The sequence below is a fragment of the Gracilinanus agilis genome, chromosome 3 (assembly GCF_016433145.1).
Source record: "Gracilinanus agilis isolate LMUSP501 chromosome 3, AgileGrace, whole genome shotgun sequence".
Classification (NCBI taxonomy): Eukaryota; Metazoa; Chordata; class Mammalia; order Didelphimorphia; family Didelphidae; genus Gracilinanus; species Gracilinanus agilis.
Genome location: NC_058132.1, coordinates 119,520,593 through 119,592,681, shown reverse-complemented (window position 1 = coordinate 119,592,681; position 72,089 = coordinate 119,520,593). Strand labels below are relative to the sequence as shown.

The 72,089-nt window shown below is 38.5% G+C and overlaps 1 protein-coding gene across 1 annotated transcript; it reads right to left on the bottom strand.

Annotated features, from left to right (window-relative positions):
• Positions 1–21,226: 21,226 nt before the first annotated feature.
• CYSLTR2 (cysteinyl leukotriene receptor 2) lies at positions 21,227–69,478 on the bottom strand. Its single transcript, XM_044666041.1, has 2 exons — positions 69,379–69,478; positions 21,227–22,696 (listed from the first exon to the last, which is right to left on the bottom strand). The coding sequence occupies exon 2, from the start codon at positions 22,649–22,651 to the stop codon at positions 21,677–21,679; it is 975 nt and encodes a 324-aa protein (XP_044521976.1). The 5' UTR covers positions 22,652–22,696; positions 69,379–69,478; the 3' UTR covers positions 21,227–21,676.
• Positions 69,479–72,089: the final 2,611 nt, after the last annotated feature.

Sequence of the window (72,089 nt, the reverse complement as noted above, 5' to 3'; positions counted from 1 at the left end):
TTGCTGCTTGACTCAATTTCTCCTATGTAAAATGAAAATTATATCACCTACCAGAAAGAAATGTTGTAAGGCTAAAATGAGAAAAGGTTTGTAGACTCCTTTGTATACCTTAAAGTGCTATATAAATGAAATTATTATTATAATTCATAATAAATGAAATTGTTATCATTATTATTATTAAAATTAATTCCCAAGAAGATAGCATTTCCTAGCTAACAGAGTCCCCCTGAAGGAAAATAGCCTAAGAAGGATAATTGTCTCCTGTTCCCTTCCCAATATTTAGTAGCTAATTCTCTCTAACTTAAAAGTTCTTTAGTAATTATTACTCTTGTGCTACTAAAATATGAAATCAAAACCCAAAGCCCATTCATGGATATTCCAATGAGATTTATTGAAAGAGCTGAATTATTTCAGAGAAGAATTGCAGCCAGTTGATCTTAGATAGATACTGACTCCTTGGTGTGTGGATGTTGTCCTTCATCCCTTTAGGTTCTCTGAGATCTTCCAGGGTGGTAAGGTAAGGCTTCTTCTAGTCCTGCACCAGACTTCTCCATCCACCTGATGATAAGAGTAGCCATAACTGTGTGAAGGTCATAGAAGGTCTTTGTTACCCCTGTTGGTACAATGAAAAGGCTCTGCTTTTATCATCAGTCCCTATCAGTATGAGATCTCACTCAAGTGTTCCTGGGAATTTGTGAGTGCTGATTGCTCAGAGCATACAAGTGGAGCTTTCGAGAAGTCCTTTTTGCACTCATTATTGACTTCTGATTCTATAGTCAGAACCTGTAGTTTGGGGGAGGAGGAGAAACCTATGATGAACAGGTTCCCATAATTAACCTAAGGAATATATGTGAACCATCTCATTGGAAGGTGGTAGTTATCTCAGGATTCTGCTCAACTTCATTATGAATATCCTGAGAATGACCTTGATGGAAGCTAGTATTATCTTTGAGTACAGCAGGAGTGAGAAGAAAAGACAAAATTAAATCGGTCGCACTTTTGACAAGCCAATTTATGGGACTACAGACAGATACACTTCAAAGAAAATCTTAACACAGATTCAACAAAAATAATACCCAGCATTTATATAGTACTTTAAGGTTTATAAAGTGCCTTCCCAATATAATCTCATTGGTTCTCATAACAGCCCTGGGAAGCTGGTGCTATTATTATTCTCATTTTATAGATAAGGATAGAGATAAATAGAGATAAGGAAATTTAGGCAGAGTATAAGTGACTCACTCAGGGCCACACACTTACCAGGTGTCTAAGGTAGGATTTAAACCTAGTTCTTCACTCTTTCCTCTATGCCCCTTAGTTGCCTCAAAAATAATGACAATAAGTCACACTTAATATAAAAATTCTTTCTTGGATAGAATAGAGGGTTCTCTTGAAGTAGGACTTGCATTTATAGTTACAGTAGGCAATACATAATCAATAATAAGAATAATTAACAGTAACAACAACTGTAATTTTTTTAAAAAGGTGTAATCCATCAGTAAACCTTACTTCCACAGGTAAAAATCCATAATTCAGTAAAGTCCTGAACCAAGAAATGGGTGATAACAGACAAAAATAAGCCATTAGGTCATGACAATAAAGTTATCCACTAACAACAACAACAACAACAACAACAACAACAACAACAACAACAACAACAACAACAGCAACAGCAACAGCAACAACAGCAGCAACAACAACAGCAACAGCAACAGCAACAGCAACAACAGCAACAACAACAGCAGCAGCAGCAACAACAGCAGCAACAACAACAGCAACAGCAACAGCAACAGCAACAACAGCAACAACAACAGCAGCAGCAGCAACAACAGCAGCAACAACAACAGCAACAGCAACAGCAACAGCAACAACAGCAACAACAACAGCAGCAGCAGCAACAACAGCAGCAACAACAACAGCAACAGCAACAGCAACAGCAACAACAGCAACAACAACAGCAGCAGCAGCAACAACAGCAGCAACAACAACAGCAACAGCAACAGCAACAGCAACAACAGCAACAACAACAGCAGCAGCAGCAACAACAGCAGCAACAACAACAGCAACAGCAACAGCAACAGCAACAACAGCAACAACAACAGCAGCAGCAGCAACAACAGCAGCAACAACAACAGCAACAGCAACAACAATCAACCACCACCACCACCACCACCACCACATAGAGGGAAGACATGATATGGTTTTTTTGTTCCACTTTCCAATCACAGAGGCAGAATAATAGAGGGTTTCCTCTATCTTTGGTATTATGTGTATTTGGGAAAGCACATACACCCGATTTATGGGATATTTTGTTGATATTTTTAAAATTATATTTAGTGTCATTGTTTTGAAATATGTCATCTGGTTGCCTAGTAAAAATAAATACAACTGAAAATATTCAAAAATGATTTTTTTTTAGTGGATTCAAGTCCTCTTGAACCTGGAGTAGTTTATCAATATGTAAATTGAGTTGGTCTCAGATGCTCTGTTATATTTTTTTTGTTATATTTTATACATAGGGAATTTGGTGACATGCTACTTGGTCATCCAATGGAAAGATTTTCTTGGATTTTTGTATGAGAGCTCAACTCCGGTTACTCAAGTTTAACATTCCTAAAGAGCTGAAAGGGTTTTTCTTGCCATGGTCATCTCCTAGACAAAGGTGGCATGGATAAAAGCCCGACATTTAGAGTACCTGACAATAAATATTGTGATTGATAAGAACAAATTAAGTAACTCTCTTTGTTGGAACAAGTACAACATCCCTGTGTTTTAATTTATTCCAAGGTGATGTCTAGCAAACATACAAATCAAGAAGTCACTTGGAAAGCAGTTGGTTTAACCAAACATTTTCTTTTAAATTAACATAAAATTCACCTTTCAATGACTTCAAAATTTTTTAATTTCCTGCCTGATTTCAATGATGAGATGCATTTAATGCATTTCAATCTATTCCCCAGCAGGCATCCCAGCCTGATGAGTACCGTATTAGCAAACTGTTGCTTCCCACTGGGACCTAATGTCATTCACCGACAGAGCCGTGAAGCTGCCTGGGCCTTTTGCGCACTGCTTGGAAAATGGTCGATTTCCCAGGTGAATAGAATACTTACTTGGGGCATGTTTCTCTAACAAAGCATTAGAACTAACCAACAGAGTTTTCTTTCCATCATGATCACTAGTCAGTCTGTGTTCCTGGGTCACTGCTAAGGGCCATTGGATAGATTCCTACCTTCTTTTCTAAGAATTTATCTTCACGAGATACTGTCCCTTCTTGAAAACTCCCTAACTTGAAGATTCTGCTTTTGGAATCCCACTCTCTTTGGGATCCTCTTACTCACTTTTCTTCCTTTTATTCCCTTTTTTTTAACTCATGTCTTCCATTTTAGAATCTACATGTGTATTGGTTCCAAGGCAAAAGAACTGTACGGGCTAGGCTATAGGGGTTAAGTGACTTGCCCAGGGTCACACAGCTAGGAAGTGTCTAAGACCAGATTTTAATTCAGGACCTCCCATCTCTGGGCCTGGCTCTCAAACCACCTACCTGTCCCTGCTTCAGGCCTTTTTTCCCATTCTTGAGTTCTCCACTCCATTGAACCCCTCCAAACAATCCCCATGCTTCCTTCTTTGTCATCCTTTGTCTATTTCTCCTCAGGAATTCTAAGAACAGGGTCCCATTTGGGGCAATGCTTCCAAATGTCCTGGCGTGGGTAAAAATAACAGATTGCACCTCTACTTTGTGGGCTATAAAGCAATTAAATTACAACCTGTATAGGAGGTAGGGTATGCATTATCTACATTTTACCAATAAAGAGAGTGAGTCTTAGAGAGTTCTTAACATTTGCCCATAGTCAGAGAGCTATCAGTCAGTACATGAACCCAGATCTTCAGACTTCAAGAGCAATAGTCATGCACAATCCTTTACTGACAGTTCTGACAGAAGTTCATGAAATTCTTGTTATTTTCTGAAGTGGACTTTTTGGGACAACTTGATGCAAGAATACTGAATGAAAAATGAGGAAGCCCAGAGGCGAGCCTTAGTTATGCTAACTCAGGTGGATGACTGAATTTTTCTGAGCCTCAGTTTCCCCATCAATGAAAAAGGAATAATATTACCAGTCCCACTCTATCTCATGGAAACCTTGTGAGTCCAAAATGAATGTAAATCTATGAAAAGCATGAACTTCCTGTAAGTAATTGGCTGGGTCTATATATTTAAAAATATGTATTTGTATTACTTCACTACAATTTGTATAATAATTATTTATAATAATTATTGTTGCCCATTAATGGTTAAATTTGTCTTTAGGAAGCGAAAGTTCAGTGGTGATAAACACAATACCAAAAGAATTATCGTACTTCTGAAATGCTGATAATTTGTCATTGGTTTCAAAGATGTTGGTATTTTCCATTTCCACCGTAGGAAAAATAATTATCTGACTCTATTCCATATTGCTTACTTTAGCTGAAATAACACATTAATGACCTCTGTTTATAGTAATAAAGATGATGTACATTAAAAAATTAAAATAAAATAATAAAATGAATGTAACTATGGATTGTGGAATTTTTCTCTAATAATAATTAGTAAGCATAAAATGACTTTGAAAACACTTGGAGCAATTTAATTAAATTGGCATTTGATAAGTTTCTCTTCATCATGCAAGTCATTGTGCTAGGAGATCAGTTAATAAATCAGAAATAAATAAGGATTCATTAAGTATATGTCAAGTACTATGCTAAGCACTTAAGATACAAAAACAAAAATTAAATAGTCCCTGCCCTCAAGGAGCTTATATTCTGTTAACTGTACTAGATAAATGTGTAATAAAAGTAATTAGTCCCTCCTTCAGCCCTTCATCTGTCCTGGCTACAAATACCCCAATGGAACATGCATGGTGTCCCTAGGGTCACATCCAATGGGTCATGCATGCTCTTTTTTAGTGTTGAAGGACTTGGTGCTTTAGGACAGTTTAGCAATTCCTTAATCTCTGTGATGAAAATAGCAAGAAGGAGGCACATCAAAGCAAGATTAGATGTTGAGCCAAGAAGAGCCTTCTACTCTGTAGACTTGAAAGGGAGAAATAATTTCTGTTTTTACTCTCTCTTCACCCTTTCTTCTGAAAGTATGGGGTGGAATTCTCTCTACGAGATCTCCCTTGAGATGGAAGGAGAGAGGCTCCTTTCTCCTCTTACAACTAAGATAGCTGTTCAAATTGCTGTAGGTGCAACATTGCTTGGGCAAACTTGAATTCAGATCCCTAATGACTTCCTTTTCTTTATTTGTGTTTTCCTAAGCAGAGATGACAAAATGGTGATCAAGAAATGGACATTTCCAGCCTTGGAGGCAACTTTGTGAGTTTGGGATGTTGCAAGCCACTGGATTCCTCAATTAAAGCCGACTCTGAACAAGAAGAATTTTCCATAAGTATACCTTCTTGGAGCTAGGGTGCTGATTTGGCTTGTCAGGGCTAGAGGTAATGGTTTTCATAGGAAAGAGTCAAAATATAAATGAAATGACTGATTCAAATTTTAAACTACTTTGCAAACTTCAAAGCAGTATATCAATTGTGCATATTATTATTAACAATATTATTACCGTAGTCTAATATGAATCCTAGAACATTAGTTAGAAAGAACTTTAAAATCCTCTAATCCAATTCTCTCATTTTTTCTGAGGAGAAAATTGAAATCCTAAAAGTGGAAATGATTTGCCCAAGGTCATCTAGAAAAGCACTAGTAGACTTAGAACTTAAACCCAAGTATCATAATTCTGAATTTAAAAATGGGATTAACTCTCTCCTGCCTATTTTTAGATTTAATCACCAGAAGTTAAGTGGGGGAGGTCTGTGACCCACATGTGCTAAAGTGGGTGATGAATTAGAAATGACTGACTGCCCCCTGGGTAGTCCTAAGCAAAGCTAGAGCTATAATTGGTCCATGTAAAGTGGAAGGAATGCACAAGAAGTGACACAAATAAGCATCTTTAAAAGCAGTGGCAACTTCCTGTGAGAGGCAGTTCTTCAGAGTTTGGTATTCAAGTTCAAGGCTGGTGAAGAATCTGCTTCGTAGACCTGAGACTGAAATTTGGTGAGACTGTTCTTGAATCTCTCCCTTTGAACTACCACGTGGGTGAGTGAAAAGGCTAAGTTCTTTCCTGACTTTCTGGAGAGACAAGCCTCCAGAGAGGTCCTTGTTTTGGAGAAGGCCTTGTGTCTGGAACCCTTGCTTAGTTTACCTCTGGGCCCCCCTTTGCTGAGCCTCTGAAGCCCTGCCTGGTTCGAACCAGGCAGAAGTAATTATCTACTCTCCTCTCCCTCATTACCCTTACTTTCATTCTTTCTCCTTTTGTAAATAAACTACCATAAAAAAATCATTCTGACTTGAGTAATATATTTTCGGTGACCACATTTTTATACATTTAGTCCAACCTTTTTATTTTAACCCTTACATGAATCTATTTTGAGTATCAAGCTCCTGTGATAGTATAATAGTAATTAATAGTTACTGCTTGGTATTTTAAGCCTTTTTCAGTGTGCATTTATGAGTCATTCTTGTTTTTAGACATTTCTTTTGTAGCAAAGGGAATAAATAGCTGTCCTATATCTGATCAAGGGCTGGGCCCAGAATCAGAAAGACTGAGCTCAAATTTGGCCTCAGACACTGAATAATTGTGTGACCCTGGGCATGTCACTTTGCTCTGTTTGCCTCAGTTTCCTCATCTGTAAAATGAGCTGGAGAAGAAAATGGGAAGACACTTCAGTTTCTTTGCCAAGAAAACCCCAAATGGGGTCACAAAGAGCCAGACATAACTGAAATAACTGAACAACAATAACAACAAACACCTCATCTACCTTATACGTGGAATGCTTTTCAGTTTCCTTTTGAGTAAACCTTTTAGATGAGACAAACCTAGCTTTGAGTGATACCTTAAAGTGATAACTACCCTTAAGCCATATCTAAGCTCCCAGAACTCTGGAGTATAACAAGCCTGTACCCCTATCTTTAGATGCCAATTTCCCCCAGGATGGAACCTGGTCAATGTAGCCCTCTCAGTGGGATCAGGTATCTCTACTCTCCCTCAGCCTGGATCAATTCTGATGTTACAAATATTATATTTCCACTAAAGTCCTACTGCAGAGTTTCATTGTGTTGGAGAGGTGACCCTGGGAATATGAATGTTAGACCAGCAGAACACAAGTCTTGAAAGGTCCTTCTGATCTTCAGCATAGGTGCAGTGTCTGCTGATCTAGGACCAGACTAAGCTACATGAAGAGAGACTTATTGTTAGAGAGTTGACTATTAGGAGATTAATTTTTTTTAGCCATAATAACTTAAAAGGACATTTCACTCTTGTTGGGGTGGGGAAAACATAGCTGAGGTATGTATTTGTGGATACAAATTTTGTATTTTTTTGTATTTTATATTTTTTTGCATTTGTGGATAGCAAGTACTACTGCCATGATCTTTGGATATTAGCTGGTGGTTGGTTCATGAATAGACTTGCTGGGAAATAATCACTTCTTTCTCTGAAAAAAAAACCCCTAATAATATAGGTTCATGATTATCTTCTTAGAGGAAAAAGACTATTTGTTTCCCCAAAACTAATATTTCTATAGCAGTTTAAGGTCTGCAAAATATTTTATATATATATATATATATTATCTCATTTTATCTTCACAACAACCCTTTGATAACAATAATGTCCTTTTAAAAGTCCCTTTTTAGGGGGCAGCTGGGTGGCTGAGTGGATTGAGAGCCAAGCCTAGAGACAGGAGATCCTAAGTTCAAATCTGGCCTCAGACACTTCCCAGCTTTGTGAATTTAGGCAAGTCACTTAACCCCCATTGCCCACCCTTACCACTCTTCTGCCTTGGAACCAATATATGGTATTGACTTCAAGACGGAAGGTTAAGGGTTTAAATAAAAAAAAGTCCCATTTTGTAGGTGAGAAAACTGAAGCAAATACGGATTAAGTGGCTTATGCACTCAAGACTTTCAGTTACCAAGTCCAGTACCCTATACACTATTCTCCTAGATGCCTTATGATTCTCATGTATAAATGAGGGTTTCCCCACCCCACTGCCATCTTTATCTCATACAATTTCCTAAAAATATGCAACCCAGTCCCATGTTCCATGGAAACCAAGTCCTACCTTGGTCCTATGTTTTTCCTGAAATATTTTGCACCTTAATCTTTTACCTTTCCTGTAATATAATGCCAGTTTCTGTGAATAATATACTTTCCAATTAACCTACTGCCTCTTCAAAACTCCCTGACTCTCCCTCTGAAACCCAGGCCAGCTCTCACCCTACCTGGCATTCCATTTTCTTGACTTTTAGAGAAACACAAACAACAAACACTTTTTTATTATTTATTCAAGTCAACAGATTCATTTAATCGTGGATGACACACACATCCACAAATCTGGGGTCACAGACCATCCTTAACATAATATTTTGTCAGATGAGTCTTCCTGGCTCTCTTTTCAGAAGCTAGCAGATGTGTTTGGGTGAGAATATGCTAGCAGCATTTGGTGTTTGAGGGGAAATAAAGGAGAGCCAAGGTTATGTTGAGTCATAATGAGTTTAGCTTTCATGACGTCACTTATGTTTGATGTAATACAATTATTCATCCTTGAAGCCTCGAGGGTGTTGCCCAGTCTACTTGGAGATATGCATATCTCTTCTTTATTACCAATACTAATAGAGTGTTTTGGATTCCCTCCATGCACAGCACTTCATTATTCACAGTATGCATATTTAAATGATTTTCAAATTTTCATCTTTTGTATAGAAATAGAGGCATGCTCAATCTTAAAAAAAATCTCATATATGGCCATCTTGATTCACAAAACACTTATGTTTTGTGAATCAAGATGGTTATATATGTGAAATGATTTTTTATATAACAGATGAATTATTTATTTTAATTAATCAATTATCAAGCATTTATTAATTGCCTTCCATGTACCAGGCACAGTATTGGCACTGAAGATACAAAAACAAAATAAAATGTCTTGGCTCATAGGGATATTTGGGAGGGGATACATTTTTTAAAAGGATTCATTGAAAGATTCATTTAAGTAGTGATTTCCCCTAAATGATTCAAAATATTATTCTCATAATCACAGAATTCAAGAGTTGAAAGGGAACCCAGCAGCCAAGTCATCCAACTAATATAGATGGATCTGAACCAGAGTTTTGTCGGTATCAGAGGAAAAGAGGTGGTGCATGTAAGAGGTTCTAAAGGTAAAATCAATAGGACTTGGCATCAACAGGTTATCAATAGGGTCATCACCTGGATTATCGGCATGGGCTCCATTCATGTGGGCCTTCCAGATGCTTCAAAGGACAATCAATGTAGAGGTGCTGGATGGAAAGTCACACCTGACCACCTTCCTGTAGGGATTTTCTCAAGGTTTGATGCTGATTGGCTTCTAATTTGTAGAATGACTGGTTTTGTCCAGTATGGCTTGGAAGCCTGTGAATAACTTCCAGTTCCTCAGCATAGTTATTCAGAATAAGAATCATATTTCAAGGGAATACAAACCAAAAATTGTGTGAAAGATGATATTCTGAGTAAAGGTATATTTTGCATTAAAAGGACAAAATTGTATGAAGGAGAAAAAAATGACCTATTTGTTCTGATAAAAGGTGATATAACTTGTAAAAATCAAAATTAATATATCATTTCAAATTTTATATTTTTAAAGATTTATTAATAATCACTAGAAGTAAAGGAATAAAAAGGTAACAAAATAAAACCGCATGCCAAGCTAATCTATCTGTTCAAAAGTCCCACGTTCACAGTTGCCCTCATTCCAAAAGAAGAGGGCTAACCCTGGAAATGATCCGAATTTATCTCCTGTCTATGTTAGTGCATAACAACAGGAAGTCAGTGGGCTCCTGGGTAACATAGTTTTAAAGGTACAAGATTTCCAATAACACAAACTAAAGAAGTTTTACTCAAAATGTAGTAGCTGTACCAAGTTCATCCATAAAATTTGGGGGTAGGGTGGTAATAGGCAGAGGGGACATGAACATTGGTTTGTACTGTAGGCAGTGAAAAGAACTACCTAAAAGTACAGATGAGTTAGGGCCTGTGGGCAGCAAAAAGTTGTGAAGGCAGGGCATGGAGCTAGAATATGTCTCAGAGAATCAGTTGAGAAACTTGAACAGCAGTAGAGGGTATGAAATAGGAGTTTATAGAATGCTCCAGAATATCTGGCTAAAAGGAGAAAAAAGGATGATGCATTTTTGAAACAGATCACAAAACTGGCACAAAGTTATAATTTAACATAATTTATAAATAGATTTCAACTATCAGAGGCCCCTTTCATCTTAAGGGAACCAGACAACTTTGGGGAGGGGGGCGTGTGAATAAAATCTAATTTACTTGACCTTTAGGCAATGGGGGGGGGAGGGGCTAGAGTTGTCAGTGTTATACTTGGGGCCTTGTATAGGATAAAATTCAGGCCTTTCAAATTTTCATGAGCCCTTTAAATTTTTTTTCTTTTTGGTACCCTAGACAGGAATATCACTGAAAAATCTGGAAAATTATTTTAAGAGGTAAATATACAATTTTTCCCTTCTGATGAGTGTTCCCTTACAAGTTAGTGGTATAATTTTACAAAATTTTCATTTGTCGATTGTTAAAAAATTGTGTTATTGAATTCTGTATAACTTTCAATAAACTGATACTGTTCTATATAGAGTCCTGTATAAATATTGGCTTTAAGATTAATGTGAGAAATCTAGGTCACTAGGTAGCCCAGGCTTCTCTGACCATGCCAAGTTTGAAAATACAGCTGCCCTTGGGGGTGCCTTTGGACAATCCCAGTTGGTCTAACATGGAGACTGAGCATGTCTCCTACCATGTGTGTGGGAGCAGACTCCTTTGATTGGCTATCTGTGTCTTTAAAAGTGGTGAGACTAAACCATTATATCTCTTTTCCACCATGCCATGAACCGAACCTATGAGAGGAGAAAGATTTGCCTTCCCCTGCTTACCTCTCTTTTATCCAAACTGGAAAAACTAGGCCTGAGTGTGTTTGTTTCTGTTCTGTATTATTTGTCCACTTCAGTTTCAGGGGCTAGAGATGGTCCTCACTGACCTAGAGTATTGGAGCCAGGAGCATGGAAACTGTGAGACTCCAAGGTGCCTGGGAGCCAGAGGCAAAATCTGAGTTTGGGACTAGGATTATGTTCTATTGGAAACTGAACTAAACTATGAATCTAAACCACTTACCCTCTTCAGAGATTGTGATGAGAGCAGGAAGGGGGATTATGCCTCCCATATGTTGGGGATAGTAAGTTTTATATTTGCCATCATACCTTTGGAAGTAAATGTTCTTTGTAAAAATTCCCGTGTTACAACCAGATTACTACTATCCAGCTGAAATGTTCATATTGTTCTTTTTTTAATTAAATAGACCAAGACTGGTTGCTTTTGATTAAATAGACCAAGAGTAGTTGTTTTCTGTGGAAGTACAATGCGTGACAACTTCTTTGGGCTAGATCCACAAGCAGCTGATATTCCTTCTTCTCTAGCTGAGCTTGTTTATCTTGGTGTCCTGACAAGTGAGTTTACCAGCAGTAGCAGTAGCAAGGATCCATGAGATAATTCTCAGGGCCCTTTGGAACAGAGAACCCAATAGAAGTTGCTGGGACCTCTAGAGAATTTTTGCATGTTCTGTTGTTGAAAGAGTCCTTTTTTGTGTAGACCTCACTTGGATAACCTTATGTACTGCTGGAATCATTAAAAGAATTTCTTCTAAAGCTGTTTTTTTTCACATGAGAATGGGGTGACAACAAATTGACCCAGTCCCTAAATCCCTAAGGTCCACGAAGTTTGGAAATAGTTTTCTTGGCCTGCTTTTGGCCTTTTTAGTGGGGGCTGGAACCATTTACATAGCTCCAATACTCCAGTGATTCCCAAAGTGGGCGCTACTGCCCCCTGGTGGATGCTGCCTTGATGGGGGGGGGAGGGAGCGGTGATGGCCACAGGTGCATTTATCTTTCCTATTAATTGCTATTAGAATTTTTTAAATTAATTTCCAGGAGGCTAAGTAATATTTTTTCTGGAAAGGGGGTAGGCCAAAAAAGTTTGGGAACCACTGATATAGACTCTATTAAGGGTCCAAAGAATCCTAAGAAAGGGGAAAGATGTTGCCTAACCAACTTTTCAAGAGTGGGGAAGAGAGAACAAAGTAGATAGTGTTAGGTCTCTTTACTAAACACAGAGCAGTAATAAATTCTTGATTTGCCTTAATGGTAATTTCATTCTTCAAAGATCAAGAAATGAAAGGAACTGTGAGTCTGAACATGATTCTGACCAATAAGGGGAAACTGGTTGCTAAAATAGAAGTAATCAGATCCTAGGGAAGAAGCAATCACTCCATTTTAGAGTTTGTGATGGATGAAGTAAAGGATTGGTGGTACAGTTTGGCACATATCCTGAATTTGGAGAGCACAGTTTTTAAAGAGTCTAGGGAAAAGACAGTCTAAAATTCTATCACAAAGTTTACTCCATGCATGGGAGTGGAGAGAGGGAACTCATAACTCAGATGGTTCTCACTCCTTGCCTCTAAAAGGAATTTAGGTGAGTCAAGTATACACCAATGACTCCCTTTCACCATTGCTTCTGAGTCCCCATATCTAACTATTAGTCGTATGTAAGGTCCTTGAGAGCAGAGATTTTGTCATTCCTATCTCCAATGCCAAGCACACAGAAAATAAATGCCTACTGATTGACTGCTCCAAACACTGAAGGCTAGCTAAGGTGCTGGGTTTAAACATGCAGTGCTGGAGTCCTGAAGTTCCTCATGTAAACTCCTCCATCTTCTTAACAGCAAGAAGCCTGGTACCTGCCCTAATATGCCCTTAGGAATTAATTTTCTGCTCTGATAGTCCAGATTTTCTCAATCCATTCATTTTTCTTTTTTAGTGGATTTATAAAAAAGGATAAATAAGTCTAGGGTCCAATTTCAGACTTATTCACTCTGTAAAGTTATCAAAATAACAAGTACTCTCTCTTCAGTTCTAATTCCACTCTCCTTACTCAACTCGTGCTAAGTTAAAAATAACATCTGTCCTTTTAAGGGACATTGGCCTTTTTCTCCCTTTCTCTCTGCATTTTCAATAACCAAACAAGTTCTGGTTGATATTTTGTTTTATGACAGCTTAAACAAAATTAAACAGGAAAAGCAATAAGTAAGGGGTGACTGGGTTAAAAAAAATAGCATCCCACTTCAAGATGGAGAAGGTGTAGACAGGGCTGAAGAGAACACCCAGGAGGTCTCACCAGCTACTTTCTTTCCCTCAACTTGATCTGATCAGCTCTCTTATAGTCTCCACTTCTCTGTAGCTCCTTCTGGCCAGATTGTCAGCCAGATGCTCCAGAAGATCGCCCAGATGGCACTTTTTCTGGTTCTTGTTCAGTCATTTCAGTCGTGTCTGACTCTTCATGAATCCTTTTGGGGTTTTCTTGGCAAAGATGCTATAGTGGTTTGCCATTTCCTTCCTCAGCTCATTTTACAGATGGGGAACTGAGGCAAATAAGGTTAAGTGACTTTATCAGGGTCACCCAGCTAGTGTCTGAGGCCAGATTTGAACTCAGGAAGACTCATCTTCCTGACTCCAGGCCTAGAGTTCAATCCATTGTGCCACCTAGCTAGCTGTCTCTGGAGTCCCTGCCATGTCGACAAGCATTGATTATGTACCTAGCACTATGCTAAGAAAAATGAAGAAGGACTAAAACAAAAAAGTGACTATTCTTCAAGGAATCCACAGTCCAACAGGGAAGGCAGGATATAAACTATGGACAAGACAATATATGAATCAATTGAAAATAATCAACAGAGCACGTGGCAATAGAATTCAGGGGACTAAAGAAAGCTTCTGGCAGAATCATCTGCATAGAGATGGTTATTAAATTGATGGGAAATGCCAAGATCACCAAGAGCAACAGTATAAAGAGAGAAAAGAAAGTGGGGAATGTCCATGGCTATTGGCCATGACTTGAAAGAAGATCCAACAAGGAGACTAAGAAGGACTCGTCATAAAAGTAGGAGGAGAACCAGGAGAAAGTAATGTGAAAACAGAGAGAAGAGAGTATCAAGAAAAAGATGATTGATGATGCCTCAGAGACGTCAGGAAGGATGAGGATTGAGAAAAGACCATTAGTGGTGGTAAGGCAGAGATCACTGTTAAGAGAACAGTTTTCACTGAATGATGAGATAAAAGCCAGATTGGAAAAAGTTAAGGGAAAGAGTGAAAGGAAAGGTAGTGGAGGCTTTGTGGTTGTAGATAGCCTCTTCAAGGAGTTTAGCCGTGAGAGAGAAGAGACGTGTAGGACAATAGCTAGCAGGGACTGAAGTTTTTCTGACTATGGGAACAACATGGAGTATTTGTAGACAATTGGGAAGCAGTCAGTAGATATGAAGAAATTGAAGATAAACAGGAGAATTGGGAATAATAAAGGGAGCCATCTATTGAAGAAGATGAGATGGATTGGGATCACTTATGTGCTTTGGAGGAGAAAGGCCACCTCATAAGATGAGGTAAGGGTAAAGGAGCAGAATGTGACAAAAGGTATCTGTGTAATGTGAGATGAGGGGAAAGGAAGAAGGAGTTCTCTCAGAAAAATGGCCCCCTTTTTCAGTAAAATATGAGGCAAGATTCTCAGCTGAGAGTGAAGAGAGAGAAAGCCAGAGGAGAGGGAAGAAAAGCATTTGATAAGTTATTATGTTAAGCGGGATAGTGAATTGATTATGGAGATGTAAAAGGACTACCTTGTCATCCCCTGGGACCTAGGTGAGATTATTTAACATATTTTTATAGTGGACCTCATCAGCAAAGTTTTGTGCTTTCTCAAGTTTTTTTCAGCAGCACATGGTCCTCTCCCATCTCTAACATCACTGAAACTAGTTCTGCTTCTTGGAAAAGATAGAGACTGACCTTGATATAACTACCCTCTGGCTTCTTTTTTGGAAATCCATTCATGATTATTTATGGGCACCCTGGGTAAACTGCCCAATCTATAGGCAAGGGACCTGACTGGCCAAATTTCCATGGGAGAATGGCAAGCCCCATTCAGGGTACATTCACGAAAATGAATTTTTGGCACAAACTCCAAAGATTCTCATGAGGAAGAAAAGGACAAGTGATATACCTTGATTGAGATTAGATTTTTCAAAAGAATAAATACTAGAGATGGAAGTGAAGACATGTAACAGAAGAAGAATACATAGGATTGGCACCTCTAACATTAGTGTCAGGACCACCAAAACTAAAAAGAAACTAAGCATAATGATGTACATCAGGGATGACAAAAAGAGTGCTTTTTGGTTTTTTTTTAGCTAGGCTAGGCAAGTGAAAGATCAAAGAAGCAATACAATCAGTGTCTGGAGGGGAAAGGAATAATGATAACTGGTGATAGAAAGGAGATAGGCCTGCTAAAATCTTATTTCTTTCTAAATTCTTTGCCAAAGAAAATTAGATGATTAGTGAGTAGATAATATCTCTGAAAAGTGAACAGATGGCAAGAAAATATATTGGTCCTCAATGAGTTCAAGACCCTACATTCCAGAATACTGGCAAGTGTGATGACTGAGTCACCAAAAAGTCATGGAGATGTGTCACATGGCAAGCCATGATGATTTTTCTTGGGCAATGCACCTACCTTAAAATGTCTTTAGAAAATGAGATGCTTTCTTATAAATTCAGCAAAGTAACAACAGCTCTATTCCAAAGGCACTGGAGGAAGGTATTGCCCCTTCCCAAGATAAAGACACTCCTTGGCAGAAAAGAATTGACCAACATTCATCCTTCTCTGATGGAGACTTAAGTAGCTTTGTATATGCCTCTAAATTAATCCCTCCTGCTGTAAGGGGTGAAAAGGGGTTTTTATTGGGTAAATATTAAAAGGTTGGTCACCAGGGGACTGAATAATTATCAATCCCCAATTAAGAATAACATCAAGTCAAAATGACTTTTATGGAAATGTATTTACAAAATATAGGAGAGAGTGGAAGTAGAGAGATGAGAAGAGGATAGAATAAGAGATTTGTATTCAAGTCTGGGCTTTACTCCTGCAGGGCCCCAGAGGCCCAGTCAGAATCTAAAAGTCAATTAACAAGAGTTTTAGCCACAAGGGCTTCTCCCAATCAAGGGAGCCTCCCAGAGGCTAGTACCTCCTGGAAGGTTAAAGGAGTCAGCCTTCTTCACTCACCACATGTAGTTCTAAGAGAGAGATTTAAGAACAGTCTCACCGAGGTCTCAGGGTCCCAGGTCCAGAACATGAACCAGAAGCCTCCTTCAGGTCCCACTCACGAACCAGAAGAGAGAGCCCAGCTGCTCACTGAGGTCTCTTTTTAAAGGGGTCTATTTTGTGTCACTTCCTGTGCCTTCCTCTTAGTTTGCATGTCCAATCACAACAGATGCTTTTTTTAGGACTGCCCAGGAGGCAGTCAGTAAATTCTGATTTATCACTCATTCTAACATACATGGGTCACAGACCGCCCAACTTGTGAGTTAAATGGGGATGTTTTCACCTTTGATAATTAAATCTAAAGATGAGCAGGGTAGATTTAATCTCATTATCACAATTCTTAGGTAGAGGGAAGAAGGGAGAGCAGAGTGGATAATATTAGTGACTCTTAGCAATACTAAGGCCTTTGAGGGAAGTAAAAAGGAAGGACAATTCACAAAAATATTCAGGAAGTACTGGGCAAAGACCCTCTAAGGCCCTAGACTTTTCTTATTCAAACTTATCAACCCAGTAAAAAAACTGGACTTTTCTAACTCCCTAAAGCATAGAAAAAGGAAATTTTAAAAGTGCCAGTCATTTCACCCTTTCTGCATCCCAAAATAAATGGAGAAGCAAGGGTGACCCCTACTCTAAGAAAAGAGAGGGGAAGATCAGACCTGATAGGAGATAGGAGTGTTGAAGAGCTAGGAAGTATCAGAGAATGTAGAATAGGCTTCATATAATATGGGAAAGAGATTCCTTAGGCTACTGTCAGAAACAATTGATTCAGGCAGCATTTGATTGGACTGGCATTTCTGCTGAGATATTTAAAGGGAGTTAGAAAGAAAGAAGGGGCTGCTGTACATGGTTTCATGGTATGTGGAAACCAGCCTCTATGTGGGGTGTGAAAAAATATGCTTTTGAGGAAAGGCATCTTGTGAACTTGGGGGGGTGGAGTATATAAGGGAAAGATTGATTGAGGCAGAGTAGCAGCAATACTTGGTCTTAGATCTCTTAGATCTATTTTTATATTTTAGTATGTGGCATATGTTCGAAGGTGTTGGTGCAGTGTAGTACACAGAGGTGTTGGAGCTGGCAGTGGTGATATATCAGTGTTCGTAGGTATTATTATAGTGGCAGTGTTTACACATGTAGCATTCTTTCTAAGGTCACTCGCCCCACTCAACTTCTTACTAAAATTTTGGTGTCCCCAGAGTATGACTGATGACCTATTCTATTGGAATTCTAAGGGTAACGAGAAGCCCTGTATAATAAAACTCTTAACATTTGAAGCTCCTGAGCCCCTACTACTCTGCTCCTTATAAACAATCAGGTACTAGAGCTAAATAGCTTTCAGAAAAGACATTTACTTAAATGCTAGAGTGAAATTCTCCTGCAAATAAAAATAGAATCTGTGAGAGGATGAGTGGAGACAAACTTAGAATAAAATGATATTGAGTTTCACATGCAGAGAGTATATATAGTATAGGGGAACTTCTTAACTTCTGACCCTGGAAGTCTTTTTCTTCATTTGAGGGCTTCACATAAAGTTCTCTGTGGGTATAACTTTCTCCTGGATGTGTTGCTCAGCCAGGATTCCAGGACCCATGCTTTTTTAAAATCCTTGGTTAGCATTTATTTCTACTCCTTAAAGCAACCACTGTCCTAGAGTAACTTGTCTTTCTATCTCCATTGCAGATGATGCCTCTGCTGTCAGCCACTATCATGCCAGTGAATATTACTACCACCTCCACAGCTACACAAGTCCACCACCTGGATAGTTCCATCTTTGGATATTCATTTGCCTGAGATCAGAAAAGATTAGCCAAGTAGACTGCCAGCCTGCATGTTTTTTTCTTTTAACAAACATGGCACTCCTGAATCATCAATCCTTCCAGTACAGCAAACAATTAGAGCAATGGTGTGAAACGCAAATAGAAATGGGAGCCACTAATCTGTACATGAGGATTCTTGCCAGCCCTGTATTGATTTAGTTTTAAAATGTAACATTAAATATGTCTTATTGAATTTTTATTTATTTTGTTAAATTTTTCCCAGTTATATTTTAATCAGGTTTGGGCCACACTCAAGACTGTTGTAGGTCATGTTGCCAATGGACAGTTTATTTAACTCCTCTGAATTAAAGGACTCTCATGGATAAATCGAGTATGGCCTATATGTCCAGAAGTCACTCCCTCTGAGCTCCCTCCCATGTAATCACCATGAGCAGTCCTTTACTAGCCCAGTCCATCATATGAAACAACCACACTTGGGTCAACTACAGATATAATCCGTGAGAGGTTGCAGATTGACGCTTACATGGAAAAGCATTGGGAGGAAAGGAGGACTCTGAAAGAGGGCTATCATCTCCAGAGTCCCATGACCATGGCATCCCTTGTCCTGAGTATATCTCCAAAACCAATCAGATAGAAGGCATATACAACAAGTGGGCTAGCTTCGTGCCTTAAATGTCCTACCTCCCAATTCTCTTCTTAATTCTTTTCGTTTCAGGCTAAAAAAGAAAAATTTCTAATTTTACTTTTAGCTCAAAGTAGAAGATTATTGATCTAGAGCTTGAAGACCCCTCAGAGACCATGTAATCCAATTTTCTCATTTTACAAAGGAAGAAACTGAGTCTCAGGAAAGTTGTGACTTGCCCAGGGTCACACAAGGAGTAAGTTAACAGATGCAAGATTTGAACCCATGTCCTCTGATACTAGAAGACATGAAAGAACCAGTGTTCGTTTTGTTCTGTGCAAGTCAGCTGGTATTTGGCTTCCCTTTTCTTATATGAACCCTTCCAGGTGAAGGAATGGTGTTGGTGGATATAGTAGGGAAGAAATGGAGGGGAAAGACTAAGTCAGTTCTGATAGGAAGGGAATATGGTCCCAGATCCACTGGTACTTTGGGTCAATGCACACAAGGTCAATGATACCCCCATTTGAACCAAATTGTCTTAAGCTGACCTAGTCAGCCTCTTCAGGAATTGACCAGCCAGGACCACTTCCTTCCAAATTGGGTTCTGCTTAAAAACCTGGGATAAATAAGCAGGTAAACAAGTACATTTCCCACCTGCCTTCCCATCATGACTATGTAACTTGCCAGTTGGCAGCTTCCCTGAGGAGCATGTTGTTGACAGCCTCCAAATATGTTTCATGTTGCCCTAGCAAGAGCTTATTTCTCCTGAAATACAAAGTGGTCTGTCCATCTGGAGAGCCTGTCCAAAAGATAAGCCACTTTCTCCCAGGCATATTTGAATTTCTAGGGCAGCAGTTCTGAACTTTTCTCTGCTTCCTGGACCCCTCTGACTGTCTGGTGAAGCCTATGGACCCCTTCTCAGAATTATGTTTCTAAATACATAAAATAAACTTCACAGGGTTACAAAAGAAACTCAATTATATTGAAATATATTGAAATAGTTATCAAATTTAAAACAAGGTTCATTGACACTGGTTCAATATATTTCATAGATCATAGTTTCACAAATATCCAAACCTATTTGAAGACATCCAGAAATGTCTTCACTTTTCTGTCTAACTTGTCTCAGGGAAGAGGTAGGACTAGGTGTAGGCAAAGTAGATAGTCACCTGGGGTATGGAACACAAAGAATATGGAGCACATTGTATCTAAAGTTGGGCATGTTTTAAGGCCACTTTTTATACTACTTAAGATTGCTTTCTATGGTCATTTTTTTTTAACGTATGTATTTTAGTGCAAGAAAAATCAGAATAAGGAATGGGGGTTATAAGGAACCTTAGAGCTCAGCTAATTTTACCTTCTCATTTAAACAGATGAGAAAACTTGTAGCCAAAGGGATTAGGTCATTTGTCCAAGTTTAAAAGTAGTGTTTAGCTGCTCTAGGATTCAAACCTGAGTTCTCAGTTCTAAAGCCAGGATGGATTCTAGTTCTCCATCCTGTCTCTCCTTGAAAGAGACCTTTTCACTTTATGATACATCAAGTCACACGTAGTTTAGTGAAGAGTTAAAAGCTCTGATATATGGTAACATTCAAGTGTTTTAATTAAAATACATATAGGAAAGAATAGTCATCCTTTGCCTTGGGATCACAGATGCTTTTCCCCCAGCTTTGGTGATAGGCATGGGCTGGGATTGAGACTGGTCTTAGAAGAGTTGAGATTTCATGTTCAACTTTGCCTCTCCCGGCTTGAAGAAACCAATCTCATTTTCCTAAGGCTTCTTAATTGAGCGCTTCTCCAGAAGGGTGGCATCCTTTGAACTCAGGCCAAGTTTTCAGCAGAGGCACACTCCTTGTCTCTGTACTGGGTCCTAATGGGATGGCAAGACCTATTGCCTTGATGCAGAAAGGAAGAACTATCTCTCCTTCCCTTGAGAGGATATGGTGGATTGAGGTCAGCATGAGCTGAGCAGTGGAATGAATCTAATACTAACTACTAAAGAAAGTAGGGGAAATCCAGGAATTGATACCAGTAGACACTCATAGTTTAAAAAAAAGACAATTGCCAGTTCTATAGCTTCACGATATCTTCTGATTATGGCAAAATTTAATAATAAAAAAAACAAAGATTTAAAATAAAAGCCATTTTATTTAACTTATATATTTAAAATACATATAACATGTTTACTGTATTATATACAAGAACTCAAAAATTTCCTTGAGTGTACTCAGAACCTCCAAATGAGGGGATTTTCTCACATGAACCATCAGATTGTGAGCTCTTTTCTTATTCATGTTATTTTAAAAATATTTTATTTTTTCCCCAATTACATATAAAAACAATTTTTAACTTTCTTTTAAAAAGTTTTCTTTGTTCCAAATTCTCTTCCTTCCTACCTTTCTCCCCTGCCCCTTTCCAGAGATGATAAGTAATCTGATATAAAATTTAAATAAGCAGTTATGTAAAACAGTCATTTTGTAGAAGAGAACTCAATAATGATAAAAACAAAAATATGAAACAAAGTGAAATATAATATGTTTCAATCTGCAAAACCCAGAAAGAGCTTTTTTTAGGCCCTCCTCCAGAATTTAAATTGCCCCATACTAAATTGCCCCATAAGTAGGGATGTTGGAAGTCCCCAGCCTTAATCCGGAAACCGAAAACCCATAAGGATCACGGGAAATGTAGTCTCAAAGTCCCCACGTGTCCATAGGGAGTCTGCTAGACACTTCCCTGAATTTAAAACAAACAGGGTTGGGGAACCAATCCCAACACAATTATTCTTCATCAACCATTTTTACCTCGGGTAAAAATATCTTTCTTCCAAATTACCTTTTCAGATTTGACCACTTAGAGTGTGCCTGAAGGACATGCTTTTAAATGCTACAAAAAAATAAGTCTCAACCAACATGCATGTGTTTTTGTTGTTAGCGTGATGGCATAAGTGCAAGGTAGTATGGGAAATATGTACAGAATAATGAGAATATTCTCTTTTTTTAAAATCTCTTACTCATGCTTGGTTTTTTTTAACTACGTACAAATAAGACTGGTGCATTTGTTCCGGTGAACATCCCCTTTTGAACATCACTTTGAGTCTCTGTTTAAAATTCTCCCCGGCAAAGTAATAGAGCAGAGGGTTAAAGCAACTGTTAGACGCAGCCAGGGCCACCGTGACTATGACAGCCTTGTGTAGCTGCTCATTGCACTCATTCGCCTTCCACTGCATTAGGTGAAGCGTCCTCAGGACGTGGTAGGGCAGGAAACATACCAGGAAGAGAACCAGGGCGAAGGCCACGGTGATCAGCGCCTTCTGAGACATGCGCGCACTGGACTCTGGGAACTGGACCTGCCGCAGAGTCTTGATCATCAGCGCGTAGCAAACGCTCAGCGTGCAGAAAGGCAGGAGAAAGCCCACGCCCAGCACCACGAAGTTCAGGATCCTCAACCTGGTGATTTTGTTGGAGGTCAGCTCTAAGCACATCGTCTGCTGGCCATCCTGGGACGCTCCACTGCTTAGAAGGACAGTGGAAGATGCCATGATGGAGACCCAAATGGTCCCGCACAGGCTCCAGGCTGTCTTGAGGCTAGTTATGTGCAAGAGCCTGAAGGGACACACCGTAGCCAGAAAGCGCAGGACGCTCAGCACAGTGAGTAAGTAAATACTGATGTACATGTTGACATAGAAGGAGTAGGACATGATCCTGCAGGCTAAGTCTCCAAACACCCAGTGAGAGCCTCTCAGGTAATAGTGCGCTCTGAAGGGCAACGTGCACACAAACAGGAAGTCCGAAATAGCCAAGTTCAGCATGAACACGTTCACCAACTTGGGTTTTTTAGAAGGTAGCAGGAAAATGAATATGGAAAAGCCATTTCCCAAAACCCCCACCACAAATACAACCAAGTAGACCCCAGGGTAAAAAGTTCTCTTGAAGCCATCCACTGTGCAGTTCTCCCACGTGCCCCTGAAGCTGCGGTTTGACTCCATCTCTGTTGTGGCGACCGGCAACCCCGAGAGGAGAGGTGTGCTGGGCTGAAAGACAGAAACATAGGTCAACGTGTCTTTTGTGTATTGTCTACGCCAAAGGTAGCCCAAACCATCTTCCCAGGCTTTAAGGAGACAGGAGAAAACTACAATGATCCTTGGTGACTGGCCAAAGCTCTGCCAGTGAGCTTGGCAAGCATCCATATAATCCTACTGTAGAAGTCTCCTCCAATGCCATTTCCTATTTTTGTCTTTCTTTTGTCTTCCTTTCTTCCTCCCTCCCTCCCTTCCTTCCTTTCTCTCTCTTCCTCCCTCTCTCTTTCTTTTTCCTTCTTTACTCTTTCACTTTTACTATCTCTCCATTCATTCATTCTTTTTCTTTTTCCTTCCTTCCTAACTTTCCTTCTTTCTTTTCCTCTCTTTCTCTTTAATATCTTCCCTTTAATCCCCCCTCTCCCTCTCCCCCTTTCTTCCCCTCTCCTAATTTCCCCTTCCCTTTCCTTCCCTTCCTTTCCCTTCCCTTCCCTTCCCTTCTCTTCTCTTCCCTCCTCTCCTCTCTTCTCTTTTCCCTCTTTTCTTTCTTCTCCCTCTTGTCTTGTCTTGTCTTTCTTTTCTTCTCTTCTCTTCTCTTCTCTACTCTACTCTTCCTTTTTTTTACCCCCTTACCTTCCATCTTAGAATCAAGACTCTATATTGGTCCAAGGCAGAAGAGTAGTAAAGGGCTAATGGGAGTTAAGTGACTTACCCATGGTCACATAGCTAGAAGGTATCTGGGGCCAGATTTGAAACCACAACCTCCCATCTTTAGACCTGGCTCTCAATTCACTGAGCCACCTACCTGCCCCTGGATGTCATTTCCTTTTTAAAATTATAATGGTACCTTAGAGAGGAGGGTAGGTCAAGTCATTGGATACTTATTGAATACCTCCTAAGTACTAGATATTATTAACACAAACTTAGTCCAAAAAGGACGGGAGAGAGGATAGAACAAGCATTTATTAGGCACTATTCTAAGCACTTGGCAAATATTCTCTCATTTGATCCTAATAATAATAATAACAACTAGAATTTAGATAGTGCCTAAGTGCCAGGTATTGTTCTAAGCACTTGCAAATATCTTCTTATTTAAATCTGATAGTAATAATAATAGCACCTTTTATAATGCATCTACTATGTGCCAGCAATAACCATTTTATAATTCTTTCATGATCCAAATTTTTAAAATAATAATAATAACCACCATTTAGAAAATGCCTGCTATGTGCCAGGCATTGTTCTAAGCATTTTGCAAATATCCTCTCATTTGATCCTTATAATAATAACAATAACATTATTATATTATATATATATAAATGCCTTTAAATAGCACCTACTATATGCCAGGTGCTAAGTATTTTATAATTCTCTCATTTGGTCCTAATTTTTAAAAATAATAATAAATAGTATATAGTGCCTATTATGTGCCGGGCACTAAAATAATAATGACTAGCATTTACATAGTGCCTACTATGTGCCAGGCACTATTACTCTAAGCACTTTGCAAATATTCCCTCAGTTGATCCTGATAATAATAGTAATAGCATTTATATAGTACCTATTATGTACCAGGTACCATGCTAAGCATTTTACAGATATTCTTTCATTTGATCAAAATAACAATTTGATGATAGTGATAATATTTATAATTAATACTAATAATAGCTGACCCTTATTAATGCCACTGTATGCTAGACACAAAGCATTTTACAAATAGTATTTCATTTATTCCCTACAAAAACCCTGTGAGAAAGATGCTATAATAATGTGCACTTTATAGTTGAGGAAACCAAGATGGGTTAAGTGATTTATACAGAGCCACACAGCTAGTAAGAGGTCAGAGATGAGATTTTAACTCGGATCTCCCTAATTCTAAGCCCAGTGCTCTATTATTTAGCTGTCAGAAATCCCAAGAATGCAGAATAAGTTTAAAATAGTTTGAATCATATAAATTCTATTAGAAGCCAGCTCTAAGAAAGCAGGAAGACCCAGAGACCTAAGTTCTTTGTAATTTGAAAGGAATATAAATTTGCCATATTCTAGTCCATATTCTTTCTCCCACTTCTGTTCTAATTCCATCTCTTTCCTTTTCTCTCTGTATAACTTTAGAGATGATGTTACAAGTTGAAAGTTCTCAGAATAAAGCTTTGAGCTTTATGGAGGGAAGGTAGAATACTGAAAAGATAATAAAGATCCTATCCTTTCTCTCTATAGGGAAGAAGGAATTCATGCTGAAGAAGGAATTTTCCAAAAACTCTATCCTAATCACATCCTTAGCAAAAGTTTTCAACCTACTTTGAGAGAAAGGTTCCCCCCCCTCCTGCTGTGTGAAGGTGTTTCTGATTTAATAATGGAAGTTAGTAATAATAACAGCAAATATTTAAATAGCACTTATTTATATGCCAGACACTGTGATAAATGCTTCACAGTGATTATCTCATTTGATCCTCAAAGGACTCCTGAGAGACAGATGCTATTATTATCACCCCCATTTTGTGGATATCCTTTTGTGGGTACTACTTCTCCCAGAGGCACGAAAGGTGAAAAGTTAGGACAACTTGGACCCAAATCCCACCTTAGATGCCTCCTAGCTATGTCATCTAGGCAAGGCAGATCCTACACCACAGAAACTATATTAGCTAGGTACATGCTGTAATATATCATGCCATTCTTGTCCACTAATCCTCTCTGCAAGTGAATGATAATGATAATGATTATTGATATATCTAGCATTTATATAGCTTGAAGGTTTGGGATGTATTTACACCCATCTCTTTTAGTCCTCACAACAATACCAGGAAAGTTAGATGCTATTATTATCCTCATTTTACAGATGAGGAAACTGAGGCAGAGATTAAGTGACTTGCCTAGAGTCACACAGCTGAGACAGGGTTTGAACTCAAATCTTTAAGATTCCAAGTCTCACATTCTATCCACTGGCCCACCAATGGTAAGCCCCTTTTGCTTTTGTCATCCACTATTAGAGTACAGGTTTTTTAAGAGTAGGACTTGCCTTGCTTTTGCATGTGAATTATGGAATCATTTTTGTTCAAGTCCTGAATTTGCCTCTTTACTTCAAGCTGTGAAACCTTCAAAAAAAGTCACTTTGTATTTCTGAGCTTGTTTCTACATCTCTAAAATGGGGATCATGATGCTTTCAGGGAAGGCAATAGGAATAAACATTTATTTCATATCTAGTAAGTACCAAGTACTGTGCCAAGTACTTTTTACAATACTTATCTCATTTGATCCTCACAACAAAAGCCTTGGAATGATTACTCCCATTGTACAGATGAAAAAACTGAGGCACACAAAGGTTAAAATGATTTGTCCAGGATCACATGGCTAATAAGTATCTGAGGCTGGATTTGAACTCAGATCTTTCTGATTCTAGACCCAGCACTACCAGCCTACCCTTCAGGTTTGTTGTGAGGAAAAGAGTTTGTTCTAAATCTTTAACGTGCTATACATACATATGACTCCTTTTATGAGACACCCAGGTGGCCCAATAGATAAGACCCTGGACTTGTCCTTGAGAAGAAATGACTTCAAACCCTTCCCTAGACACTTATTAGATGAACCTGAGCAAATCCTTTCATCTCTCCCAGTCTCCATTTCCTCATCTGTAAAGTGAGAATAATAAACACATCTACCTCATAGGTGATTGTGAGGATGGAGGAAATAAAGCTATTATTTGTAAAGCTGTTATTATTGTGGTGGTGGTTGTTTTGATTATTATTATTATTGAGAAGCAGCATGGCAAGAAGACAGAAAGCTGGCTTAGCACAGCTAGGAAACCCTGGGTCCAGTACCGGTTTCTGACATATATTGGCTGTGTGACCTTGGACAATTTGTTTAATCTCTCATGACTGTAACACTTTTAAGACTATGTGATAGAAGGAAGCTAAGGAGCTCACTGAAATGAGAGCCAGGTCTAAGGATGGAGGTCCTGGGTTCAAATGTGGCCTCACACACTTCCTAGCTGTGGGAACCCTCAACCCCCTTTCCTAGCCTTAGCTCTGTTCTACCTTGGAACCAATGCACAGGATTGATTCTAAGAGGGAAGGTAGGGGCTTTGGTGGGGGGAAGCCCAACTGTGACAGAGAGGGTGCCATCCTGCATTGGAAAAAAGACTTTCCTCACCAGGGAGTTGTTTCTTCCTATCAATAAAATCACAGGTCCAGCCCCCAGCCCAAATATTGTCATTATCATTATGATAATCACACAGCTACGCTCTATCCTCTTTGGCAGGGCATCTGAGTTGGCTCTCACCTTATGCTGCTGACAGCAGATGGGTTCTCGAGTGAAACTAGCCAGATACATACTAGTGTCTAAAAATACTATTGCCATTCTGGATCTTGTCTGGAAATTTTCATGAGAACTCACAATGAGAGCATATGGGGAAATGAATGCTTTGAATATTGCTGTATTTCCTAAATGAGCATCTATGACTTCTTTTTTTCTTAACCCTTACCTTCTGTCTTAGAATCTGTACTGTGTAATAGTTCCAAGGTAGAAGGGCAAGAAGGGCTAGGCAATGGGGGTTAAGTGACTTGCTGAGGATCAAACAGCTAGAAAGTATCTGAAGTCAAATTTGAACCCAAGACTGACCATCTTTCAACCTGGCTCTCAATCCATTGAGCCACCTAGTTGCCCCCCCCCCCTCTGTCTTAGTATTAATTCTAAGATAGAAGAGTAGTAAGGACTAGACTGTTGGGGTTAAATGACTTGCCCAGGGTTACACAGCTACAGTTACAATTCTGATGCCAAATTTGAACCCAGGACCTCCCATCTCCAAGCCTGGCACTCTATTTATTGTGCTACCTAGCTGCCCCAACATCTACAATTTCTGAGCTGAGAAAAAACTTATCAGAATGTGCAAGATTACAAATTTTTTAGGTTTGGTTCAATTCCATTCAACAAATACTTGTAGAAGATCTATTCCACGTGAGTACCAGTATATGTACCAAGGGAAAAATGAAGTTTTGGCTTTTTTTTAAAGGCTCTGAATTTGCCCTCAGGGACCTTCAAGTCTTATAGAGAGCACCAGGCGTGTCCATAAGTAAATATAAAACTGATGATGAATGTTCAAAAGAGGCAAACAAACAAAATACCTTAAAGCTGCTGTTGCTCAGGTGTGGTGGTGTATGTACCACCTGTAATTCTTGCAACTAGGGAAGATGAGGCTGGTGGATTTCTTGAGCTCAGGAGTTCTGAGTTTCAATGGGCTAAACCAAGCAGGCAGCTGTACAAAGTCTGACACCAAAATGTCTCCTTGGAAGCAGGTGTGGGAGAGCCATCTGTCTGTCTAAGGAGGGGTCAACCAGTCCAGATCAGTAACAGAAGACTACTAAGTTCTTGGGTTGAGATACAGTGGGGTTGGATTCATGGGCAGCTGGGTAAGACACAAAGTCCTACTCAAGAAGGAGGGAGAGACAGAGAGAGAGAGAGGACAAAGACATGCAGAGAGAGAGAGAGAGAGAGAGAGAGAGAGAGAGAGAGAGAGAGAGAGAGAGAGAGAGAGAGAGAGAGAGAGAGAGAGAAACAGACAGACAGAGGCATAAAGTGAGTGTGGGGAATGGCAGACAGGAGAGATGAAGAGAGAAACAAAGGGAAAGAGGAGGAGAAAGAGATAGAGACTAAGATGGAGAGAGTGTGTGCTATTGGCTGGTGGTGAGCATCAAGGAAGACTACATGGAGAAAGTAGCAAGGACTTTGAAAGATGGATAGTTTGAAATTTTTATGCTGCTGCAAATTCCTTATATTCCCACATGAGAAGATGGAACTCAACCCTGAGCCATGCTTTTTTAAAAAGACTCCACTTTTACTGGTGATTCTGAAACCATCCAAGCCTAGGTTTGTGCTCTCTTTCAAATGATTGCTAGCCTCCCTAACACATCTGAATGACCTCAAGCTGCAAATGGAAATGCATTTCCTTCAACTGAATCTTTAGTGATGTTCCATAAATTAATTTGGCTCTACAGTTAAATAAAAGCTGCTCTATCGCTTAGGTGTGTTCAAAGAGAAATAACAAATACTTTATATTTTTTCCTCTTCAACTACTTCACTGCCTATTAATTAGTTAATCATACTAGAAAAGTTTTAGAGCTGTTCCTTTGCCTCTGGTTTTTGCTCAAATATAGAACAGTAATTTTGGGCTTCAGGAAAAGGATGTATATAACTCATTAGATGTAAAAATATAAGATCACTTAAATCCTGATCAAAGTTGGAGGAGAGGGAAGAAAGTAGTACAGAAGTAATTTGGTATTTTTATACTTCTAAGGATCTGTGGGTACTTACAACAGTAGTACCAAATGGAGTCTATCCATGATTGAACATCCTGTAAGAATCTTGCCCATGACCTCCTGTAAATTCTTTGAGGGGTAGGAGAAATGTAGGGAGAATGTCCACTCAATGTTCCAGGGACCTTCTTTTAAGGGTGGATAGTAATGGAGCATGTTGGCAGTCCATTGGTTATACTTCCTACTCATGTGACATCCATCTTTATTTTAAATCATATGGTTCTGTTGATTTCCATTAAGTCATTTTTCTTGCAAAGCTCATCACTTAGAATGTTTTGCAGATTACTCGTCTCCCTATGAATTTCTCCATTGCCCTTTGAATGATCCACAGATTTAGTTCATTGAAAAAGTGTGGTGTTCTATGATTCACAGTCTTATAGCATCACAGAAAGAATATTTGTTTAAAAAGAGAGTAGTTTGGAGATCCTAAAAAGTTTTCCAAAGATAATCCAAACTACTTTTTTCCTTCTATTCATTCCATAGTTCAAAAATTATAGATCAGCTATGTGGGTTTTTATTCAACTGCATGTACTAGTCTGGATAATAGGTAAAGGTCTTCTTCAGAAGATAGGATTTGAGCTGAGTCCTACAGAAAACCAAGAAATCTAGGAGTCATAAGTGAGAAGAGTGAGCATTCCAATCGTGGAGGATAACTAATGCCAGTGCATGGTATTGGGAGATGGAGTATCAGATATAAGGAATAATAGCAAAGGGAGCTAATACAACTGGACCATCGAGTGCACAGAGGGCAGTAAAGTATAAGAAGACTGGACAAGTGGGAAGGGGTGGCATTGATCATGGACAACTTCATGAAGAAAATGGTGAATTAAAGGATAAGAGGGCTTTCAATTAGGTGGAAATGTAGAAGGGGTGCATTCTAAACATCGGGGATATCCACTAGGATTGTATGAAAAAAGAGAAAGCAGGCTAAATTTGTGGAAGGTAGGAAGCCAGTAGGAGAACAATTAGTCTGGACAAAATGGTTTGGAATCAAAGGGTAATCTTGAATCCAGACAAAGGAATTCATTTTTTCCTATAGAATCTAGACATAGAATCATAGAAAGTTGTTTTTATTTGTTTGTTTGTTTTTAAAGCAAGGAATTTACAAGATCAGTCCTTTGCATCAGGAAGATTATTCTACCAGTTATAGGAAGGCTAGATGAGAGATGGGAGATACTAAAGACAGGGATAATAATTAGGAGTCTATTAATATAGTCCAAGTGAGAGGTCATGAGGACCTAAACTAGGATGTTAGTGTGAATGGAAACATCTCAAAGAGCTAGAATAAATGGAAATAGGGATGGAAGCCAGATTTTAAGCTGCTAGTAAGCAACTGGTAAGGCAGTAAAAATGAAGGGGAAGAAAATCTATAGAATGGTAGTCTGGGGTCTGGGACAGGTAACAAGATCAAGGGATGGGGTTTTGTTTCATTTTGTTTTGAAGATAGTGGAGATCTGCCAATGTTTATGTAGTGGGAATTTGAATCTTTGCCAATGGCCCAGAGCCAGTGTTGACTCTGCTAGTGCTTCTCAAAGCAGCACCAAGCTGCTTTTTTTTAATTTTTGTGACCTTGCCAAGCTACCCTAGAAGAAAAAAATGGAACAGTAAATGAGAAAGGAACTTGAGAAGCCATTTGAACTCTAAATCATCAATGAGAGGTACTGGTGTGGGCAAGAAGTTATACCTCCCAAATATTTCATGATGGAGAAGGTAAACAGATTCACTCTAGCATGGCAAAGAATGGGAAATGAAAACTTCAGCCAAGTTAGACAAGGGTAGTTTCTTCAGCACTTGAAAAGCCCTTTGTTAGTAGGGCACGACCTATATGAAAGAACAGATGAAATAAATAAAACCTGGAGCAGTATGGCCCTGGGCAGAAAGGCACTAAAAAAGAATTTTAACTGCTAGTAGGGATTCCAGGTAATCTTTCTAGGGTTCATCTATTCAAGAGTTACTAGTCTACTGGAGAAGAAACATCAACAACCAGAGAGCATGTAGGATGATTGCTGTGCTTCCTGGAAAAGTGCAAATAGACAATAGCAAACAGTGCTGGATTACCTTCAGAGTCAAATAGCAGGATTAAGTGAGGCAATTCAATTCAAGAAGCACTTATTAAGTCAATCAATCAACCTGCCATTAAGCATTTATTAAGTACCTGCTATGTGCCAGGCAAGAACCAAGGACACAAATAGTAATAGAGGCCATGGTACTCTCTGGGAAAAGAGACAATTACGGTCATGGCAAGCTAGAGCAATGGCCACATGGTGGGAAAAGAGTTAATTCAGTAAGTGATGGGAGGAGCAACTCTGGCCTCTTCTCTCTCTGGCACTCCATCCATATTGGTTTTGTTAATAAGAGTAACTGTACAGGTCTCTGGGCTGGAGTGAGAAGGTGGGAAAGTTGGCTATGCTGACTTTATGGGCCTGAGTGCAAGTCTTTTCTGTGAGGTTTACTATGCAAAGAAAATCTGTTCTATGTTTAAAGTCTTGTGAGTCTGAAAGCTTAGAAGTGGATCAGGTTTTACTCCCTTAGGATTAAATGTTGCACACTGATATTTCTGAGTTTTACTTGGTTAAGAGAAAATAATCCAGAAGAGTTTAGAATTTCCTAAAAGATACCCAAGCCCTTTGTGTCAGGTAGTAGCCTCTGACACGAGATAGAATTTAAAGGCAGAGGAGCTAATAAAGGAGAGACTGGGGATGAGACAGGGAGGATAAGGGATGAAACAAAGACCCCAAGGAGATGGGATTTGGTAGAATAACAAGTATATGTAGAAGGATTAACCTTAATAAGGAAAGAAGCAACATTATCTTCTTATATTGGATGCAAGAAGAATATGGATGAATATGTTCTGGGTTTCGGAGATGCAGGAAAGATAAGGGAGCTTACAGGGGATGGCTTCAGTCTTCTGAGTTCAGTGTAATGAGATGGAGCATCCCCTATGAAACATGCATTGAGCTGAACTAGGCTCCACTTCTGAAGACTATGAAGATGATATAGCAATCCATTGGTTCCTGTGACGACAGAAGGAGGAAAGAGCGGAGTCAAAGAGTTGAGTGCCCCCTCAATAGTCTTGAAAGGAAGAAACAACCTGTAATCTCACTTTCTCCCTCTTCTCTTTACCCATCTATTGAGTGTATGGAGGCTCTTAGAGCTTTCTTTTGGCAGAGAAGACCATGCAGGGAAAGGACAAGTCTTCTCTGAGGATGAACACTGACCCTGGCCTCCATACGGGGGAGTAGTAGCCCAGGCTGGCCATCCTTCATTCTCCTCCTAGTTCTACTTCTCACTTTCCAGATATTATCTCTACCATTGTGGTCCCTTTCTCCCACTAGTGACTTCCTCCCCTGGTCTCTATGTTGGGGATGGGCCCATGCCTAACATTCTTCATTCCTCTTTAAATTTTATTTCTGGCTCCCTGGATTTTGCCACCATTCTTCAGTTGCCTTCAATCCTGGAACTTCCCTCAGTACCTGTGGCTGTCATATCTTGGGACATTGCTCCAACCCTACTGGCCCCTTCTCCCACTGGTGAGTTTTTCCTGGTGATGGGGGGTTGGAAGGGTGCACAGATTCCCTCTTCAGGAAGGCTTCAGTCTAGCCATCCTTCATTCCTCTGCTAGGTCTGCTTTTACCTCTCCAGATTTTACCACAATAGTACCTTCCCATCCTTGCTTTTTTAGCTCTTTTCTGTGTTGTCTTCCTCTTCTGAACATGAGTTCCTGGAGGGTAGGGACTGCCTTTTCTTTTTGTTTGCATTTCTATCTTCAGTGTTTAGGATGGTGTCTGGCATGTATTAAGAGCTTAATAAATGTTTGTTAACCAACTGGCTGCTGGAAGATATGGTTCTTATTTTTATTCTTTATTTTTTTTTAATCTTTACCTTCTGCCTTGGAGCCAATACTGTGTACTGGCTCCAAGGCAGAAGAGTGGTAAGGGTAGGCAATGGGGGTTAAGTGACTTGTCCAGGGTCACACAGCTGAGAAGTATCTGAGGCCAGACTTGAATCCAGGACCTCCCATCTTTAGGCCTGGCTCTCAATCCATTGAGCCACCCAGCTGCCCCCTGGAAGATATGGTTCTTGAGAGAGTTTCTGGGAAAGTACAGCCAAACTGAAGGTGAACTGTCTCTTCAGCTATTCCATAAAATGTTTCAAGTTGTAACTATTAACTTCCTAGGAGAGTATAATAAGAGTTATAGGTTACTGTACTCTGTTTTATAATAGGAAATTAATAATAACTGAGGAAATAATTTGAGCATAATTAATTGGCTAGGCACTTAGAAAGAATGGGGTAAATATATTCTCAGTCAGTCCAAAGATCCCAAATAATAATAAAGCAGATTTTTATACACAAAAAAACAACAAACAATCGAATGAGTCTTTGTCGAGGGATATTTATGAGTCTTTTTTGTTTTAAGAATTTCTTTTGTGTGGTTCAAATAAGTAGTTTTCCTAAACACATTCCATATTGTACACTGAGTGCATTTCTGGTCTCATTTGGTAGACCTTAGATATAAGACTTGTTTATGCTTTCATTGATTTTCTGTGGGGCTTCAGGATGGGAGCAAAAAGAGATCCTGGCCCTACTCTTTCGGAGCTCAGGCTCCCCTGATAATTAGTGATTCCCAAGCTAGGGTACCTCTATTACCTCAGCAAAAAGGAAAGCAAGGTCAGCTCCATAAGAGTGGACTAAGGTCTAGCTTGGAGTTTTAAGGAATAGATGATTAGGTCTAGAGCAGGTGTACAGAGAGTATGTCAAGGGGCTAGCCAGGGTGAGGTAGCAGGGATTTCATCAAATCCTGAAGTATCAAACCCTGAAGGGGATCAACCCACCTACTTACACCTTCTGTGTCTACATAACTGTAGAGGGGACAGAAAGGGGAAGAAGAATTTCTATGGCAACTGCTATGTTCCAGGCTCTGCGCTTAGCCCTGGGGATGCAAATACAAACAGAAAGAAGACCCAGAATCATTAAAGAATCAGATATGTTCCCTAAATTTTTCCTACTGAGACAAGGAAGTGAAATGACACATTTTAGGAAGAGGCCCAACAAGAAAATTTGGAAAAAAAAAAAAAGAATTAAGTTATCTCAGTTAACCAGAAAAGTAAATGAATCAGAACTCTGTCTTTCTCAAGTTGTCCAGTTCACTGAATTTTATCCTAGCATGCTAAATAAATAATAAATGACTCCACTGATTTGCCATATTTTTGTAATTTAAATTCTTTGAAAAGTGAAGCATCTTCATTTCCTGAGTTGTTGTTTAAGAGCTTATATAGAGTTTAAATTAGAGAATTTCAAACAATGCTGCATTAATTAGTCAGCAATGAACTTGTCAACCTTTGCCACCAAGATGCCCCAAAATGGGCCATCTCTTGGGGAGACAGACTTGGGTTCTTTAATGAGGTATCATGAAAGGGAGGGTATCATCCCACTACCCAGACCTAAAAGGCAGCACAGTACAGGTAAAAGAATATTGAATTTGGAATCAGAAGATCTGGGATCAAATCTCAGCTCTGCTACTGGCTAGATGCATGCATGACCGGGGAAGATGACAACGTCTCTGTGATTCACTTCCTCATTTCAAGATTGGGGGTTGAATTGGACGGTGTCTGATATCTCTTCTGCTCTAGATCCTCTGATCCCTTGGGCACACATCTTGTGTTCTGATTCCCAAGCAGCATAGTACTCAGAGGTGGATCACACCAGACTGGCCCTGCACACATACACACACACACACACACACACACACACACACACACACACACACACAAACACACGTGCCACACAAAATCCTGATTTTCTGTCCCAGAGAGAAGACAGCCAGGATCCCACATAACACCTGACCCCTAACAGAGAAGAAAGCAGAAGGAACATGCCAGATCACGGCAGTCAGGGCTCCTGCAAACCTAAGGAAGTCTTCTTTTCTGTCTTTCTCACTCTCAGATGCTACCCAGAGCTGGGCCAGCCTGTCACAAGTACAATGGTCCCAAAGACAGGGCAGATGGTCTAAATATCTCCTGGTTGAAAGTAGAGCTCTTGATTCCTATTTGTGAAAGCATATCCTCTGCAGAGCTTTTCAGGCTTTGCTTGATGCTATTAGAATTGCCTATAGCAGGCAATGATAGCAATGCCTATAGCCAGACCTGGAGATGCAAAGTCCTGGGTTCAAATTTGACCTCAGACATTTCCTAGCTTTGTAACCCTTTGTGATTTTTTAACTCCAATTGCCTAATTACCCCAAATCAACCCCAATCGCTGCTCTTCTGCCTTGAAACCAATACTTAGTATCAAATCTAGGTGAATTAAGTAGTTTATTAGCTCCAAAGAGCAAGCAGATACTTTTAAAAGCAAGTTGAGTTGATTTTATTCTACTGAGTCGGTTAATAGAAATATAAGGATGGAGATAGCGAGTTGTCTCTGAGGATTGAGAGACAGGGCCAGAGATGAGAGGTTCTAGGTTTAAATCTGGCCTCAGACACTTCCTAGCCGTGTGACCCTGGGCAAGTCACTTGACCCCCATTACCTAGCCCTTACCACTCTTCTACCTTGGAACCAATAACCAGTATTTATTCTAAGAGAGAAAGTAAGAGTTTTTAAAAAAAAATAAATATAAAGACTATGACTAAATTGTCCCTATGTGAACAAATGAGAGGTCTTTATCTTTTCCTCCCAACCTACCCTTCTTACTAACTTTCCTATTTCTGTCCAGTAACTCAGGTTTGCGATTTCAGAACCCTCCTTGACCCCTCACTCTTTCTCACCCCAAATATCTAATCAGTTGCCAAATCTTGTCAATTCTGCTTCTATCCCACCTCTTGTGTCCATCTCTTTCTTTCTAATGCTACAGCCCCATATTCATTCAGGCTCCCATCACCTTCTCCAGCTCATTTTACAGATGAAGAAACTGAAGTAAATCAATCAAGTTAAATGACTTACCCAAGGTCACATAGCTAGTAAGTATCTGAGGCCAGATTTGAACTCAGGAAGATGAGTCATCCTGGCTTTAGGTCCAGTGCTTTATGAAGTGGGGTGGGATAGAGATAAAATAAACTGAAGCACCACATAGTAGTGTAATTATTTCTATTGCTACTAATATTATTAAAGATAAAAGCTAACATTTATATAGTGTTTTAAGGTTTACAAAGAGATTTATATGTGTTTTCTCATTTATCTCATCTATATGAAATATTTTGTGATTTCCCCCCCCACCGTACCTATATATTCCTCTCTCTTCCCACAAAAATCCTTCATATTTATTATATACAATAGGATAGAGATAAATAGATAGTTTCTCCAATAGAATACAAATTTCTTCAGAGCAGAAGCTATTTGACTATTGTCTTTGTATCTCCAGCACCTAGAGAGGTGCCAGAAGTACAGTCAGCAACTGATAAATGCTTGTTGATTGATTGAAAAATGTTCATCTTCTTTGACTACCTATCATGATATGAATTTTTTATGCATGATATTTGTGTCAATTCCCTGATTTTTTGGACATTTGACTTTTATCAGTGATATTTTATAGTTTTCCTAATTCTATCTTCATTAATTTTATTTAAGCAAAAGTTTTAATTTTTTTCCCCTAAGTATAATTTCTGGTACCAAGGGAGCAAAAGACCTAAGCAGGATTGATTGCAATCCCAAGGGATTGAGGGCTCTTCCTGGCTAAGGACCATTGATTAAACCAGGATAGCAGTGATTTCACCTCTTCTCAGATCACACCACCTTAGAAACACCAAGAACTTGCAGATTCTCAGAAATAGCTCTGAAAATAGTAGTGTGAAAAAGCCTGAAACTAAAAACAGTGTCATCATTCCTCCCTAGTAGCAATAAGCCCAATTCTAACATAAAGTTCAAAATCAAGAAATAGAGTGGGAAAATGAACAAACAACAAAAAAAGACTTGTTTATAAAAAGTCACAATGGTGACAGAGAAGATCAAGATATAGATTCAAAAGAAGACTATTACATTTAAAAAGAGCAGAGTATCAAAGAAAAAAAACATGAATTGTACAAAAGCACAACAAGAAATCCTAGAAGAGTTACAAAATATTTTCAAACTCAAGTAAGAGTGGCAAAGGAAAAACCAGGTAACAAAATGAAAAGAAGGGAAGAAAATGATAAAAAAAATTAACAGCTTAATAAAAGAGGTATAAAAAATACTAAATAAAATAATACTTTAAAAAACATAACTGGCTAACAAAAAAGACATACAAAAAAATTCACTGATGAAAATATAAAAAATAAAGCAGAACTGGCCAAATAGGGTAAGAGATACAAAAGCTCACTGAAGAAAATCATTCCCTAACAATTAGAATTAGGCTTATAGAATCTAAGTTTCTTGAGACATCAAGAAACAATAGGCAAAAGAATGAAAAAATAGAAGAAAATGTGAAAAGTCTCATCAGAAAAACAACTGACCTGGAAAATAGATTGAGGAGAGATCATTTAAGAATTATTGGACTACCTGAATGCTATGATCAAAGAAAGAGCTTAGACATTATATATCAAAAAATTATTCAGGAAAACTGTTCTGATATGCATAAACTAGAGGGTAAAATAGACATTGAAAAAATTAATGATCATCACCTGAAAGAGAACCCCAAATGAAAACTACTAGGAATATCATAACAAAATTCTGAAGCTCTGAGATCAAAGAGAAAATACTTCAAGCAACTAGAAAGAAGTCATTCAAAAGCCATGAAGCCCTAATCAGGATCCCACGAGATTTAGCAGCTACCACATTAAAGGAGTTTGGGATTGGAAAATGATAGTCTGGAAGGCAAAAGAGCTGGGATGACAATGAAGTATAACCTACCCAACAAAACTAATTTTAATTCTTCAAGGGGAAAAAATTGATATTTAAAGAAATAAAAGACATTCAGGCATTCTTGTTGAAAAGATAAGAACTGAAATAGAAAATCTGACTTTCAAATATAAGACTCAAGAGAAACATATGAAGGCAAACATGAAAGAGAAATCACAATGGACTCAATAAGGTTAACCTGTTTCCATATGGGAAGATGATAGATTTTATCATTATTTGGGGAATTAGAAGGATTCTACCTAGAAATGAGATGTGGGAATGAGTCAATTAAGTTGAGATGATGTAAAAAAATGATTGGTGAGAAAGAAGGATGCCCTGGGAGAAGACGGAAGGGAATTCCTCTCTTATTCAGGAATAGGAGAAATCATTTCACAGAAAAAAAGTGCACAAAAAAGAGCTTTTACAAAAGAGGAAGCAATCGTGTGTGGCTGTGGCAGGGGTAATGCTTGAACCACCTAAATTTGTTCAAAGAGGGAAAATATATACATATATATTCATTTGATAATAGAAATATATCTTATTCAACAGAGAAGTAGGACAGGAGAGGATTAGAGGACAGAGGCAAAAGGGAAGGTAGGAAAAAGTAAACAATGGTTAGAAACAAAACAGACTTTAGGGAAAGGACAAGATAGAGAGAGAAAAGGATAAGTAGAAGAAAAAAGGAAGGAGCAAAATGCATAGTTAGTATTCGGAACTGTGAGTGTGAATGGGATAAGCTCATCCATAAAATCAGAAGAGATAGCAGAATGAATTAGAAGCCAGAATTCAACAATATGTTGTTTACAAGAAACATATTTGGAACCAAGAGACACACAAGGAGTTCAAATAAGAGGCTAGAGCAAAATCTATTGTGATTCAACTGAGGCAAAAAAGGCAAGAGTAGCAATCATGATCACGGACAATGCAAAAGCAAAAATTTACCTAATTAAAAGGGATAAACAGGGAAATTTCATCTTGTTCAAAGGAGCTATAAACAATGAAATAATGTAGAATAATATCACATATTAAACATACATGTATCAAATGACAAAACATCCAAATTCTTAAAGGAAAAGTTAAATGAATTACAGGAGTAAATAGAAAATAAAACTATTGTAATAAACTACCTTGATTTTCCCCTCTCAGAGTTAAATAAGTCTAACCATAAAATAAATAAGAAAGAAATCAAGGAGATTTAAAAACTTTATTTTCCCAGCAATTAATCATTATGGAGGGAAAGCAGGACTTTTTAATAGGGACAAAAGAAACCCAGAAAGATAAACACATTTGAGTAATTGGGAGGGATTAGATGATGATGACATGCTTATATTTTAAAAGGCAGAAGAGATAAATGCCCTTTCTGAAACCAAATGTAATCAAGAATCTCAAAGGAAGTTGAATATAATCAAAACATGGCCTATATGGGGTTTATTTTGTTTTGTTTTGTTGTTGTTGTTTTAATCTTTTCCTTCTGTCTTATTTTCAGTACTAAGACAGAAGAGCAACAAAGGCTAGGCAATTGGTGTTAAGTGACTTGTCTAGGGTCACAGTGCTAAGAAATGTTTGAGGCCAGATTTTTGAACCCAGATCCTCCCAACTCCAAGCCTGGTCCTCTATCCACAGTGCTACCTACCTTCCCCAGTTTTATTGTTTTTAAGAAAGTTCAAAGAAGGTTGGGGAAAGGAGTATGTTAGGGAAGAAATTGGGCAGGTAGGTAGCACAATGGATAAAGTGTCAGTCCTGAAGTCAAGAAGACTCATCTTTCTGAATTTAAATCCAGCCTCAGACACTTACCATCTATGTGACTCTGGGCAACTGACCTAACCCTGTTTGTTTCATCTGTAAAATGAGCTGGAAATGGCCTCACTTCTTCTGGAACCAGATCAAGTTTAAATAAATTAAAATGTGTGAAGTGGTTGGTCAACCTTATAGTGCTATATAAATGTTAGCTATTATCATCACCATCACTATTAAGGAGGCTTAAACACATATTCACACATGTATGCAAAGTGTTTAGTACAGAAATAAGTTAAACTCAGTAAGGAAGTAGGCAGGGACAAGAAAAAAGAGTAGGATATAAGAGGGAGAATTGAGTCAGGAAGATCAGAATCACAAGCAAAACAAGTTTCCTCCTCAGAAAGTCAATCATAAGGGTAGAACAAAAAAGGGAGAAAAAGTGTTAGACATCTGTCATGGTGAAAAAAGGAGGGACAGAGGAGTAGTTACTGATCATTTCACTTAGAGTTCACTAGTATTGATCAAATTCCTTCTATTTATTCTCCCTTTTCTTCTTTGTAAAGATGGGTTGGTAGAAAAGGGAGATAAGAGACAGTGATCCTAAGAAATACAAAATGAAAAATCATAATAATGAATGTGATTAGGATGAACTCACCCATAAAATGGAGAAAGGTTGAAAAATGGGTTAGAAAGTAAATTATGTTATAAGGAACACTGGCAAGATAAAGGTTCAGATAGAATGAGTTAGAGTATAATTTATTATTCTTCGGGCAAATTTTTTAAATCAACTATCAATTGTGACCTCAAAGTTAACCAATCAATATGATTAAAACAGATAAAAATTAAAAGATATTTTGCTCACAAACAATAGAGATAATAAAATAATACCAATTCTTATTATATATGCACTGCATGGCATAGCATTTAAATTTTTTATTGATCAAATTGCAGAGAGAAGTAGACTACAAAATGATAAAAGTTGGAAGGTCTCAACGTGTTTCTTTTAGATCTAGTCAAATATAACAAAAAGAAAAATAAAAAGGATGGAAATGTAAATAGAATTATAGAAAAATTAGATTGGATTGCTCAATTAGCAAATATTTATAAAGTGATAACCATGTTAACAAGCACAAGCCTAAGCATTAGGAACACAAATGTACAGTTGTCCCTCGCTATACTGCAGTTCGCTTATCACAGCTTCACTGTATTGTGGGTTTTAAAAAATATTTATCTAATTTTGTATCGTGGAGTTTTTGCTATGTTGCAGGATTTTGCAGATGAATACCTTACTGTACACAATTGAAATGCAGTACACTACTACCACTTGTGCAAGTTTGTCCATGTGAAATTGTACGTGCACACTATTGGCTGATGGAATGAAAGGCAACAGCCACAGCACTGAGCTCTGTATCCTGGGTGCTGACAAGCTCAGTGACTGTAGCATCTGTCTGTTTGCTCTCCCACCCAGTGCCCTTACATTCAGCATCTCTCCTTGTCCACTTCACATCGATGTCTGATTGCTGTGCATACTGTTGCTCTGCAGTGTTGTTTTTTTGGGAAGTTATCATATAAGTTTGAATTTATTTCGAGCCCTATGCCACCCAAACGTTCTGTGCCTTCTAAGGCTTCTGGCAGTAAACACAAGCACCAAGTTATGTAGGTTTGAGAGTGTAAAAAGTATTTAAGAGCATATGAATTATTTATAAAGTGTGGGAAAGGTTAATAAGAGTGTGGAAAAGGTTTATAGGAGAGTAGGAAGGGTTTATAAAGCCTTAAAATATATATAAATAATAAAATAAATACAACACAGCTACTTTGCGAATTTTCACCTATTATGGAGGTCTCTGCAACATCACTCCCTCCATAGGTGAGGGATTACTGTATTCAAAATGACTAATCCCTATTTTAAAGAAGCTTACATTCTTTTTTTTTTATTTAATTAAGAAAATTTTTCCATGGTTACATGACTCATGTTGTTTCTCTCCCCTCTTCCCACCCCTCTCCTGTAGCCAACACACAATTCCACTGGGGTTTACATATGTCATTGATCAAGACCTATTTCCATATTATTGATATTTGCACTAGGGTGATCTTTTAGAGTCTACATCCCCAATCATGTCCCCATCAACCCATGTGATCAAGCAGTTGCTTTTCTTCTGTTTCTCCTCCCATGATTCTTTCTCTGGATATAAATAGCATTCTTTCTCATAAGTCCCCCAGAATTATACTGGATCATTGCATTGCTGCTAGTATAGAAGTCCATTACATTCTATTTTACCACAGTATGTCAATTTCTGTGTACAATGTTCTTCTGGCTCTGCTCCTTTCACTCTGCATCAATTCCTGGAGGTCTTTCCAGTTCACATGGAATTCCTCCAGTTTATTATTCCTTTGAGCACAATAGTATTCCATCACTAACAGATACCACAATTTATTCAGCCATTCCCCAATCGATGGACATCCCCTCATTTTCCAATTTTTTGCCACCACAAAGAGCACAGCTATAAGTATTTTTGTACAAGTCTTTTCCCCTATTATCTCTTTGGGGTATAAATCCAGCAATGGTATGGCTGGATCAAAGGGTAGGCAGTCTTTTAGTGCTCTTTGGGCATAGTTCCAAATTGCCATCCAGAATGGTTGGATCAATTCACAACTCCACCAACAATGCATTAAGGTCCCAATTTTGCCACATCCCCTCCAGCATTCATTACTCTCCTTTGCTGTCATGTTAGCCAATCTGCTAGGTGTGAAGTGGTACCTCAAAATTGTTTTGATTTGCATTTCTCTAATTATAAGAGATTTAGAATACTTTCCCATGTGCTTATTGATAGTGTAAGAGAGGAAATTAGACATATTTAAAGTATGGTGGTCGCCAGGAATCAGATTAGCGTGATTCCATAATTAAAAATAGACCCAAGTAAGAATGCCTTTTATAGAAGTTTATTTACAATTAGGAAGGATGAAGGTAGGGAAATAGAGAGAGAGAAAGAGAGAGACTCTGGTCTGGATCAGCCAAGGTCCAGACCAGGTGAGAGATTAGAGGTTAATTAAACAAGGCTACTAGCCACAAGGCCTTTGACAATTAGAGAGGCAAGAAGCCTCCTTGAGGGTAGAGATTCTAGAACGCCAAGAGAGGCGAAAGGAAGTCAGCCTAACTTATCCACAGGACAATTCAGAGTGGAAGCTGCCTGAGGTCTCACCAGAGATCCTTCAGCATCTACTTCAAAGCTCCAACTGCCTCCACAGGAAGTTACCCCGTCACTTCCTGGCATCCACCTCTATTTTCAGGTGGACAAATGGCAGCCTCAACACTGTTTTGGACTGCTCAAAGGGCAGTCCCTTGTTCTTGATTTGTTACTTATTGTCCCGTGTGGGTCACAGATCTCCCCTCCCCACTCAGGGAGGTGGGATGACATTATTTCTGATGGCTAGAGTTTAACTATGAATGACGGTGAGCTAATTCCATTTATACATAGTTTTGATTTCTTTATCTGAAAATTGGCTATTCATGTCCCTTGACCGTTTATCAATTGGGGAATGGCTAGATTTTTTGTAGGATTGATTTAAGGAGCTTACATTCTAACAGGAGAGGTAATAAGGGAATGTATCAGAACATAAAGTTTTAGAAGAGAATTAATACAAAGTAGTTAAATAAAAGGTAAAGAGGCATCAAATGAGGTAGAGGTAAGGAGAGAGCACATTCCAGAGAAGGGAGATGGCCAGTGAATACACATGAAAGTGGTAAATGCAGTTTTATCTGTGAGAAACAGAAAAAAGGCCAATTTTTCTGCTTTGCAGAAATGAGGAGTAAGCACTTACCAAGGGAAACTGGGGAAAAGGGGATTAGATGAGATAGTAAAGAACTTTAAAAGCAAATAAGATGGGCCTATATTTTAGCTTAAAGGAAATAAGGAACAATAGAGATGTTTGAGTAGGGAAATGATGTGGTTATATGTGGTTAAGCAAAATCATTCTGTCATAATAGATATCTGAAAATTACTGAATAGAAATGAAAAAAAACATTTATATTTCTCAACTATGCATAGTATTTTTGCAAAAATTGTCCATATGCCAATACAAAAAAGTCTTATATTAAACATATCCTTTACTGATCATATGCAATATAAATTATAGTTAGTTTAAAGAAAGAATTCAAACTTAAGTGTAGACTAAGTAATTTAATCCTAAACAACTGATGTTTCCAAATAATGTAGAACCAGATTCCAAAAATGGTGTTACAATGAGATAGAACATCAAAAACTTTTGGGATTTAGTCAAAGCATTTCCTAGGGCAGGAGTTCTTCACATAGGGTTCATGGAGATGGTTTTGTGAACTTGGATGGAAGAAAATATATCTTTATTTTCACTAACTTCTAATTGAAATTTTACAATCTTTCCATTATAAAGGAAAGTAACAAATAACAAACATCTAATGTGCCTAGTACTTAGCAAGAACTTAATAAATGGGAGTTGACTAATTAGCTAACACTGTTTCAAGAGAAATCATGAAAAAGTTTGGTAATGAAGATGATCTGGCATTATCAACATCTCAGCCTATATTGTAAAGCACAAATAATCAAATTTAATTAATACTGGTTAAAAATAGAAAGGTTGATTAATGAAATAAATTAGGTTAATGACCCAGGTATCATCAAACATACAAGTATTGTGACAGATAAAATCAATGATATTAATGATTAATGATAAGGTTTCTGTATCCCTCAAAAACTGCTGGGATGATTGAAAAGTAATCTCGAGGAAATTAGATTTAGACTGACATATTATGTCATATGTCACAATAAATTCTAAATGAATACATAACCTAAATATTTTTAAAATCATATCATTTTTGAGAAGAGAACAAAGAAAAAAACCTTTTTATATCTATGGATAGGCAGAGAATTTTGACTATAATGGGATAGAAATAAAATAGAAAATGGAGAATTCCAGTTACATAAAATTGAAAAGCTTCTGCACAAGAAAAATAAATGAAGGTAGAATCTGGTAAGAACCAATTTATTGTGGGAAATGTTAATAGTAAACTCCTTTAATAAAGGTCTAACATTCAAGATGTATAATAAAATGATACAAATATATGAGAAATTGAGGAAGCTGTAAACATAATAAACCATATTAATAATAAAAATTTAAATCAATTTTTAAAAAAGGATTTTAACAAGATACAAACCCCTTTACTATTTAAAAAATAACCACTCAAAAGCATAGTAATAAATGAAAATTTTAATATACTAAGTTGTTTTGAACTAGAACCAAGAGCCAGTACTATACATAATGGAAATAAAGTAGAGGCATTTCTTTTAAGATCAGGGGTAAAATAAGATGTCCATTATCACCAGTATTTTTTGACATAGTGCTAGAAATGCTAGCAATAACAATAAGACAAGAAAAAGTAATTGAAGTAATTAACATAGGCAATCGGAAAAAAGAAATGGTGAACTACGTCAGTATCTTTGCCAAGAAAACCCCATAAATGGGGTCATGAAGAGTTGGACATGACTAAATGGCTTAATAACAACAAACACAGCTAAAGAAAAAACAAAGTTATTGCCATTTTCAAGTGATAAGATGGTCTGTATACTATAGACAATACTAACAAGTCAACTAAAAATTAATTGAAATGATTATCAGCTTGAGCAAAGTAGCAGGATATAAAACAAACCCACAGAAATCAACAGCTTTCCTACATATTATCAACAAAACCTAAAAGGAAGTGATAAGAGAAATTCCATTCACCATAATTACAGGATATATAAAATATTTATGACTCCACCTATCAAGATATGTACAGTAATCATGTGAATACAACTGCAAATAGAGACAGACATAGATAAGTGAATAAATATTAATTATTCATAGTTGGCCCATGCCAATAAAACAAAAATGATAATGCTGCCCAAATTAATTTACTTAGTGCTATTTCAATAAAACTTTCAAAAGATTAGGAAGATTAAATAATAATAATAATAAACTTATCTGGAAGAACAAAGGGTCAAAATTCTCAAGGAAAATAATGGGCAGGGTGTAGGAAAGAAAGGAGCCCAGCATTTACAGATCTCAAATTATACTACAAAGTTGTAATTACAAAAATTATTTGGTATTGACTAAAAAATTGAAAAGTAGAATAGTGGAACACATGAGTTACACAACATACAGAAGCAAATTAAACTAATGGGCTAGGCTCAAAGATGCCAACTACTTGGTTAAAGATACACTATTTGACAAAAATGGGTAAACTGGAAAGTAGTCTGGCAGAAATTAGGTTTGTAGCAACACTTTATACCATATACCACAAGAAGATGAAATGAATACATGACCTAGCTATAAAAAGACCCCATTGTAAACAAACTAAAGAATAAAGAAAGAAAATGTTTTTACAATTATGAATACAGGAAGTTAATGAATAGAGAGAACTAGAGATATAAATAGATGATAGAATATTGAAGATAAAACGAATAACTTTGATTACATAAAACTGAAAGAAAAAACACAAAAAAATGCTTTATAAATTAAGAGAGAAATAGTTAACTGGTAAAGGTGGAAAAAACCCTTTTCAGCCAGTATCTCTTAAAAAAGATCAAAATTCAACACATCTAAGGAATTGATTCAAATATATGAAAATGACAGCCCTATCTCTTTGTTATCTCTTTTGTTTAATCTTCTCTAATTTGATCCCACTACCTCTTTTTACCTCACTGAATTTTCTCTCTGAAACCAGTGCCTTCATACTGGGCCATCTAAAGATCCGTTAACAATTCTCTTTCTGATCATATTTCTTGAACTTGGATTTTCTTTTTCCCTCTTCTTGAAACATTTTCAGCTGTTTGGCAATGATCTTATTTAAATTCTCCTTTAACCTTCGATCTTTCTCACTTCCTCGTTTACTGACTCCACTAACTTTGGACATTAGCCCTACCTTTTCCTTTAGCCCTCTATTCATCTTTCTCTGAATCCCTTCATAGAAGTCATCCACTCCTATGATGTCAACAATATTATGCTTACATATGTGTTTTACGTTTAGCAAAGTGTTTTATGTACATTATCTCCTTTGATCATTTAGCCTCTCCTTTTTCTAGCTCAGTCTCATTTTTTCTTACAGATAAACCAATAAAGACATATTTGTTTGATGTTTACTTCTAGGGGAGGACTTCCTATTCTTTTCTGGCTCCCTTCCACATCTCTAATTGTTCTTTTTTCTTCTCCTACCTGCTTCTTCTCCTTTCTTTTACCCCCTAAGCACTGGATTGCCCTCCTAAGCTCTATAATTAGCCTTAAAAAAATCTTTTTCTTTTCAATTTGATCTATTCCCATAGTTTCAAGTGTTACATTTATTCGGATGACAGCCAAATCTTTATTTCTCACCTTGACTTCTCCCACATTTCCAGCTACTTATCTGGGTGTCCCTAAGATTATGTTATGTTATACTCCATATATTCAGACTGGGCTCAGCTTCTCCAACCTCGAAATATGTTCCTTTTCCCAAGTTCCCTATTTAAGTTACTGAAAGCAGCCTCTTTCTAATCTCCCAAAATCAAAGTTTGGGCATCATTTTTAACTCATTACAATTGTCTCACCCTCCAAAAACAACCTACTGTCAGATGCTGTTAATTTTAATTCTGAAATAGCTCTTTTCTTTACATTCTTTATTTACATTCTTTTTGCCACCACTTTAGTTCAGATCCTTATTTCCCCTCACCTGACAGCTCTCTGTGTTCTGATCTATCCTTTACACCACTACTAAAAACTATTTTCCTAACATATGAATCTGATCATGTGACTCTCCTTCAAAATCTTCAATATCTCCTTAATAGCTATGGGACAAAATACAAACTTATTAGTATATTATTCAGGCTTCCACAGTCTCATTCCAACCTACCTTATCATTCTTTTTTCATACTTTTTCTCCTTATACACTACATTTTCCAAGGAAAAGAAAAGGACTTCTATCTTCTTTCTGATATTACCCTATCTTACTGTCTTCCTGTCTTTGTAGAGATTCCTTCAGGGTCTGAAGCAAATTTCTTCCTCATTCCCAATTGTTAAAATTCTTCTCTCCCTTCATAGTAAAGTCCAGGGGGCTACTTTAACCAATCAAGCATCTTTTAAGAGTCTACAGATTGCCAAACATATTTAGACAGTTACTTGTTAGTTAGTTTCTAATTAAGTTGGTTATCTATCTAAATAACAATGTACCCAAAGTTTAGTCTAGATCAGTGATGGACAACCTATTCCCTGCAGGGCCAGATCCAGGCTGTAGTTTTCCCATCACTGCCTTAAGCAATTCCCTAATCACTACATCTGGATGTGGGGGCGTAGTGATTAGGGAATTGCTTAAGGCAGTGATGGGCAAACCATGGCCTGGATCTGGCCCTGCAGGGAATAGTTTGCCCATCACTGATCTAGATCCTTTAGATGTATATAACTCTTAATGTACTACCCACCAATGATAAGTGTGCTGCTTAAAAATATTCTAAACTCTGGGAGACAACTCCCTGCTACAACTGCCCCCAACTCCTCCCACTTCCTTTGTGGGAGGTGTTGGAGAAAGATAAAAGAGAGAGTTTTGGTACCTTTTAGGTTGCTCTCGGAGACCCCGAGGCTCTCAACCCTGGAGGAGTGCTTACTGGAGGAGACCCTTTTCCCCTACCTAACTTTTCCCTTTCTTAACGAAATAAAACCTAGCTATTCTAACAATAAGTGCTACCTGATCTTTATTGAGCTCAGAAAAGCTCAGGGCAATTTCCCCTCCTGGGCTTGGGGACTGGGTTACTTTCCCTTCCTTTCCCTTTCTACCCTTCCTTCCCCTTCCTTCTCCTATCCTACCTTCCTCCTATCATCCACTCTCACATTTTTATGGCACCCAATAGGACCTGAACCTGCCTGCCTGACTACCTGCCAACTACCAGCCTGCTTACTGCCTACCAATAAGTAAAAAAAATTTCCTGCCCCAAACCCAGCCCAACGGGGTCCCTTCCACTACTAAACCCCCTGCCAGTTTCCTCTGCCTCAGCAGGGGTTCTAAATCTAAATCCCTTTCACCCAGCCCAGGAGCCTTAGCCCTAAGCCTCCTTACCCTTGCCGGGCTAAAACCCAGCAGTAGTTCCAGCTAAAACCCAGGGGCAGGGGGTTTTGGGGGGGGGGGTGTTTGTGAGGGTGGGGGTGGTAGAGGGGCAGCTGGGTAGCTCTGTGGGTTGAGAGCCAGGCCTAGAGATGGGAAGTCCTAGGTTCAAATCTGGCCTCAGACACTTCCCAGCTGTGTCACCCTGGGCAAGTCACTTGACCCCCATTGCCTACCCTTAGCACTCTTCTGCCTTGGAGCCAATACACAGTATTGAGTCCAAGATGGAAGGTAAGGGTTAAAAAAAAAACCAGCAGGGGGTCTTGCTAAAACACCCAGCAGAGGTCCCAGAAAAACCTGTCCCTCTCTGACTTCCACTCACCCCAGCCTAATTCTAAAACTCCCTGCCTGCCCCTAACTCTAACTACCTAATAGAAAAAAAGAAAAGAAAAGCCAAAAAACCCTATTTACCTTTGTAGGAAGGAACCCTGGAGTGCTTCGGGGCGCTTCAGTACCACCCCCTTCCTTCATCTTGATTCCCACAGCCCCACAGTGCCTTGGCTCCACCCTTTTCCACTCCCAGCAGCACTAGTCCCACCCCTAGTCCCAGCCCTAAGTCTCCTCTCCCATAGTACTGAATCTTAGCCACTAGAGGCCAGTACTGTGTACCCCCTCCCTTTTTTTCTGCTAAGCTGCAGTGTTACCTTTCTGCCACTGGATGGCAGCACCAATAATACATAATATATAGCAAAACAAAACAAATAAATAAAAAAATAGATTTTTTTGCACCTAAACTAAATAAATATACAAAACAAACAAACAAATAAATTGTTGGGACTAACTAAATGAATAAATAAATCAATGGAAACTGCTCAATATGATGCTTCTATACAGGAAAATCTTTTGGCTTTTGCCAAATTGGAAACCTTTATGATTTCTGAATACCTCCTCCTTTTGATGCTGCTGGGAAATTTTTTTAACTTCCAATAACATGCAAAAGGCTGCAAATAAGAAAATGCAAGCCAAAATCCAAGCAGCAGTACAAATACAACTGGACAATTTCAAATACTCTATGTGCAATGCACTGGAAAAGGAAGACCTAATTCAAATATCTGATTCAAAATTTCAGGAGTGGGGCAGCTGGGTAGCTCAGTGGATTGAGAGCCAGGCCTAGAGACGGGAGGTCCTAGGTTTAAATCCGGCCTCAGACACTTCCCAGCTGTGTGACCCTGGGCAAGTCACTTGACCCCCATTGCCTACCCTTACCACTCTTCCACCTATGAGTCAATGCACAGAAGTTAAGGGTTTAAAAAAAAAAAAGAAAAAAGAAAATTTCAGGAGTATCCAATTCAAAAATCTGATTCAAAATTTTGCTAAGCTGTTCCAGAAACATTCAGAGAGGAAAATCTTATTTCTCCTATTTCTCCTGAAATAGAGAAGGAGACAGATGTGAAGAAACTCCTCTCTCATCTTGTGCATCTCTTGGTCAACCCTCCTTCCTCTGCTACTTCTCCTGACACTCCTGTCCCTTCTCCCAGTTCACAACCAACCCCAGTCCAGACCTTACCAGTTCCAACCAATACTGCCTCAGTAAGCATCCAAATGACTCAGAAAAAAAAAACCACACTATGATTCTGATTCATATGATTCAGATTCCTGTGATGGCCTTTTCCCTCTAAGGGAAGTGCCTACTGATCTGGGGATATGATAAATTTAACATACTATACTCCATTCACTCCTCAAGATAACAAAGAATTTTAAAAAGATGTTCCAAATTATAATGACAAACCAATAGCTGTAATGAAAAGGACGACATATTTTTCCAATACCATCCTTCCTATAAGGATGTGGAAAAATTACTCCAGATCTTCCTGACAGAGATAGAAAGAAACAAAATCATCTCTAATGTAAATAAGGCCCAAGGACAAAATGCAGTACACTGGCATCCTCACTGGAATTACAGTGATCCTGAGGAATATTTGCAGTTAAAGAATGCTAGGGCTGCAATATTAAAAGCAATGAAATAATGTGCAGAACATCCAGACAACTGTACCAAATTTGATTGCCAAATGCAAAATGATGATGAAACTCCCTCTTGGTTTATGGACAGGCTTATTGCATTGGGAGGTCGATATTTGAACTTAGATTTATCAACAGAGCAAGGCGGACAACAAATAAGGCAACAATTTGTAAACAATTCTTGCAGAGTGGTCCAGGATTACTTTAAGATGCATTGTCCCAAATGGTTAGAAATGGATTTGGATGAATTAAGGAGAATAGCTGTGTATGTCACTAAATGACATGAAGAGACAAAGGTATAAACTAATGATATATTGGATACCATACAAGAAGAACTGAAATCATTCTGTAATAAACTAGAAAAGCAGGAAAGAGGGCATGATGATACTATAGCAATACCACTTGCCCCTCTCTGAGAGTCTAATTATCAATCTCTGACCTGCCACTTCTGTAACAACAAGGGCCACTTAATGATGAATTGCAGGAATCTGTTATAGACAATTAGGAATAATAATAACTAAAACAATTTCAGGAACAGTAATAACAATAATAATAACTATAGAAACAATACTAATTTCAGAAACAATAACTATAGGAATCGCACTTTCAGGACTGATAACCAGGCAGATAACTCACAACAAATGACCCCACAGCAGTATCTTCAAAGTGGAGCCTGTCCACACACTCCTCAGGGTGCTACTGCTCCTCCACGTGGGGCAGAAGGAGGTGCCCCTTAAACTATTGCTTTTGTTGTTTTGTTGCTATTAACCCTTTTCAGTTTTGTCTCCCTCAAAATAGAAAACAAGAAGCAGCAGGTTTTTTACAATACAGTTCTTGTCTGCTCCCTTTTCTTTATTTGTGCCATCCAGTATTTAACATGAACCTTTATGGAAGTCCATAACAATTTGTATTTTGTGTATTTGAAAGATTTGATCATATATTACCTATATTAGGACACTTGTATTGAATTGACTTGATTTACATTTTGTGTCTTTTTGTAAAATGTTTGTATTTTCTTGTAAAAGCAATGTATCATTGCTTTTATATATTCATTGTTTTAACTCATTTGCACTCACATTGTGGATCATGGCTAAGCTAAGAGGAAATGCATCTAAATTCTTGGGTAAGAACCTTTTTATTCCACCCCTCCTTAAGTGACATGAATTGCAACATACATATATATTTTTTTCTCATTGTCACTGATTATAGAAGATAAATATATTTTGAAATTTTAGCACATTTTTTAAAAATTGCATGTGCAATTTTTGTATTTGAAGCACATGTCATCTATCTAAATTGAATGAGTTTTTGATTATTACATTAGTGTAGGTTTAGTATATCCATTTTTTCTAACTGTAACTGCCTGCCCAAAAGCCTTAGGCTACTGAAACTACCATTTATATTTAACTAATATGGGACTTTGCACATATGCCTGATTCGAAGAAATGGGATCAGCAAATGAGCACAGATTTCATCTCTACAGTGCCAAAGAAGAAAAGTTACCTACACAGTGCCAAAGCAGCATGTACTTAACCTGCATGATGCCAAACGAGCACACAGGTAAAATAGAGAAACTAATCCTACTAGGATTGCTGAGATTTCTATGCCAATAAAAAAGACTTGAACCTAGTGTGAGAATTAAGGTTGTAACTCTTAACATACATTAAGACGTAGGACTCTTTGAACTATACACCTTGTGAAAATTTATATCAAGTACCTAACAATTGGCTGTTCTGGCTCCATAGTCTATCCTTGAGAAGAAATGACGAAAGAAGAAAAGAAGAAACTATGTAATATCAGACCAATAAATACAAATCTAATCCTTTTTCTAAATTTCTTACTATGATGGGTGATTGTGGTCCTGGTTGCTAAGTGGGTACATGATGTCAGACATGATTTACTTTAATTGGGCATTATTCAATGACCTGTTGTGATTTTCTTTTTTCTTATTTAGAATTTTTTTTCATAAAAATTTTAGAATTGGATGTTTAGAATTTTTCATCCACTAATTATTTGGCCTTTTTGTGCTAATTTTCCTGATGAATTTGATTGGCAGTGATTCATATACCTCCTGCCTCAGCCATATATCCCTCTGTGATTTCAATGTTTCTTTCTATCTTCCTCAGTAGGGAATGTTTTTATTTCATATGGAGAGTTTAAGTTATTTTAGGAAAAGAGATTTACTACCTCCCAGAATCTAAATGGAGATCCATGGAGACCACATAGAGAATGCATGCTGATCCAGGAGCCTAAGAGAGCAACCGGATGTGCAAAATTTTGAACTTTGGGGGGTTTTAAATTCATTTGTCTGGTTTAAAATTCATTTGTCTTGCTAAAATTCATTTGTTTTGTAAAATTCATCTGTTTTGTTTAAATACATTTGTTTTGTATATATATACATATATATATTGTTGTGAAAGAAGGGGACTGCCCCTAAATTTTTTTTTAAAAGAAGCGCCAAATATTTGATTTCCTTATATTGTAAAAACCGTTACCATTCTCCCCTTGTATTGATGTATATACCCTTTATTTTATTGTAATTGTAATTTTATTTATGTTTGTTATGATCAATTGGGGAGACTGGTCTCCCAAAAAAAATCACAGGAAGGAATGTGCTGTTTAAAAATATTCTAAACCCTGGGAGACTACAACTCCCAGGACTCCCTACTACAACTTCTCCCAACACCTCCCACTTTTTTTGTGGGAGGTGTCAGAGGAAGAGAAAAGAGAGAGTTTTGGTGCCTTTTAGGTCACTCTTGCTGCTCTTGGCTCTCTCGACCCTGACTCTCAACCCCAGAGCCTCTCAACCCTGGAGGAGTGCCTACTGGAGGAAACCCTTTTCCCCTACCTAACTTTTCCCTTTCCTAACTAAATAAAATCTAGGTATTCTAACAATAAGTGCTACCTGATCTTTATTGAGCTCTGAAAGAGTTCGGTTCAATTTCCCCTCCTGGGCTTGGGGTTAACCCTGGCTTCTCTACCTTCCTTTCCCTTCCTTCTCCTATCCTACCTTCCTCCTCTCTCTCCCCACATCATATAAGATAGACTTTTATGAAAACTGTGCAATTATAGAAATGTTTGTTTTTTATATTCCTTTAAACAATTGACATTGCTATTGGATGGAAGGAAGGAAAGCAGTATTACTACTCTGTGCCAGGCATTACTAAGCACTCATTTGATGATCACAACAATTCTGAAAGGTATCTACTATTATTTTCCCCATTTTATTCCTATTGGAGGAAAATGAGGTAGATAGAAGTTAAATGGCATGCCCAAGATCACATAGCTAGTAAATATCTGAGGCTTGATTTGAACTTAAGTTTTCTTGCCTCTAGGTTGAACACTCTATCCACTGCACCATATAGCTCCTCCTCTCCTGATGCTGGCATAACAACATAAGTTTTGAGAGGCATAATGGAAAGGCATTGGATTGGAATCATAAGAATTGGATTTAAATACTGCTATGACACTTGCCAAGTATAGAATTAGCTTGTTAATAAGATGGAGCAGTGGATGTTTGAAGATAAAGCACAAAATTTTTGTTAATTTATCATCATTAGAAATGCTTTTGGTATCCCAGAACAATACAAATCATGAATAAAACAAATATGCATAATTGTGCCTCCAAGTATTTGCAGAGTTAAAGCTTTGATAAGTAGGGTCAAATGAGTCAATTTGTAAGCATTCCCTTTGGTCTCCTTATTGTCTAGATTAATCATAATTTATTTTTCCATGAGCTCTTCACTCATATCTGTATAACAGTTATTCTCCTCCCCCTTAGAGTAATCCTGTAAAATAAACTTAAAAACATTTAAGACAATAGTCTGCAAGCAATTATTAAACATTGACTATATGCCAGGCATTGTACTTAGATGAGGGGATTCAAAGAAAGTCAAAAATATTCTCTACCCTCAAGGAATTCTCATTTTAATGTGGGAAATGACAAGTAAAAAAACAACAAAAACTAAATATGAACAAAATAGAGTAGACAGAAGGTAATCTGAGGGAAGGTACTGGAAGGGGGCAGAAAAGACTAGGATTTGAGCTGAGACTGGAAGGAAGCCAGAGGCAAATGGGATGTGGGGATTCCAGATATGGGGAACAGCCACAGAAAAGGCACAGAGTTGGAAGAATTGTTATTTTCAGGGAACTTTAATGGGCTAGACACACCAGATTGCAGAGAATGATAAGGGGAGTAACGAAGAATTGAAAGATAGGTTGGGACCAGGTTGTAAATTAAAGCCTTAAAAGTCAATCCAAAGACTTAAATTAATCTTTGAGGTAACAAGAAACTGCTGGAAGCCAGCTTATTGAATAGTGGGGGCTTTTGAAAGATCATTTAGTCAGCTGAGTGGAGGGTGGGCTGGAGAGGGGAGACACTTGAGGCAGGCAGACACCCATCAGCAGGCTATTGAAAGAGTTTAGATATTAGAGAAAGATATTAGGTGATGAGGACCTGTACCAGGGTGGTGACAGGATCAGAGGATAGAAGGGGGTATATTCAAGAGAGATGTGTTAATAGGACTTGAGAAGTGATTGAATATTGAAGAAGTGAGAGATGGTGAAGAATTAAGGATAACATCAAAGTTGCAAACCTAGGTGACTGGAAAGTCACCTCAATACCCTCAATAATAGTAATATCAAGAACTATTATCCTAAGGATAACCCTCAGCTTTAACTCTTGGGAGGCTGTGCTATTCCATGATTTGAAATTATGCAGCATCGTTTCTCCTCAGAATTCTTTCTTTGTGTTATGCTAAATTTCAGTCTCCAGAGTTTCCCATCCCTCCTAGGTGGACTTGTCCTCTAACACTTTGTTTCATGAGATCCTTTCTCTGAAATCTGTTCCCTCCAAATCTTAGGGTATACATAATACTTATATCTAGCTTTCCTCTCCTTTCACTGGCACGAATTCTAGTATGAATTTGTCACTTCTCCCACTCCAGCAACCAGTGCCTTCCTGTTTGTGAGAATCAGGGCCAGAATAGAATCCCTCCTTTTATAGGATGAAATTAAGCCAAACCAAGAAATTAGTAGCTATTTTGCCTTGGCAAAAGAGAACTCCAGAAGATATTAGTATACCTGAAGTCCTCCATCATTAATATAGCACGCGTTCATGTCAAGCTTGTGATCTTAGGAAGTTTCCAAACTTCCTCATTTAATTCCTCTTTCTGTTCAGATGGTCTGTAGTATAATCTGATGACAACATCATTCTTGTTTGTGCCTCCTTTGATCATCACCCATTCACTCTTTTACCCTATATATGCCCCTGAATTTCTTCACATGAGAATATATTCTTAAGCAAAATGCTACTTACTCCCCTATCTTTAAAAAAAAACTATATTGTTCCTTTTGGGAAAGGTATAAACATCCAGAGCAGAGGTCGGCAACCTTTTTGGCCGTGAGAGCCATAAACACAACATTTTTTAAAATGTCATTTTGTGAGAGTCATACAGTGCTCACAGTGTGGCTCCTGTAACAGCGCCTGAAAAAAACTGACTTTATGGCTCCTGCAGAAAGAGCCATATCTGGCCCTCAAGAGAGCCAGATATGGCTCAAGAGCTATACATTGCCGACCCCTGTTCCAGAGCCTTATTTTTTCTAGACATGAGTTTCATTTAACCAAGTCCTGGTGATACTTACAAGATTAAATGCTCATCATGTTATCTACATCTTGTGTATTTGTGACTAGACATTGAAGTCATCTATTTTCTTGTTGTTACCTTTCCTAGACTATTTTCTCCTTTGAATTTTTGGATATCTCTTGTTAATCTTCTTGCTACCTCATAGCTATTCTACATGATATATAGTTTGGTGAATATATATAAGCAATGAACCCATCAGAATAACTAGGATATTTTGACACATTGTAGTCAATCAATAAACATTTATTAATATTTTCTAGGAGAACAAGGAAAACATTTAACATAGTAACAGCAATATTGTGGAATGATCAAATGTGATACATTTAGCTACTATCAGCAATACAATGGCTCAGGTCAATTCTGGGACTTGTGAAAAAGAATGTTATTCACCTCCAGAGAAAGAATTGTTGGAGTCAGAATGCAGAATGAAGCATACAATTTTTTACTTGTTTATATGAGTATATGTTTTGGGGTTTTGATTTTTTAAGATTATTCACTTACAAAAGTGAACAATATGGAAATACATTTTGCATGTTAAATCCAAATTGAATTGCTTGCTAGTTCTAGGAGATGGGAGGGAAAATGGAGGGAGACAATTTGGATCATATTACTTAAGAAAATTTATGTAGAAATCTAGTACATGTAATTGGTAAGAAAATTTAAAAATTAATATTTGTTGGGTCCTGGACCAAGTGCTTCAGATAAAAGATAGTCAAAAGACCATCTCTGCCCTCAAGGAGCTCACAGTCTAATAGCCCCCAGATATTACTCTGTCTGTAGCTGTACAGAACAATTTTCCCTAACAATTACTCTGATTTTTTTGAGGGTCCCCAACTTACTCCATAATCTTTTACTGCCCGTGCAAACCCAAGGGAAGTCTAGGGAAAGAAAGATGTGTAACTGGACTTCCAATTTCTCTAAATCAGTGATGGTGAACCTATGGCACAGGTGCCAAGGGTGGCATGCAGAGCTCTCTCTGTGGGCATGTGGCTGCCCTTCCCCACTGCCTCCTAGAGTTTGTTACTAGAAAGGCAGAGAGACTCTGGCAGAGCTGCTCCCTTCCCTTTCTCTACCATGCCTGAGGACATTCCTCACTTCACCTGCCCCTCTGCCCAGCAGCCCAATGGGAGTGCTTTGGGGTAAAGGGGGGTGGGAGTGGGGCAGACCTGGCACTCAGTGGAGGGATGGGCATTGCACTTGGTCTCAGGGGTAGGGTGGGGGTAGGACCTGGCACTCCATCTCTAAAAGATTCGCCATCACTGCTCTAAATCTATTCAGAGAAGGACATTTAAGTATGGTGGTCTCACATTGGTCTCAATCTCTATATTTTTATTTCCTCTTTCATTTATAAGTCTGGACCCAACATTAATTTTTCCACTAACAACCTTTTCCTAAAGCACTGAGACATTTACAAAGTCTCTTTGCTCTCCTCATCTCTCAAACTCTAGTTGGCCTACCAATCCCTTTATTCCATTTGTGTTTTCATTCATTCCCATGTGCAAATGGTTGGCTCTTCACTCACAAATTTTAAGCCAAGTAATTCTTTGTTGATTGGACTTTTCAATTTTTTTTTGGTGATCTGGAAGTGGTGGATAAGGGAAGGAAGAAGAGAAAAGTATAAGATTACAGGTTTAAAACTGGCAGAGCCATTGAGTTCATTTTACAGGTGAGAAAACTGATGTACAGAGAGATTAAGTGATATATGCCCAGAGTCACACAGCTGGTAAGTGCCTGAGGTGGGTTTTAAACTCAGATGTTCTTGATTCCTAGTACAGTGCTAGATCCAAATTGCCTTTTGTTTATGCACTATACTTGCTTTTGTCCCTTGAAGAAGGAACATCACCAATCATCCAGAGCATGGATTCACCATCATGGTATCTGACATGCACAAAACAGAGAAAGTCTTCAAACAACATGGTACTGATGGGAATGTTCTTATAGGAAATTAACATTCATAATTTAGCAAGCTTTTTAATTGTCCAAAGGCTGCATTCTTCTAATATAGATATTCTATAGACATTTAACAATGCTTATCTTTTTTCCCTTCTTTGCTGAAAGTCAATTACTTTACTTTATCCTATTTTCTGTTTTACAAACTCAGTCCAGTAGACCTGAGCCTGGGATCACCTTCTAGTACAAAGTGAGCTAATAAGATTACATATATATTTGGTGATATATTTCTTCTTCCTTTGAGGTCTTTTAAAAAACATCCCTTCCCTTTCTTATAGCATTTTAGGAAAATTAATAGATGCTATATGTGTTGAGAAGTCAAACATACAGCATGTCTCTTCTTAGAGATAGCATAGGCTTGTGAATCGTATGGAGGAGAGGGTATCAGAAACTTCAGGGGACACATCAATCTCTGGACTGAAGTCTATGACTAAAAGATGAAAGTTGGCTTTGTGAGCAGAGAGATTAGAGGGGAAATTTCTATTCCTTTACTCCCAAATAGGAAGAGGGAAGCTGGATCCCTGAACAAGAAGGACCAAAGGACTGGCAAGTCAAACCACAAAAGAGACTATCAGAAAATTTGGACCAGTGATTCTCAAAGTATAGTCCAAGGATCTCTAGAGAACTCTTAAGACCCTTTCAGGGGGTCGAGGAATTCAAAACAATTTTCATAAGACTAAGGCATTTTTTGTGTGAGAAAAAAATTTGACCCCTATTCTAGCTATTTATTTATTAAATAAAATTAATATTAATAAATATTAAATAGCTTTTGGCGCAGAGTTCTACTTCAGTTTTATTGCAAATTGAACTTTTTTGATATTATATTTGTGTATTAAAATACTATTCCCTTTTCTAACTGCATATTTGTGTGATGCCAAATATTCTTCAATTACTTCAACCAAAACAAAATATAGCAACAGAATGAATGCAGAAGAAGATAAGAGAAATTTGGCTATTTTCTATTAAGCTAAGTATTATAATATCTGAAAAAAACATGAAAATAATGCTATTCTTTTTTTTTCTTACATTTTTAAACCCTTAACTTCTGTGTATTGGCTCCTAGGTGGAAGAGTGGTAAGGGTGGGCAATGGGGGTCAAGTGACTTGCCCAGGGTCACACAGCTGGGAAGTGTCTTAGGCCAGATTTGAACCTAGGACCTCCTGTCTCTAGGCCTGACTCTCACTCCACTGAGCTACCCAGCTGCCCCCTTTGCTAGTCTTTCTAATTTTTTTTTGTTTTGGAAAATAATTCTTTTTCATTAAAAATTTTTTCATTAATAAATTCAAAAAAATTCATTAAAATTATATTAACACTTTAATAGGTTTATTATTGTTATTTTAGATGAATTAATATATAATTTATTATTTTGTCATTTTAAATTTCAAATACAGTAAATATTAATAGATATAGTCCATAATAAACAAAAGCTCTTTGGGGTTTCTCAGTTTTTAAATGTGCAAAAGGAGGCCTGAGTCTAAAAAGTGCCTGGTTGCTATAATTCAGCAGGAGTTATTTGATCATCACAATAACCCTAGAAACTGAGGCAGATAGAGGTTAAGTGATTTATTCAGGATCACATAGCTATTAAATGTCTGGGGCCAGATTTGAACTCAGGTCTTCCTGGCTTCATTCACTGTAGCATCTAGCTACATCAGCAACCTCCTAGCCCTGAATGATCCTTCCCAGCACTGAATCTATGATGTTTATATCAGTTCTTGATTTTTTTCTTTTTTCCTTTTTCCTGCTTGCTCAGAAACCCAGGCTACTCTTCCTGCTCGTGTCAGCCCCTTCTGCAAGTCTCTTGCCCCAAAGGAAGGCTATGTGAGAATATCTATTCACAGAATCGCAGAGCAGGAAAGGCAGCGAATTTGAAGTTGGCCAAGAATCCTCTCTCTTCAACACTCTCAACAAGGGGTCATTCAGCCTCTGCTTGAAGACTTTGGGGCGGCTCTAATTGTTAGAAAGGTTTGCCTTCTCTCTGACACTTCCACCTCATTCTACTCTCTGGGACCAAGAATAACAAGTCTAATCTCTCTTCCCCTTAACAGTTGGTCAAAGGTGAACATTTTTTTTTAGGAGTTCTTAATTCTTAATCCCTTCACTTCTTCTCCATCAACCCCTTTCCTCAGTTCTGTGCAAAATTATTCCATGCTTCCTCAATATCTGCTGGGTGACGTCTACACTCCTTTTGCCTGACTGTAAAGCTCTCCACAGTTTGGCCCTCGCCCCAGTCTCACCCTCCCCGCCTGCAGCCCATCCCTTCCAAGTGTCGGGGTGTCTGCTGGGTCAGTTACTGCTGGGTCAGTTTCCTTGCTCCAAGCTGGCCACGTTCTTGTTGTTCCAGGCTTGGATTCCTTGTCTTAGTTAGAGAGTGGCCAAGGATCAAACCATGAGCCATCCCCCAGACACATGACAGGACATAAATAAGCCTCCCAAGCTCTTGACTGTCTTTCCCACAAGGTCAACAGCCAAGGACACACAAAAACAGCCCAGAGAGAAACGGGAAGGAGTGCCCCAAACCACTGCTTCTGATCACCCTTCTCTGGCCATCCTCTCCAAGGCTTCACCATCACATGATCACAAAATGCAGAGAGCCCTGGACTTAGAGTTGACAATAATGTAGCTTCAAGACACTTGCTAGCTGTAGGACCCTGAGCGAGTTAAATTCTCAGCCTCCGTTACTTCTTCTGTAAAATGGGAATATTAAGAGAACCAACCTCACAAGGATATTGTAATGATGAAATGAGATCGCACAGGTAAATGCTTTAATTATCACAAATCTTGCAAAGGGATGAACTAGCTTGGCTTATAGCCACTCTGATCAGAGTATGGTCCCTGCTAAAATCTTTTTTTTTTCTTTTTGGAACTACTTTAATTTCTAACGTGTCACCTCCTCCACTCCAGCACAGGCTACCTGCTAAATATTGCCTTTCCCACTTACCTCAACTCTTTTCTTCCATACACTCCATGCTAGAGCCAAACTGTACTCTTCTCCATCTCTTGCCATCCCCACAACTTCATGCCTTTGTGTCTTTGTTGTCTCTGGTCACGTAGCTTTCTAGGCAACGTGATTTTAGGGTCCCCAAAAAGACAATTTATTACATGGAGATGCCTCTCCCTCTCTGGCCCTGACCAATGGCCTGAGGGTTGATTCTTGTTAATCAGATAATTGATATATATCCCATAGCTCTATTCAGTATTTGGTAATGTGGTAATCAATTAAATACAAGTAACTCAAGCAGGTTGCTTGGCCCACCCACCCAGCCACCAGGGGCCCCCTTCTCACAACTGAGAGACTATTTGCCTCAGCTCATGCCTTTTTATAGTGTTGGCAGCAACTGTCTTCTGCCCCTTGGCTCATGGCATCTGGGTAAGGTTCCAACTTCCAAACAGTTGGTTGTCACTCAACTTTGCTCTCCATTTTCTTATCAGAAAATTATATTATAGGGGCAGCTGGGTAGCTCAATGGATTGAGAGTCAGGCCTAGAGACGGGAGGTCCTAGGTTCAAATCTGGCCTCAGACACTTCCCAGCCTGTGTGACCCTGGGCGAGTCACTTGACCCCCATTGCCCACCCTAACCACTCTTCCACCTAGGAGCCAATACACAGAAGTTAAGGGTTTAAAAATGTAAAAAATAAAAAAATAATAATAATAAAAGAAAATGATACTATACTTATTAAAAATATATATGATATGCCCAGGAGTATGCTGAAAAATATTTTGTGTTTTTTTTTTTCAAACCTTACCTTCCATCTTGGATTCAATACTGTGTATGGATTCCAAGGCAGAAGAGTGGTATGGGCTAGCAATGGGGGTTAAGTGACTTGCCCAGGGTTATACAGCTAGGAAGTGTCTGGAGCCAGATTTGAACCCAGGACCTCCTGTCTTTAGGTCAGGCTCTCAATCTACTGAGCCCCCAGCTGCCCCCTGAAAAATGTTAACAACTGACTCACACACACCCACACATACAAAATGTGCTTTTAAGTTTAATTTGCATTATGAATACTTTTCCCATCACTTAAGTCTAGATAATCAACAGAACAATAAATTAAGCTTACACGGAAATTTTAATAATTAGCTCTCTTAAACCTATCCCAGCTGGTAGCAATATACTCATGACCATGGCTGCCCACTCTAGACTGCCTCAGTCCATGAAATTCTTCTCATCATTAGAGAATCCTTCAAGAAGGCAGTAATTACCGAACTCCCTTGTTAAGCTACAAATATGTTCCTGACTAGGGAACTGTGTCAGTCCTTTCATGCTTACTGATACTTCATCACAGATTCATTTATAAGTTAGGAAATCTAAGGGAGAAGGACTCTGAGGGGCGACGGGGCAGATACGGTTTGACACGCAGAATTCATATGTTAGGAAAAGTACAAAGTATGAGTCATTGCTTGGTATGCATATGTTTAAGAGGAAAACAAATTGGAGAAGCTCCAGAGCCAAAAAAGGCAATGGGAAAGTGCTAACAAAATTTGCCATGTCATTTTCCCTCCAACCATGTTAATTATGGCTTACCATTTCCTCCCTCTATCCCGAAAGATGGTGATTCCTCCTATCAGAGTCCTTCCCGTGTATTTTATATCTTCTTATTCCTCGGGAGTGACTTCTTGCTCTCACCCACGACAGGCTTCCATCGTCTCTTCTCGCTCTCTTCTCACACCATTCAGACTTCTTTCTTCTTACTTCCCCCATCTCATATCTTCAGTCTTCCCCAAAACGCCTCTGTGCCTCCCTCTGAACGTCTTGCGAAAGCCTCCTGTGTGACCTTCTCAGCGTCCTTGAAATGACCACATTATGGTCTCGAAGGCTGAATCTACATGTGCTGGGCAGAAGTAAGTGGCTGAGAGGTGGGAATGAAAGGAGGACTTGGGAAGTCATGGAGGGGTTCCAATTCCATTTGGTTTTTTTCTGAAAGACTGTGTGGCCATGTGGTATACTTGGGGGAAAAAATGGTGTTAAAACCAGAGGATTGGGTTTAAATCCTGATACTGTCACTGAGTATCTGTGTAGCTTCTTCCCTGGGTTTCATTTTTCTCATCTGTAAAATGAAGGAATTGGAAAAGAGTTCTGTGCTACTATGATCTTATTTAACTCTGGAGGATTCCCTTCTAGGGCCTGCGCTAAATAGTACGTCCTATCAATAGAGTGCCTGATCTACAGTCAGAAAGACTCCTTTTCATGAGTTCAAATCTGGCCTCAGACATTTACCATCTTGGTGACCCTGGCCAACTTAATCCTATTTGCCTCAATTTTCTCATCTGGAAAATAAGTTGGATAAGAAAATGGCAAAGTACTGCAGTATGTTTGCCAAGAAGAGTCAGACATGACTGAAAAATGACTGAACAAACAACGGCACTTACTAAAATGGCATAATAATGGTCCTTATAAAACATTCCCCTATAAACCTGGAACACACTCTCTCACAAATACAGGCCAGACGGGTGGCAAGAATGGGAACAAAATTAAATTACAATGATAATGGGGAAGATGTTGGAAAGTTTGGGAATGATGTATGAGGGGAGAAAAATAGCCATGAGAAGAGGAAAACAGTATGAGAAATAGAAATTCTTCCTCCATTAGGTCTAAGAAGCAAAAGCTTTAAAGGAAGGCAGAAGCATTCAAGGTGGAGTCAGAGAAGCTAGTGCCAAAGGAATTTGTAGGCACTAGATTGGTGATTCTCAAAGTGGGTGCTACCGCCCCCTGGTGGGTGCTTCAGTGATTCGGGAGGGCTGTGAGGGCCACAGGTGCATTTATCTTTCCTATTAATTGCTATTAACATTAAAAAAAATTAATTTCCAGGCACACTAAGTAATATTTTTTCTGGAAAGGGGGCAGTAGGCCAAAAAAGTTTGGGAACCACTGCACTAGATTTTTGTTCTTTCTCCCTAAGGGACCTTAGAGATCATCTAATATAACCCCTTGAATAACATAGATGACGAGACTAAGTTAAATAATTTTTCTTAGGGTAATATGTGTAGTGAGGCAAGATTAGTTTAAAATTTCATTTTAGGGGAGGATATTGAGTTGGTTTTTGTTTTTGAGCACATAAATGGCAACATGGCCTCTTAATTTAAGAGATCTTAAGGAAACATATATGGCAAAGATAATTCAAAACAGGGCCTAGATGAACTTTCTTTCTTTGTAGAATCCTCAGTCCTTCACCCCTGAGTGATGCACCCCTTTGGGCCATTTATTTATCTATAAAATTTGTATTTATTCTTGATTGCCAAAGGTTCCAGTCCTTGAATCTGCTTTCACCAATAGATGCATTGTCTCCTACTGGTCCAATTGGTCTCCTTCAAAACTACACGAATAATGTGAAGGGGAGGAGAAAGAAAAAACTATCTTTGGTTTAGGAAGAGAGGTCTCTTCTACAAAGGGTTCCAAGACTTGACAACCCTGAAGAGTTTAGTTATTTACCATTCCCAGAGGCATGGCTAATTAATTTTCTCAATCAGTAAAATGTTTGTCTTCATCTCAATAAGAAAGTTTCACACCTGATAATAAGATCTATCAGACCCCTCCTAAACACTTTCTGTTTACACAGAGGGGATGAGGAAACCCCTCCTTCCTTATGCTTCTGTTATGTAGTGAAAAGTTGTTCTATTTTCTGCATATGTGATGGAAACTAATCTTGCCTCACGACACATATGACCCTAACAAAAATTATTTAACTTAGTCTCTTCATCTATGACATTGAAAGGTTATATTAGATGATCTCTAAGGTCCCTTTAGCTATAAATAAATCTACGATCATATGACAATGCTTTTGCTGCATGTATTTGTATCTTTTTATAAGTGGTCTTTTTAAAAAAAATCCTTCAGGGATTTTCAAATTTAATCAAAATATCTTTTTATGAGCCTACTAAATTTCTGTATTTTGGAAAATACGTGACCTCTAGCAGTACACAGTGAAATTGTGTCTTCTTCTTGGGAAAGCTTATTTACTGAAGCAAAAAGCAAAAAGATGTGAAAGACCAAATTCTAAGATAGTGGACAGTGCTTCCATTTTGCACTAGAAAAGCAAAACATCTTCTTTAAATAAAGTGAAAATATAAAATCTGCAGGACACTTTTTTTCTTGATTAAAAATGTCCTATAGGGGCAGCTGGGTAGCTCAGTGGAGTGAGAGCCAGGCCTAGAGATGGGAGTCCTAGGTTCAAATCTGGCCTCAGACACTTCCCAGCTGTGTGACCCTGGGCAAGTCACTTGACCCCCATTGCCCACCCTTACCAATCTTCCACCTTTGAGACAATACACCGAAGTACAGGGGTAAAAAAAAAAAAAATGTCCTATAATTTACAATGGCACTTCTCAGATTTTTGGATGCTTCTGAATTGCATACCTCCCTGCTCTTCCCTCCATCCCTACCTTTTTAGCTTCCCTTTGTGTTTTGTCTTCCCTCATTAGATTATAAACTCCTTAAGGGCTGGGATTGTCTTTATTTATATCCCTAGCCAGTGCCTGGCACATAGTAGGTACTTAATAAATGTTTATAACTGATATTTCTCTCCCTGACTCTCTTTCTTCCTCTCTCTTTCTTCTTTCCCTCTTTCTTTCTCTCTCTCTTCTTCCTTTTCCCTCTCTCCCTCACTTCTCTATCCATTGTGCACAACCTAGCTGCCCCAACACCAGGTTCTAAACTCTAACTCTTCTACTAACTTACTCTGTGGCCATCTACAAGGCACTAAATCTCTCTTAGCCTCAGTTTCTCAAAATAAAGAGCATGGATAAGATGATACCTAAATTTCCTTTCAATTCTAACATTCTGGGATAAACCAACATTTTGAATGAAAACCATTAGCATCCTCCTCCTTTCATCCTGTGGTAATCTCGAGGAATTCTCTGGCAATAAATTTTTTTTAAGATTAAAAAAAAATTTTTAGTGTCCTTTGTTGCACCTCCTTCATCACTTCCCATGTGTTGTATCCTGAACACTGCCAGCGTTGTCTGCTCCTAGACCCTCTTTTGATCCGGCCTTCCTCAATCACAGAAAAGAGAAGTGGCTTGTCCACAACTGACAAGTCTAAGATGCAACTGAGAATCTTAAAATGGATTCCTATTATTAGAGAACAGCCAAGTGTGTCAATCTGGCACTCATGGCTTTCTACAATCTGTCTCCAGCTCTTTGTCCAATGTGTCCGTACCACTTCCCTTCATCGATTCTCTATTTCTCCAAACTCTTTATACATTGTTCCTTAGATATACACCACAATTTCCTTCCTTCATGCCCTTGCCCACTGGAGAGAAGGATATGGGCCCACCCTCTGCCTGGCAACTCTCACAAAAACCAACAACACTGAATGAAAACCATTAGCATCCTCCTCCTTTCCTACTGTAATGATCTGAAGGAATTCTCTGGTATTAAAAAATCCATCTTTGGCTGTTGATGTCTCTACCCAGTTGCAAAGCTCTCTTTAATGGCACCTTTTCCATGTAGCCTTCCCTGACTGCTCCAGCTTTTGCATCTGACTCCATACCACATTTAATTAGTTATGCACTTAAATCTAATTATTTGTCTCTGTACTCTATTATATACATAGACTGCTGGACTGTAAGATCTCTGAGAACAGGGACAATGTCTTGTTTATTTTTACTTTTAGGAATATAGTTTTTCTTTTCAGGAATTTCCCTCATATAGTAAATTGCACAGAAGAGATGTTAAATGAATATGGCATGACTGAATGAAAGTGTTAAGTGTTGAAGCATTTACATCCTTGGATGTCATAGTGAGAAATCAAGCTTCTTTGAGAGGCAAAAAATCTGATGACTGTTTTGACTTCTGGAAATCCCAGTTTTGTTTTATTTTTTAAAACTCTTATCTTCTGTCTTAGAATCAACACTAAGTAAAGGTTCCAAGGCAAAAAAAAAGTGGGCTAGGCAAGGGGGTTCAGAGACTTGTCCAGGGTCACATAGCTAGGAAGTATCTGAGGTCACTTGATTTGAATCCAAGACTCACCTCCAGCTCTAGCTCTCTATCCACTGATCCACCTAGCTATCCCTAGATATAACAGTTTAAGAGGGACACTGATAAGTTGAAGAATTCCCAGAGACAGACCTCCAGGACGATCAAGAGCAGTAAGCCTGTGTCGTATGTCCTTTAGATTATAAGTTCTTTAAAGGCAAGGACTATTTTTTAAAATTAATTGTATCCCTAGTACTTAGCATAATGCTTGGCACGTAGCAGGTATTTAATAAATGTTTATTGGATTCATTGGATTAGATATGAAGATCAGTGCCAGGAACTAAGAATATTTAGCCTGGAGAAGAAAACTCGGAGGAGAGGGAGCATTTGTTTGAAGGACTGTTATGTGAAAGATGGATCAGTGTTGTATCTACCCAGACCACAGAATCAGGAACAATGAATGCAAGTAGGAAAATGTAGGCTTGGGTGGGATATCAGGAGGAACTGCCCGGCAGTTAGGACCTTTCTGGACTATCCCATCATACTTCAGCTGCTTTCTACCTCTATCTCTTTGATTTTAAGGAGGGATCCATGGACCAGACAATCTTTATCCTTTGGACTTGGCTATCGTGTGTCTCTGTGCAGTTACCTCTACCTTTTCAACTGTCTTCTATACATTGTCTTCCTCCATTAGAATGTAAACTCCTTCAGGGCAAGGGCTGGCTTTCTTTTGGTTTATACTCCATATCTCCAGTACTTAGGACAGAGACCCTCACATCACAAGCTCTTAATAAATGTTTGTTGACTTGATTTGAAATGAGAATTGTCTAAGAGGAGATTAGACCTCACAAGGTGCTGAGTTCTTCCTCACTGAAGATATTCCAGAAGGTGAATGACTGCTTGTTAGGTATGCCCTAGTCAGGGTTCCTTTTCATTTATGTGTGAGACTACGTGGCTGATGAAATTCCATATTTCTGTATTTGCAAATATGTAGTTTATTTCTATTAACACTCAGAACATCCTGGAAACTTAATCTTTATAATTTCAAAAAACTAGAAACGGAAACTTAAATTTAAAACATTAGAAAATTGTTTTTAAACAGACTCCAGTCAGATTTGATGTAGAAACTATGTGAAGGAATCTCCAACTCCTAATGGTCAAGTAACCTCTTGGATCATCTATTACATTGCAAGTTCAGAGTACAGTATCAAGGACACTAGATCTGGAGTCTGAGAACTTGGGTTAAAATTCTGCTGAGGTCCCTTTTGTGATTTGCAATAAATTACTCAAACTTTCAAAACCTTGTGCTTTTCCTCTGTAAAATGGGGGCAGAGTGTAGGAGAAGGACTGAAATATTCTCTAAAATCTCTTCCAGCTCTAAATCCCAAGAACCCCAGGGGACTCCCTTTTACTAAAGTATCCCTTTGACCATTTGCCTCAACTCTGGTACTTGTAGCCAGAGACCCTCCCAAACATTTACCTTTATTCTAGGAGAAAGTGAGTGAATAGCTCTCTTTCCTTTCTCTACTTTTCCTTTGACAACCAAAGTGATAGAAAAGCCTTTTCTCTGGAGTCACTGCAGGACTTGGGATGAAATCTAAACTCTGCTATATACCAGTGGTGACTTTGGACAAGTTACTTAATTTCTCTGAGTCTCAGTTACTTCATATGTAAAATGAAGAGACTAGACTAGATGACCTTGAGGTCCCTTCTAGCCCTAAATCTATGATCCTTTGAATCGATTAACTAAATTACAAAACCACAAATGTCTAACTTTACAAATATGTGATTGATTAATGCGCTTGAATTCTGAAGGAAGGGAGGGGAGAGTGTTAGCTAAGTATAAAAAAAAAATAAATCCTATAAGGATCAGTGAAGCAATGATTTTCAACAATACTAAAAGGCAACTGAATTCAGGTAAATTAAAATCATCACTTTTGATCCCAGAGACAAGATGATGAAATATACTTATTCTCTCAGTAGAGACTTGAAGGACTATGGGCATGCACTGAAGCACTACAGATCTAAATCAACCACTATGTTGGTTGGTTTTGCTCAACTGGTTTTCTTGTTGCAAGACAGAGTTCAGAGGGAAAGGAGGCATAACAGGAAATTAAGGTGATATGAAAACAAAAGAATTCTATAAAATATTTTTTGAAGTTTAAAAAGTATTTTAGAACTGAAGTAGCAAGGCAGAGACCAAAAGGGGGGAGGGGAGGAATATATATATATATATATCATGTTTACCTTATCCTAGGTTTTCTTCCCTTCGATAGTCTCGTTGTTGACCTCCTTGTTTCTTCTCTGCTTTTTCTTCAGTCTTGCTTCTTGCTGATTTAAAACAGAAGTGAAAGAAAACCCACAAATTTTTAATGTTCAATCAACAGTGTTGGCCAATCATAAGCAAGGAGGAACGCTCTTTCTGGACAATAGAATATTGAGGCTTTTAAACATATCATTATTGACATGAGAATGCTTTTAGTCCTCCACAGCGGTCATAGTCTTTCTTCCAAGGTCAGGACTAACCAACTAAGAACTCATGAGGAGGCAGAAAAATAGACCCGATTCAGTATAGCTGCTATTTTTCCCTTCTTCACTGACTTCTTGAAAAATCATTAAAGAGGTCGTTGGATTCCATCAGAAGCTTTAAATGGCTTTAAATTTTCAACAAGTGTTTGGGTAACTTTAGTGACTCTCCTTGCCCCACTGCAAAAATGAAAAAACTGGGAAACAAGATCACTTAGAACAGATCTAAAATAAGAAAAGCGTTTTTCAGTGGCAGCAGTGACGCTAGGGGATGAGTCACAGCATCCCAAATAGCTAGATTCATAAGATTTTTCTCTGTCTAAAGTTCATACACAGAAAGTGTCCTCCCCCAGAGGGGCATTGCAACCAATACTTTGTCAACTCTTTGATGCAAAGACCTATTCTGACAAGAAGTGAGGGTTACTCTGGTGATCAAAAGAGTGAGGAGGGCAAGACTTCTCACCCCATATAGACCTGGACATAAGAGCCCAGGCTAGGCTGAATCAAATCTACAAAGATGCCTTGTACCAGGTGCCTCGCCTAGGAGTGACAACAGTGGAGGAGAAGATGTTGGCTCTCAAATTGCTTATACTGCAAAGATAAAATACCTGCACATGTATATGTGATAAAATGGAGCCTTTGGAGCATGACTAATTGACCTAACATGGAGGCATCTGTAAGGAGGCATGCCCAGATCTCCTAAAATGAAAGCACTCTTTATCCCTTACCACAGAGATGGTCTATCCCGCTTTGAGTGGCTACATTACTAGAATAGGTGACATCTTTAAAACTGGCAAAACTGAAAAGATCATTCTGCTCCATACATTTCTCTTCAAGCTCCTTTCTGGTGGCCAGAGGTGAGATCAGAGGCTGAAAGATCACAGTTCACCAACAACATGGACACCATGAACTGAACCTAGAGGGAGGATAATTTGCACACACACACACACACACACACACACACCCCTCCTCTTCCCATCCCCTCAAAAAAAAAATGAGCCTCAGTCTCTGTTTTATTTCATTTGTCAGTCTCATTTATCCAGAGATTTGAACCATGGTGACCTTGGAGCTGAGATTAAAGTGAGACGTTGCAACTAGTCAACCCAACGGGGAAACTTGGAGAAGCCAAGGTGCCTGGGACCCAGAGGAGGGCTTGGGGCTTGAAACTGGAACTGGACTCCCTATGGAATAAGTTAAGCTATTAAACTAATCCTCTGCCTTTCCCCAGAGACTGAAGTGGTTTGGGATGGGATTTGGGGGACTGGGAAAGAGGAGGTATTATGTTTCCCACACATAAGGGGATTTACTTAACATATTTGTGATTATTTTGTTGTTCAGTCATTTCAGTCATATCCAACTCTTCATGACCTGATTTAAGGTTTTCTTTGCCAAGGCAGTTTGCCATTTTCTTTTCCTGATGAGAAACTGGGGCAAATTGGGTTAAGTGACTTGCCCTTAGTCCTATAGCTTGTAAAGTTTCTAAAGTCAGATTTGAGCTTAGATCTTTCTGACTCCAGACCCAGTGCAGACTCCACCGTCCCACCTAGCTGCCATTTGTGATTATATCTTTGAGTCATTATTTCCTGATTGTTAGTGGTTAAATGGAACTTGAGTGCAGAGGCTCCCTACACATACACTCTACTTGAAGGAACACTCTCAGTCCAGGCTAAAGCCATTTGCAGAATGCCTAGACATTCCCAATTCCATTAAGGATAATTGAGGATCCTAGGGGCAAGAGTGAGATGTTCACTGCCTCTCTTCCCAAACTTCCACTCTGCTCTTTCCTTCTGCTATGAAAGCTCCTAACTTCCCCTTTCTGAGACTGGTGATGGATCTTTAGGGTAGTTAAAATCTAGCTGCTACCTGGACACCTCCAGCAACAACTATTTAAGTGCTATTAAGAAAATCCACTTCCCTCTCCCTGACCCCCACCCTCACCCAGGGGATGGGTGAGGCAGTGAATTATATGGGATAAGTAGTCCCAGTATTTTCTTCCCCAAACACACTCTTCTTCTATCAAAGGTCCCCAGCCAACCTTCCCACCTAGGCTCACAACATTAATGAGATGGACAGTTAGAAATTCAGTTTTTAAAAGTTTGCTTTGATAATATTATAGAAAATATGCATATTATATAAAATATAAGAAAAGGTATTTTTGGAAATTCAAGAGGTAGAGTTATTGATTTGTTTGGGTTTAGTTTTTCAAATAAGAAGGGCAGTAATCCAGGCTGTCTCTTCCCACTTTCTCTCAGAGTTTATCTTTTCCAAGTAAGTTTCTTTCTTTCTTTATTGTTTTTTTTAAGGGGGGGGGCAGGGATAAGCTTAGTTTTATTTTTATTCTTTTACATGTCAATACAATTTTTTTTTTACATTTTTAAACCCTTAACTTCTGTGTATTGGCTCCTAGGTGAAAGAGTGGTAAGGGTGGGCAA

What these genes read in the sequence shown, in the direction of transcription:
- CYSLTR2 (XM_044666041.1), bottom strand. Translation starts at nt 22,651, where the DNA reads ATGGAGTCAAACCGCAGCTTCAGGGGCACGTGGGAGAACTGCACAGTG.